Source organism: Schistocerca cancellata, chromosome 6 (genome assembly GCF_023864275.1).
Source record: "Schistocerca cancellata isolate TAMUIC-IGC-003103 chromosome 6, iqSchCanc2.1, whole genome shotgun sequence".
Taxonomy (NCBI): Eukaryota; Metazoa; Arthropoda; class Insecta; order Orthoptera; family Acrididae; genus Schistocerca; species Schistocerca cancellata.
In genome coordinates this window covers 195,174,893-195,246,981 of record NC_064631.1, presented here as the reverse complement: position 1 = coordinate 195,246,981, position 72,089 = coordinate 195,174,893, and positions in this window count along the sequence as shown.

Here is a 72,089-nt window from a genome sequence, read left to right as displayed (position 1 = left end):
GTATTTTGCGTGATTTTTAAAGCACTCCAGGGTTTCTATTAAACAAAGAGCTGCGTTAGCATAATGGTTAAGGTGTTTGGCTGCTAAGTAAAAGGTTCCGAGTTCCATTAGCTGGTTACTGGGAAAATATGTTAGTTATGCCATCCACACACTTGGGTCGGACAGCGAGATAGAATTCTGCGTTTACATGAAGTGTGAATATGCCAAAATCAGCACATATTGCAACCACAAGAAGCACTACGGCAACATGCTGAAGATCATTTTTGAAAGAATGGGTGTTGGTTAAATATGTGGAACCACTACAACAACTTGAACGAGAACGAACAGAAGAAAATTAAAAGTCACTTGGTTTCTTATTATTATTTACTATTACCTTGCTTCCGGAACATTTTTTTTTCCAAAACATTTTGTTCATAATTACTCGTGTTGGACTTCCAAAGTTTTTTTATCTTTATTTTTTTATCAGTGTTCAGTTTCTACTCAGAGAAGAGGTTTCTTTGTCTTTCTTACATCGGAGAATGAGAATATTGTGTTAAGATTTCTGCACACTTAGTGCTATGACCCAACAGGGAACATGAAAAAGGGGTGGGAGGGGTTTGGGCCTCGACGCACTGGCAGTGCCGTAAACAGACCCCACTGCTAGTGGGGCGTGTACCACGCCCTGACCATCCTAAAAATACAAAAAATAAATAAATAAATAAAAAAATTAAAAAAAGGATGGATAAATAAAAAACGAAAAAAGAGAAAAAATAACGATAAATTAAAAAAAGAAAATAAAAGAAAATAAAAAAGTGGTAAAAAAAGAGTTCAAATTTCGTTCGGTGCTTACTATTTTCTTTATTTAAAAGCAATATTGAGGTGTCTTACTACATGAATTTTATTCGTTTGAATGTAATTTTTTGAAATTTCTAGTGGCAACTAAAATCGACCATATGGAAAGTATACGCTGTGGACTTTTACTTCTGCAAACTCTTCAAAATTTCGTGCAATGATTTAGTACATTAAATGCTGCACAATAACTGCGTTGAACATCGAAACAAAATTAAGTCATTTATGGGAGGAAGATATGAGTCAAAAAGATGTGTAAAAATTAAATTTTTGGGCCAAATAGTTTTTGTGAAATCGAATGATAAGTGTGTCAAAGCAGTCGGAACGCCATGTGTCTGCACAGGCGAGCAGTGCTGTGATGACAAAATCGAGCACAGCGCGGAATGCGGGGAGCACGTCTCTGTAGCAGCGAAAGGGTTAATGCGGCCGTGGTGGCTTTACTTCATAAACTGCGCGCTCCCCCCTAAACGTAAGTTTGCGAACTATACTATACTATGGCACTGCTTCTCTTGTCGCGTGCAACTGGCAACGCAGCTTTGTCCCGCGTCAGGGTGGCCATGCGCGAGCCGCCAAGATAAAAGAATTGAACTATAGTAACCAAATAAATATAAAATCTTAAGTACAGCTGCAGGAGTTTCATTTTTAACAAAAATTGTACCAGCTGTGTCCAACCATCATCCAATTTAAATATGGATGTACGAAAATCATTCTTCCCGCGCTCCATACTTAGATGGAACGAGAAGAAACCTAATAACTGGACGATGGGAAGTACTCTCTGCCTTACACCTCACGGTGGTTTTCAGAGTGTACAGGGTGTTACAAAAAGGTACGGCCAAACTTTCAGGAAACATTCCTCACACACAAATAAAGAAAAGATGTTATGTAGACATGTGTCCGGAAACGCTTAATTTTCATGTTAGAGCTCATTTTAATTTCGTCAGTATGTACTGTACTTCCTCGATTCACCGCCAGTTGGCCCAATTGAAGGAAGGTAATGTTGACTTCGGTGCTTGTGTTGAGATGAGACTCATTGCTCTACAGTACTAGCATCAAGCACATCAGTACGTAGGATCAACAGGTTAGTGATCATCACGAACGTGGTTTTGCAGTCAGTGCAATGTTTACAAATGCAGAGTTGGCAGATGCCCATTTGATGTATCGATTAACACGGGGCAATAGCCGTGGCGCGGTACGTTTGTATCGAGACAGATTTCCAGAACGAAGGTGTCCAGACTGGAAGACGTTCGAAGCAATTGATCGGCATCTTAGGGAGCACGAAACATTCCAGCCTATGACTCGCGACTGGGGAAGACCTAGAACGACGAGGACAACTGCAATGGACGAGGCAATTCTTCGTGTAGTTGACGATAACCCTAATGTCAGCGTCAGAGAAGTTGCTGCTGTACAAGGTAAAGTTGACCACGTCACTGTATGGAGAGTGCTACGGGAGAACCAGTTGTTTCCGTACCATGTACAGCATGTGCAGGCACTATCAGCAGCTGATTGGCCGCCACGGGTACACTTCTGCGAATGGTTCATCCAACAATGTGTCAATCCTCATTTCAGTGCAAATGTTCTCTTTACGGATGAGGCTTCATTCCAACGTGATCAAATTGTAAATTTTCACAATCAACATGTGTGGACTGACGAGAATCCGCACGCAGTTGTGCAATCACGTCATCAACACAGATTTTCTGTGAACGTTTGGGCAGGCATTGTTGGTGATGTCTTGATTGGGCCCCATGTTATTCCACCTACGCTCAATGGAGCACGTTATCATGATTTCATAGGGGATTCTCTAACTGTGCTGCTAGAACATGTGCCTTTACAAGTACGACACAATATGTGGTTCATGCACGATGGAGATATTGCGCATTTCAGTCGAAGTGTTCGTACGCTTCTCAACAACAGATTCGGTGACCGATGAACTGGTAGAGGCGGACCAATTCCATGGCCTCCACGCTCTCCTGACCTCATCCCTCTTGACTTTCATTTATGGGGGCATTTGTAAGCTCTTGTCTACGCAACCCCCGTACCAAATGTAGAGACTCTTCGTGCTCGTATTGTGGACGGCTGTGATACAATACGCCATTCTCCAGGGCTGCATCAGCGCATCAAGGATTCCATGCGACGGAGGGTGAATGCATGTATCCTCGCTAACGGAGGACATTTTGAACATTTCCTGTAACAAAGTGTTTGAAGTCACGCTGGTACGTTCTGTTGCTGTGTGTTTCCATTCCATGATCAATGTGATTTGAAGAGAAGTAATAAAATGAGCTCTGACATGGAAAGTAAGCGTTTCCATACACATGTGCACATAACATATTTTCTTTCTTTGTGTGTGAGGAATGTTTCCTGAAAGTTTGGCCGTACCTTTTTGTAACATCCTGTAGATGTCTCTAGGAGAAACGATTGCCACACGCGTCGCCAGCCACGTTTCCAACACACGTTCGGCACCCCGCAGGAAGAGGAGGCTGGTCACGCTTCGTTCGCGACACCGCCTCTGTTGGAGACGCCGGAGGGCCGCGGACGGCCCGTAAAGGCGGCAGAGGCGCCTGAAATTTGCAAGGCCACCTGTCGGCCGAGCCGCGGGGGCGGCATTAGCGGCTAACGCGCTCGTAAATGCGACCGGGCCCTGCCCAGCCCAGCCCGACCTAATAGCCGTCGCTTTATACGAGTCGCCGGCGTATCGGCAAGGCGGCAGTGTGCGCGCTTCCCTACCGCGCCGTTGGCTTTTATTTCGACGGCGCTGCATTCGGGACAACGGCCGCGCCCTTGGGAACAGCTGCCGGGGGTCGGCGGGGTCACAGTCTCCTCCGTGTTTCGAGGAGTCACTGCTCACCTCCCGATGACACTGTACCGGAATATCTACACTCGCTTTCGGTGATCGGCATTTTAGCGAAAGTCGACAGTTTTGAGGGTTTCCACCAGGTAAAGTCAGCAAGACTATTATGACCACTGCCCACCTTGATGCAGAAGGGCGCGTGGTGGTGTTGTGGGAACGTGACGCGGTAGCGAAAGCACATGTCCTGACGAAAAAGTTGAAGCTCCCTGAAGAAGAGGAGAAAACGAAATGGGGCTTCAAATGTTGAGAGGGTATTTGATGTCATTTCAGCGATTACAAATTTGAGTCAAATTTACAAAGAACGTAAAAATTGTTTTAAATTGATTAAGTGATTTTTATAGTGTTTTCAACGCTGATTTCGGGAAAAATAGTGCAAAAATTCCATCACGTACACTTATTTCACAAACTGCTTATCTAGTTTCAGCTTTTTTCGATGTTTCAGCACTCTAGTGAGTTTGAATTTTGGTTTTTAGTATCTCCCTAAACTGTTATTTAGATGAAACTTCCCGGCAGATTAAAACTGTGTGCCAGGCCTAGACTCGAACTCGGGACCTTTGCCTTTCGCGGGCAAGGTTTAATCTGCGAGGAAGTTTCATATCAGCGCACACTCCGCTGCAGAGTGAAAATCTCATTGTGTTATTTAGACGTTTTTATACTAGATATACGTAATTTTAGCTTTTTTCGATATTTCAGCACTCTATTGAGTTTGAATTTTGGTTTTTAGGATTTCCATAAACTGTTATTTAGTCGTTTTTATATTAGATATAAGTGAAATAAAGAGTAATTACGAGAAACCAGCAGTATTTTCATGTCAGTGCCTGTATGTCGCGCTGTCCCCCTCCCCCCCGCCATCGCCAAGCAGTGAGCTTATGCTACTGACCTTCAGTTTACAGTACCTCTTCACTCTGTGCTGTTCACGTGTTGTTGTTACTAACGCTTTAAAGTAGTGACTGTTTTCTTGCGTTGTGAAGTTGCTTTATGGACAATGGCTACCAGAGGATGTATAAACTCGCCAAATTTGCTTCTGCTTCATTTGTGGTAACTATACCGTTAAAAAGCAACAAAGAAACATTTCAGATTTTGTTGAAAAAGTATATTTCACCTATTTTGGTATAAGTTAGGCGATCAAGATAATCCTTGGGCCCCACACACCCCAAGTTCATTCAGTGTGTGTCGAAGAACTGAGGCAATGGTTTCAACGTAAAAAGCAGTCCTTAAGTTTAGGAATACCAGTGGTTTGGAGGGAGCTCAAAAATCATAGTGATGACTCTATTCGAGTTTCAGTTTGATAAACAAAAAGGACATTTCTTACGTAACATTCAATCAGCCATTCGCTCTGTTCCTCATGGACCTGAAGTACCAATACCCTCTCCTCCAGATTCTTTGGATGATATAGGTACATGATGTAGATCGACTTCACATTAATTTGGGGCTGATGAAAAAATTTGTTAAGGCATTGCCAAAAGAAGGGGAGTGTTTCAGATATCTTTGTGGACAGTTTCCTGGTTTATACGAGGCAAAGATAAAGGAAGAAATCTTTGTTAGACCAGACATTAGAAAACTAATGACAGATCCCAACTTTGTGGACAAAGTGGAAACAAAGGAAAAGGCAGCATGGACTTCTTTGAAATTAGTTGTTACCGGTTTCGTAGGAAACAAAAGACATCCATACTACAAGACAATCGTCGCAGACATGTTCGACAACTTTAAGAAACTGGGCTGTAACATGAGCATTAAAGTTCATTTTCTCCACTCACATCTTGAGTACTTCCCTGCAAACCATGGTGTTGTAAGTGAAGAACAGAGCGAAAGATTCCACCAAGACATCAGAGAAATGGGAAGAAGATATCAAGGAAGATGGAACGTCAACATGATTGCGGACTACTGCTGGATGATAAAAAGAGATGATCCTCAACGAGTCCACGGCAGGAAAAGCAATAAAAGAAGTTTCGACAGAAAGCGAAAGCGTTATTATAAGGACTTATGAGCTTAAAGAGAAATGGAGGTGTACTGGAAATGTAGTTTAGAACATGATTTATAAATAAAATAAAATTTTATAACGTTGGAAAGAATGTGATAAATTGCTTAAATTTTGTTATTATACTCAAAAATACTTCCTTTTTGAAAGAAAACCTCACGTGATAGAAAAAAATGGAATGTAATTTTGAAATCAGCGCTGAAAAGTACATAAAAGTCAGTTATCAAATTTCAAACAACTTTAAAAAAATATTTTTTTGCAGACCTTTGTTATTAATACGACGCCGCTCTCCCTCTGACATGGGAGCTTGCTCCGATTCGTTTTTATAGGGTGTCTGTCATATAAACGTTCTATTCCCACCAGAGAAAAGCTAGCCGACAACTTTCTTAACTGGCCTTTCGTTGGGTGGTTGATAAGGGGGGGGGGGGGGGGGACCAAACAGTGAGGTCATCGGTCCCTTTCAAAGGGAACATCTGGGGATTTGCGTGAAGCGATTTAGGGAAATCACGGAAAACCTAAATCCGGATGGCCGGACGTGGGTTTGAACCGTCGTCCTTCAGAATGCGAGTCCAGTGTGCTAACCGCTGCGCCACCACCGATGGTAAACTGGTCCTTTGTGTCGCACATAGTTGCACTGGGATAGAATTGCCGTCGGAGATGCTCCCATCTAGAGGACACATGGCGAGGTCTTGCTAGCCATGGGATTACCTCACCATCATGGAGACAGTTCATAGAGACACGTGTCACGTGCGGACGAGAAATGCCCTGTTGAAAAATGCTGGCGCGATGCTGTCACGTGACACGTAAATCGCGAAGACGGATGATGTTTATGACGTATCGTTGTGCCGTCAGTGTTCACTCAATGACTACAAGCTTTGACCTGATACCTCCACATAAAATGACGCGTCTCTTAAAATTGTAAGAATGGGACATCTCTCCACGCTGTCTTCCTACTCTTCGACGATGGTCATCTGTGATAGTGCATTACTCACCTGGGACGTTGCAATACTGTGATTCATCGCTGAACACAATGCGATACCATTAAGCAAGAATCCATGCTTCCCAGTAATAGGACAACTCCAGCTGTTTGTGTTCTCCTGTTAACAGCAGCCTACGAATGACACGGAAATTTCCTAATGTTTCTGCTCCTAATCTCCAACCAATGACGTGTGGAGTCCATTACTCTTTCACAAATGGCAGGCAGAGATGTGAAGCGGATAGGATGTATTTGGTGCACAGTATAGCGGTTTTCCTTTGTGGTAGAGAGATATAGTCAACTGGAAGCTTGACGACAAGTCCTCGTGTAGTCCAATATCAGGCCACACACACATCTGAATGCTCCACAAATCTGAATAGTGTACTGTTCGACCATCTGGCCAAATGGAGACCCGCAATGTGGATTATTCCAACCTTTGTCAGGTGCGGTTACCACTGTGGTACACGAGTACGCAGCATCTCCATGTCGTTTACACCAATCAGTCAACATGTGATTCTGTTCGTGGCCACTGTATATCATGTCAGATCTGGTAACAATACTAAACGCGAACAACTCTGATCTTCTCTGTTAGCCATTACAAACCGAAGCACTAAAAAACTGGTATAGGGATGCGTATTCCAATAAAGAGTTTTGTAAACAGGCAGAATACGGTGCTGCGGTCGACAACGCCTATACAAGACAACAAGTGTCTGGCGCAGTTGTTAGGTCGGTTACTACTGCTGCAACGGCAGATTATCAAGATTAAAGTGAGTTTGAACATGATGTTATAGCCTGCGCACGAACGATGGGACACAGCATCTCCGAGGTAGCGATGAAGCGGGAATTTCACCGTACGAAAATTTCACGAATGTATCGTATCAGGAATCCGGTAAAACATCAAATCTCCGACATCGCTGCGGTCGGAAAAGGATCTTGCAAGAACGGGACCAACGACGACTGAAGAGAATCGTCCAACGTAACAGAAATGCAATCCTGCTACAAATTTCTCAGATTTCAATGCTGGGCCATCAATAAATGCCTCCGTGCGAACTATTCACCGAAATACCATCGATACTGGCTTTCTGAGGCGAAGACCTACTCGTATACACTTCATGACTCCACGATACAAAGCTTTACGCCTCCTCTGGAGCCGTCAACACCGACATTGGGCTGTTGACTACTAGAAACATGTTGCCTGGTCAAACGAGTCTCTTTTCAAATTGTATCGAGCAGATGGACATGTACGGGTATGGAGACAATCTCATGAATCCGTGGACCCTGAATGTCAGCGGGAGACTGATCAAGCTGATGGAGCCGGCTGGAGTGGCCGAGCGGTTCTAGGCGCTACAGTCTGGAACCGCGCGACCACTACGGTCGCAGGTTCGAATCCTGCCTCGGGCATGGATGTGTGTGATGTCCTTAGGTTGATCAGGTTTAAGTAGGTCTGAGTTCTAGGGGACTGATGACCTCAGAAGTTAAGTCCCATAGCGCTCAGAGCCATTTGAACCAAGCTGATGGAGGCTCCGTAATGGTGTGGGGCGTGTACAGTTGGAGTGATATGGAACCTCTGATACCTCTAGTTACGACTCTGACAGGTGACACATACGTAAACATCCTGCCTGGTCACCTGCATCTGTTCATGTCCATTGTCCATTCCGATGGGCAATTCCAGCAGGGCAATGTGGCACCCCATACGACCAGAATTGCTACAGAGTGGCTCCAAGAACACTCTTCTGAGTTCAAACACTTCCGCTGGCCACCGAACTCCCCACATATGAACATTATTGAGCATATCTGGGATGCCTTGCAATGTGCTGTTCATAAGAGAACCGCACGCCCTCGTACTCTTAAGGATTTATGGACAGCCCTGCAGGATTCATGGTGTCAATTCCCTCCACCCCTAAGTCAGATGTTAGTCGAGTCCATGCCACGCCAGCACTTTTACGTGTTAGTGGAGATCCTACACGTATTAGGCAGGTGTACCAGTTTCCTTGACCCTTCAGTGTATACGTCACAACAATAGAGACTTTAACCATTTTCGATGGTGATTGTGAGTACCAGTTTAGTGCGACATCTGACTGTGTTTTGTGGGTGCCTTACATTTCTTGTCTGTCAATGTACACAGGATGTCGCAGAAATGTTGCGACAGACTTCAAGGCGTTGTATAGCGTGTCTTGATGACCAAATCGAAAATAGGAACCTATGTCCAGAAACCTCATCCAGCTACGCTACAGAGTGTCGAAGGTATAGGCATCAGCGCCTGCCATTAGGCCACCCCTTTGGCAGCAAATGTACATTTTTACGCTGACGGACCGTAGGCCGAACGTCTTGCTATGTTGTTCGTTATTGAGTGGTCGTGATTGATTCTCACGATCGGCAGTGGAGAAGAAGCTCCTGTATAGACAGGCCTTGTCTCTTATAAATGCGATGCTCTTTTGCCTCAGTAGATTATGATACTGGTCACCGGTTTCCAACCACCGTTCATAATCTCCAGAAACCCTCTAAAATCTCCAGTTTTTTCGGCATACGTTAGAAAAATAAGCTGCAGATGGCAAATTGTGACCGAAGCTGTAATCCACCCAGGTAATAGATGATCATGTTCGTATGAGACAAGGCCTTTCAGAAGTCCCATATCACTCCAACTGCACACGCCCCACATCATTACATGGCGTCCAGCAGCTTGAATAGTCCCTCACTAACATGCAGGATCCATGGAGTCATGAGATTGTTTCCATACCCGTACACGTCTATCCGCTGGATACAATTTGAAACGAGACTCGTCCGACTAGACAACATGTTTCTGGTCATCAACAATGTCGGTGTTGACGGGACCAGACGAGACGTAAAGCTTTGTGTGGCGCAGTCAACAAGGGTACACGGGTAGGCCTTCAGCTCTGAAAGCCGATGTCAATTATGTTTCGTTGAATGATTCGCACGCTGACACTTGTTGAGGCCCAGCACTGAAATCTGCAGAAATTAGCGGCATAGCTGCGCTTCTGTCATGCTGGACGATTCTCTTCAGTCGTCGTTGGTCCCGTTCTTGCACGATCTTTTTCCGGCCGCAGTGATGTCGAAGATTTGATATTTTATCGGATTCATGATATTCACGATAGACTCGTGAAATGATCGTCGCTACCTCGGAGATGCTGCGTCCCATCGCTCGCGCACCAACTATAACACCACGTTTGAACTCAAATCTTGATAACCTGCCATTGTAGCAGCAGTAACCGATCTAACAACTGCGCCAGACAGTAGTTGTCTTAGTTGTCTTATAAAGGCGTTGCCGACCGCAGTGCCAGTTTACATATCTCTATATTTAAATAAGCATGACTATACCAGTTTCTTTTTGCGCTTCAGTGTATGTAAAGTCGTGCAATGACGGTGAATCCACGAGTAGGCGAGAAGGTGTTAGACGTCCACACCTCGTCACTGAACGTGGAAGCCGATCTGTGTAAAGCGGGATAGAAGGTGATCTGTGTCAGATGTGACGACAGGGCACAGTGTTCGTGAATCCACAAGTGTTTCAAAATACACTGCGCAGCGCATACAGTTGAAGCTGTGTCAGGTTAGCAGAAACCCCATCCTGTTCCCATCTTTACCCAACGACATTGTTATTTATTAGTGCAGTTGACTACAGAAAATCGACGCTGGGAACGGATGCATCAATGGAAATAAGTCACCTGGTCGGATAACTCGCGTTTCTTGTTACACAACGTCGATTGCCGTTTCTGCAAACGCCTCACTCATGTGAAAAGGTGCTGGAAACATGATCCGCTGTACGTATGCAGGCCGATGGCGGCAGTGTTGTGCTATGGTGGACACGCAATTGGTCTTCAGTGGAATCTTTTGTAGCAATCAAAGAACCCGTAACAGCTGCAGAGTAAATGAAAATTATTGGGTACAACTGGCATACCTTCATGGTTCCGCGATGCCGATTACATGCCAGTATTACAAGACCATGATAGTGACCCAGTGGTTTGTGAAGCATTACAGTGAAATTACACTAGAGTCTTGCACGACACATTCCTTTAATCTAAATATGATGGAACAGACACGGGACAGTATAGCGTGTCAAAAACCAGTGGCCCGTAATTAACCGGAATTCGGGATCTGTGTTAGATACATCGTTCCTTAATTCAGTATACTGCATAATTAACTCCATCACACAGCTGTTTTCTAGACATATTTTCCCCTAGAGAAACCAAACTATTGAATTATTTTCTTTACATAATCAGAGAAGTGAATGACATCTCCAACTTCAAATCACGGCTAGCGGATCAACCTCCTTAAGTAACCGTAATGTCTACACTTCTTTTCGATTGCATCTTTTCTCCCAGTTACAACTGAGTACGTATCTTTCTCCTATCACCGAGCCACTCTTGTTACCTGGTCTCTCTTTAGTACCCTTATCAAACAACAAAAAATACAGTATGGAATTTAACAGTATTATGAAAAGGACGCTTGCTAGTCACGACATAGAGGAGACGCTGGGTCGCAGATAGGTACAACTAGAAGAAAGTGAGAAAGTGAGTTATCGGTCAACAAGGTCTTCGTCGGAAACAGAAAAAAATGGTTCAGACGGCTCTGAGCACTATGGGACTTAACATCTGAGGTCATCAGTGCCCTAGAACTTAGAACTACTTAAACCTAACTAACCTAATTGCAACACACACATCCATGCCCGAGGCAGGATTCGAACCTGTGACGGTAGCGGTCGCTCTACCACATCGGCCGGCTCGGAAACAGATCACACGCTCACACACACAAACACAAGTCACTCAACTGAGTTGTGTTTGTGTGACTGTGTTTGTATGTCGTCTATTTTCGATAAAGGGCTTGTTGACCGCCGAAACCTCACTTTATGACTGTCTTTTTAGTTGTACCTACCTCAGATTCAGCATCTCCGCTATTTACTGCCCTTATATACGATTATAGTAATATTTTATACTGTCACTATTATAGTCACAGACTGTTATTATTTTCGTCAATATTACTATTACTAATAGTGGTAGTAATACAAACACCGTTACTGGGAACAGCAGCAGTAATAGTTGCAGTATTGCTATTATTAGTAGTTCTTAGTCAGTATTATTATTCAACACATTCCTAGAATTTGCAAATCTGCTTGAAAGCTTCCTTTCACTTCTGCTGTTGCTGCTGTTGTTATTATTTATAATATTGTAATTATTAGCATTTCTTAATAGCATTGTAATGGTAAACACTTTGATTTGTAAGACTCTGACCTGTTGTAAGGTGGAGCCTGAAGGTGTAACGTAACCGGGCGGCGAATTTCTTCCAATTAATGAACGTTTATCCTGTGATGCTAAGCGAACACATGAGCTGGCAGCCTTCAGCTATAATATTAATATTATATGTTTAAGAATTTCACATTTAACATTTTTAAAAACGAACGAGGATCCATCGAAATCTGTTTCTGGCATTTTGGTCATTATAGTAGATGAACGCATCTGTACGTTCTAGAGCTAAACGACGTATTTGCATTGTGAATACGCAATTATCGTCCCTCAGAGAAAAAAAAACGAGACGGTTGTAACAAAGTTTATACCGCGGCTGACGAGGTGCACGAACTTGTGTAGTCCTAAGCTTGTAGCACCAGGCTACAGCACAACCTCAGCAAATGTGTCCAGCCAAGAAGAAAGTGAGAAAAAGACAAGAGCTAGAATTTCAATTAGATACCGGTAAATGGCTCTGAGCACTATGGGACTTAACTTCTGAGGTCATCAGTCCCCTAGAATTTAGAACTACTTAAACCTAAGTAACCTGAGGACATCACACACATCCATGCCCGAGGCAAGATTCTAACCTGCGACCGTAGCGGTCGCTCGGCTCCAGACTGTAGCGCCTAGAACCGGTCGGTCACTCCGGCAGATACCAGTATAGCCTTATTGTCTTCGTGTAGAATAGGAATCTTCTGTCGACGAGGATCATAATAAAGGCCTTTGGCTGGTTTCGTTCAATAAAATACTACAGTAATTCTTCAATTAATTGATAATAGAGTAACTGACATTTGCAATCAGTTGCAATCACTGGATAACGTGCGATATTTCTGTCCTGGGGTGCGAATGTGTTTGGTTCAGTAAGACCAATATGGCACACAAAAAAAGGTGTTCTAAGTCAGACGGTGACAAGCGGTCATCTGTCTAATATTTTTTTGTGACCGCGTCAGGCGCCGTCATTTAGCTAACCGGTTCCCGCAGGGTTCTGCGGATCATTGCCCTGAAGCAGCGCCTCTCACATAGTGTATGGACGTGTCAGCTACAGTTCGAGGACATTATGATGTGGAAACACAGAGTTGTAAATACCCTGTGCACAGGAACCCAACGCGTAGTAATGGAAACTAATATTCAAGAGATTTGAAGATGCCCTGCTCATCAAATTTTTGATTTCGTGTTTTACTGGAACGGTATTTGTTGATTTCCGATTTTTAGACGGCATCCAGCAGTGAATGTGGACCATTAGAATTGAGGGGAAATTTTGCTGTTGAGTAGGCTGCGTAACCCCAGTATAAAACAAGAACGCCTGGACCGCACGCCCACCTCATACCTTCCATATGATCAGTCAGGGATGCCGTAGACTGCGAAAAGGCCATTAAACTGACGTATTGAGTTGGATATATCAGGAACGGTATTTCGTTACTGAAAGACATTTAGTAAAAGAAAACTCTACCACTTTCTTGGTCGCCGGAGTAAATTTTCGTTAATCAGTTTGGTACAAGGCGAAGCGGTGCTAACGAATTTGAGCACAGTACAGTATTGAGGAAAGAATTCGATAGTGCATTAAAGAGGATGAGAGATCATCAATCTTTAGGAACTGATAAAAGTTTTGGAGAATTATTTGAATAACTTAGAGAAAATGCAAATAAACGTCATTTCAGATAATAAACAACATGTATCGGTACTTGAAGGAAGAAAAACCCCATAATTTTAAGGAGACAAGTACGATATTGTGCATAGTAAAGCAAGGGCTTGGCCTTTATCTACTGTTATTTCATTTTTATATAAAAATGTGGTGATGTATTTCTCAGAAACCGATAGCAATAGTATAAATATTAATGGAGAATGTTTCAAAATGACCCGCTTTGCAGATGGCATTGGCTTATCGGTTAAAAGTAAAGACGATCGACAGAAGAAGTTTCACCAGATGAATCGCATTTTAACAGAGAAGTGCGAGATGGAGTTCAAAAGAAACAAAATAGGAATCACGAACAGCACAAAAGACGAAAAAGAATGCAGTTGTGTATCTGCTACCAGTACCTCATATACCTCGGAAATTGTGTCGCAACCAGTGTTCGAAGTACAATCAAAGAATAGCCCGGGTCTTGTCCTGACAAGAGCAATATGCTTTTATGGGGCAGAAACTTGGACGCTGAGGTAGGCGGAAAAGGGAGGACTGAAATTTTTAGAGACGTCACACTGGAGGAGAATGTTGGAGATAGCATCGATTGACAGAGTCTCAAACGTGGAAGGACTACAAAGAGTATGAGAGGCAAGGAGCTTATCCACAACTAACACTGCTACGAGGGACAACATAATAGCCCAATACCTTGCCATTCATTCCGGAAGACTACTCTGAAGGAATGATGAGGCAAGAAGGCGCATAAGACGAAAGAGACAGGAGATGATGGATGAAATTAAAGCTGTTATAAGATACGACAGCATCAAGACACTAGCATAACGAAACTAAGAAGTGTGAGCAAGCCTACCAACTTCGGCGGTTAAAATGACAGAAACAACGCTTCATTAACAATGGACTCTCGTGGAAAGTGGAGCGACTACGGCCGCTAGTGACCCTCCAGAGGGCGCAGTGTAGGCGGTGTGATCCTCTGAGGAGTTCGGCCTCGACGTGCGACTGGAGCTGACGGGAAGTACCGCCCGGCGACTGATTCGGCCCCTGGAGACATCGGGCCGAATGCAACATTCAGTGGCAGACGAGCTGTTAACGCTAACGGCCTTTTTACGGCCCACCCGCGACTCCTGCCGGTCACAAACGCCGACTCAAAGATTCACGAACGTACCGCCATTCGAACGACAGTCAAAGATATGCGGCTGCGGTAGCACGTCTCCCATTAATGGCAATTCCAGGCGACATCCCCGAAGGAGGAGTGCGTTTCTGTGTGGAGGGCGTGGCCAACGTGGGGTGGGGCTGGGGTGGGGGTATTAAACGCAAGAATTGTCGGTCAACAGTATTACCAGACTTTCCGCAGGTCACTCCGTTGCAGAAGCAGGCACTCGGACACAGTCCTGAAGTCTTTTATACTGGCTGAGCGAACTAAAACTGTCCCAGGAAATACACTCCTGGAAATTGAAATAAGAACACCGTGAATTCATTGTCCCAGGAAGGGGAAACTTTATTGACACATTCCTGGGGTCAGATACATCACATGATCACACTGACAGAACCACAGGCACATAGACACAGGCAACAGAGCATGCACAATGTCGGCACTAGTACAGTGTATATCCACCTTTCGCAGCAATGCAGGCTGCTATTCTCCCATGGAGACGATCGTAGAGATGCTGGATGTAGTCCTGTGGAACGGCTTGCCATGCCATTTCCACCTGGCGCCTCAGTTGGACGGGCGTTCGTGCTGGACGTGCAGACCGCGTGAGACGACGCTTCATCCAGTCCCAAACATGCTCAATGGGGGACAGATCCGGAGATCTTGCTGGCCAGGGTAATTGACTTACACCTTCTAGAGCACGTTGGGTGGCACGGGATACATGCGGACGTGCATTGTCCTGTTGGAACAGCAAGTTCCCTTGCAGGTCTAGGAATGGTAGAACGATGGGTTCGATGACGGTTTGGATGTACCGTGCACTATTCAGTGTCCCCTCGACGATCACCAGTGGTGTACGGCCAGTGTAGGAGATCGCTCCCCACACCATGATGCCGGGTGTTGGCCCTGTGTGCCTCGGTCGTATGCAGTCCTGATTGTGGCGCTCACCTGCACGGCGCCAAACACGCATACGACCATCATTGGCACCAAGGCAGAAGCGACTCTCATCGCTGAAGACGACACGTCTCCATTCGTCCCTCCATTCACGCCTGTCGCGACACCACTGGAGGCGGGCTGCACGATGTTGGGGCGTGAGCGGAAGACGGCCTAACGGTGTGCGGGACCGTAGCCCAGCTTCATGGAGACGGTTGCGAATGGTCCTCGCCGATACCCCAGGAGCAACAGTGCACCTTCCGCCGACCACTGGCGACAACATCGATGTACTGTGGAGACCTCACGCCCCACGTGTTGAGCAATTCGGCGGTACGTCCACCCGGCCTCCCGCATGCCCACTATACGCCCTCGCTCAAAGTCCGTCAACTGCACATACGGTTCACGTCCACGCTGTCGCGGCGTGCTACCAGCGTTAAAGACTGCGATGGAGCTCCGTATGCCACGGCAAACTGGCTGACACTGACGGTGGCGGTGCACAAATGCTGCGCAGCTAGCGCCATTCGACGGCCAACACCGCGGTTCCTGGTGTGTCCGCTGTGCCGTGCGTGTGATCATTGCTTGTACAGCCCTCTCGCAGTGTCCGGAGCAAGTATGGTGCGTCTGACACACCGGTGTCAATGTGTTCTTTTTTCCATTTCCAGGAGTGTATTTCGTATACCTTAAGATAGGCTACCGGGCAGATGATGTAAATTGGGTTGCCTATCTTGAGGTGCATGAAATACAGGCTGTTTCAGGAAGAATGGTAAATATTTTACGACGTGGTGGTATAGACGGATTGCAAAAATATGCCATAGAACAAGTGTCCAATTCTTATTGAGTACACAGATACAACTGAGTTAAATGCATTTTCGTTTCGCGTGTCGATACAACGGTTGCTATGGGTCGTCATGGACGTATTTGGCGAAAGTCAGCAGTAGAGTCTTGATGTTCACGTTGTGAAGTTGTGCCATAGATTACACTAAAGTTTTCGTTGTGATTTGTTGGCCAAGCCTACTGTACTGTGGCGTGTAACAACACCGCACGTATTTACGAGAGGGAGTCAAATGAAAATCTTAAATATTTTTTTAAATATTATTTATTGTCCAGAAGTGGTACAAAGCTGTATCACTTTTCGACATAATCTCATCGACGCTCATTGCAAGTCCTCTAGCGCTTACAAAGTGCATAAATTCCTTTATAAAAAAATTATTTTGGTAGTCCGCGCAGCTACTCATGCACAGCGTGGCGTACCTCTTCATCAGAACGGAACTTCTTTCTTCCCATTGCGTCTTTGAGTGGTTCAAACATATCGAAATCACTTGTGGCAAAGTCTGGTGAGTATGGTGGATGAGGAAGACACTCAAAATGCAGGTCTGTGATTGTTGCAACTGTTGTACGGGCAGTGTGGGGCCTTGCATTGTCAAGTTGCAAAAGGACACCTGCTGACAACAATCCACGTCGCTTTGATATGATTGCGGGCCACAGATGATTTTTTAGGAGATCTGTGTATGATGCACTGGTGACAGTGGTCCCTCTAGACATGTAATGCTCCAAGATGACGCCTTTTTCGTACCAAAAGAGAGTCAGCATAACCTTCCCTGAAGATGGTTCTGTTCGAAACTTCTTTGGTTTTGGTGATAAAGAATGGCGCGATTTCTTGCTCGCTCTCTTCGTTTCCGACTTGTGGAAGTGAACCCAGGTTTCGTCCCCAGTAACGATTCTTGAAAGGAAGCCATCACCTTCTCGTTCAATGCGCCGAAGAAGTTCTTCACAAGCATCAACACGTCGTTCTCTCACTTCAGGAGACAGCTGTCGTGGCATCCATCTTGCAGACACATTGTGAAACTGGAATACATCATGCACAATGTGGTGTGCTGACCCATGACTAATCTGTAAAGATGCTGCAATGTCATTCAGTGTCACTCAGAGGTTTTCCTTCACTATGGTTTCAACTGGTGCAATGTTCTTTGGGGTCACAACTCGTTGTGCCTGACTTGGACGAGGAGCATCTTCCACTGACGTCACAGCATTTGCGAACTTCCTACCCATTCGTATACTTGCTGTTGTGACAAACATGCATCACCGTACTGTACCTTCATTCGTCGATGAATTTCAATAGGTTTCACACCTTCACTACGCAAAAACCGAATAACAGAACGCTGTTCTTCCCTGGTGCAAGTCGCAAGTGGGGCGGCCATCTTTATTCTGATACTGTGACGGTATGTGTGCATCTGCACTATGCTGCCACCTACAGGCTATTCTGCACGTTGTTTGTAGCACGCTTACCAACTTATTTGTTATTACAAATTTAAGGTTTTCAATTGACTCACCCACGTACACATGCTGAGTTTGCCGATATGGTGTGTGTGTATGGGTTTTGTGAAGGAAACGCTGCTGCTGCTTGTTGACGATATGGCTTATGATTTTCTAACCGCAGACTATCAGATTCAAGTATATTTACTCGTGTGTTCAATACACTGCGTGACGTTGGTACAGTGCCCAGTAGCCATATTGCTTCTGAATGCGTGAATGAACAGACTGTGGATGAAACAGAACACATTATTCAATCGGTAGAACGTAGTCTTTCAACAAGCACACGCAGAATTTCTGCACGATCGGTGTTCCACATACAAGAGTATGGCGAACATTAGGTATGCACGGGTTCCAGCTCTATCACAGCTCATTCAACACCTTCGAGCAGGAGATGAATATAGACGACTGGAATCATGTCACTGGATGCTTGAAAATCGTCAGATAATCCCGTTTTTCCTCTTCGCTGATGAAGCCACTTTCACTCGTGACGGCATCAATAACAGTCGTAATTCACATCTGTGCTCTGAACAAAACCCACATGCCATTGTGGAAACACATTTTCAAGAACGCTTCTCTGTAAATGTCTGGTGCCGTCTGACAGACAATCAGTTGATTGGGCCTGTTGTGTTATAGCATCGTCTTATAGGACCCCGCTTTCTCCACTTTCTTGAAAATGAGCTTCCAGCGTTATTGGAAGAGATTCCTTTGGCTACAAGAATGCGAATGTTGATCCAGCATGAAGGGACTCCTGCATATTGTAGTCGTCATGTGACACATCTCCTAAACATAACATTGCCCGGAAGATGGGCAGATAGAAATGGGTACGTTTCTTCGCCACCAAGGTCCCCGGACCTTACCGCTTTGGATTTTTGCCTGCGGGGATTGTTGAAAGGCGAGATCAACAACGAAAAAGTAACCACAAAAGCCGATTTGATCGTTCGTGTTATGAGTAGTGCAGCACTCATGAAAGAACGCAAAAACGACCTCAGAAGAGCTACACGTGGTGTTACCAAGAGAAGTCAAAAGTGCATTGAAGGATGGCGTTGGAATTTTGAAAATCATCTGTGAACTTCCTAATTTGCCATTGCTTTAAGTTTGTTTGGGTTACATACTAGCAGCTGTATCTCTGTACTCAATAAAAATTGCACACATTTTGATTCCATGTTTTTAGATTTCCAGAAGGCTTTAGACGCCGTTCCAAACAAGCGTCTGCTAACCAAACGGCGTGCCTATGGAACATCGGCTCAGTTGTGCGACTGGATTCGTGATTTCCTGTCAGAGAGGTCACAGTTCGTAGTAATAGATGGAAAGTCATCGAGTAAAACAGAAATAATATCCTGCGTTCCCCAAGGAAGTGTTAGAGGCCCTCTATTTTACCTGATCTATATTAACGACATAGGAGACAATCTCAGTAGCCGTCTTAGATGGTTTGCAGATGATGCTCTCATTTACCGTCCTGTAAAGTCATCAGATGACCGAAACGAATTGCAAAATGATTTAGATAAGATATCTGTGTGGTGCGAAAAGCGGCAATTGACCCTGAATAGAGTAATGTGTGAAGTTATTCACACGAGTACTAAAAGAAACCCACTAAATTTCTATTACGCGATACGTCACACAAGTCTGAAGGCTATAAATTCAACTAAATACTTAGGGACTACAACTAAAAATACCGTAAATTAGACCGATCACACAGATAATGTTGTGGGTAGAGCCAACGACAGACTGCGATTCATTGGCAGAACACTTAGAAGGAGCAACAGGTCTACTAAAAAGACTGCTTACACTACGCTTGTCCGCCCTATTCTGGAGTATTGCTGTGCGGTGTGGGATCCGCATCAGATGGGACTCACGGTTGACATCGAAAAAGTACAAAGACGGGCCGCTCGTTTTGTATTATCGCGAAGTAGGGGTGATAGTGTCACAGATATGATACGTGAATTAGAGTGACAGTCATTGAAACAAAGGCGTTTTTCGTTGCGACGGGATCTTCTCATGAAATCTCAATCACCAGTCTTCTCCGATCACGAAACATTATGTTGTCACTCACCTAATAGGGAGAAATGATAATCACGATAAAATAAGAGAAATCAGGGCTCGCACAGAAAAATTTAAGTGCTCGTTTTTCCCGCACGCCGTTCGAGAGTGGAATGGTAGAGAGACAGCTTGAAGGTGGCTCATTGAACCCTCTGCCAGGCACTTTATTGTGAATAGCAGAGTAATCACGTATATGTAGATGTAGATGTTTATTGCAGTTCATCTACACCACCACCTCCTAACACAGGGTGTTACAAAAAGGCACGGCCAAACTTTCAGGAAACATTCCTCACACACAAATAAAGAAAAGATGTTATGTGGACATGTGTCCGGAAACGATTAATTTCCATGTTAGAGCTCATTTTAGCTTCGTCAGTATGTACTGTACTTCCGCCAGTTGGCCCAATTGAAGGAAGGTAATATTGACTTCGGTGCTTGTGTTGACATGAGACTCATTGCTCTACAGTACTAGCATCAAGCACATCAGTACGTAGCATCAACAGGTTAGTGATCATCACGAACGTGGTTTTGCAGTCAGTGCAATGTTTACAAATGCGGAGTTGGCAGATGACCATTTGATGTATCGATTAGCACGGGGCAATAGCCGTGGCGCGGTACGTTTGTATCGAGACAGATTTCCAGAACGAAGGTGTCCCGACAGGAAGACGTTCGAAGCAATTGATCGGCGTCTTAGGGAGCACGGAACATTACAGCCTATGACTCGCGCCTTGGGAAGACCTAGAACGACGAGGACACCTGCAATGGACGAGGCAATTCTTCGTGCAGTTGACGATAACCCTAATGTCAGCGTCAGAGAAGTTACTGCTGTACAAGGTAACGTTGACCACGTCACTGTCTGGAGAGTGCTACAGGACAACCAGTCATTTTCGTGCCATGTACAGCATGTGCAGGCACTATCAGCAGCTGATTGGCCTCCACGGGTACACTTCTGCGAATGGTTCATCCAACAATGTGTCAATCCTCATTTCAGTGCAAATGTTCTCTTTACGGATGAGTCTTCACTCCAACGTCATAAAACTGTAAATTTTCACAATCAACATGTGTGGGCTGACGAAAATCCGCACGCAGTTGTGCAATCACGTCATCAACACAGATTTTCTGTGAACGTTTGGGCAGGCATTGTTGGTGATGTCTTGATTGGGCCCCATGTTCTTCCACCTACGCTCAATGGAGCACGTTATCATGATTTCATACGGGATACTCTACCTGTGCTGCTAGAACATGTGCCTAAACAAGTACGACACAACATGTGCTTCATGCACGATGGAGCTCCTGCACATTTCAGTCGAAGTGTTCGTACGCTTCTCAACAACAGATTCGGTGACCGATGGATTGGTAGAGGCGGACCAATTCCATGGCCTCCACGCTCTCCTGACCTCAACCCTCTTGATCTTCATTTATGGGGACATTTGTAAGCTCTTGTCTACGCAACCCCGGTACCAAATGTAGAGACTGTTCGTGCTCGTATTGTGGACGGCTGTGATACAATACGCCATTCTCCAGGGCTGCATCAGCGCATCAGGGATTCCATCCGACGCAGGGTGGATGCATGTATCCTAGCTAACGGAGGACATTTTGAACATTTCCTGTAACAAAGTGTTTGAAGTCACGCTGGTACGTTCTGTTGGTGTGTGTTTCCATTCCATGATTAATGTGATTTGAAGAGAAGTAATAAAATGAGCTCTGACATGGAAAGTGAGCGTTTCCGGACACATGTCCACATAAAATATTTTCTTTCTTTGTGTGTGAGGAATGTTTTTTGAAAGTTTGGCCGTACCTTTTTGTAACACCCTGTATATCTACATTTCCTCCATGTATTTTCCCGGACAGTTTTATTTTGCTCAGCCTACATATCCGATATCAAGTGCAATGTCGGAAGAAAAACGCTTCAGGCATTCGAATCGGCACTGTAGTGGCTCATAGCAAGACTAGATTCTCAACAGAAATGTCTTTTCATGTGCTACTGTCGCTCAATCCTTTAACGTTTCACTTGATACTATTCAGAAACGTAATCTTCTCTCCCAGTGTACAGTTGACTGTAAACTTCGATATACAGTTTTGACTTCTAGCACAAGCCATCCTGTTGGATCTGAAGTAAGACGATGCTGTAGTAGTAATCGATGATTGCCGACCTGGCCGAGTGGCAGTGCTCTGTGACGTAACCACTCTTCAAGCAGCTGTGGCGTGTGGGGCCTCTAGAGGGCGTGTCTACACTGAGGTCTCTCGTTCGTTTTTGCGACAGGCAGCGAGCGTTCCATCCTGAGAGACCTAATTCTTCACCACATCAAGAATCTCATTGTCAATCTTGACTGGAATACACTCTTCGAAATACAGAAGTTAAGAGTGAAATACAGGGAGTGAAAAGATACATACGACTGCAGTTGTTAAGAGTTGAAGAACTTGATAGGGATGCGGTAATCGGTTAGGGTCTGCAGCGTGGTTGCAGGTTATTTTCATGTTACTCAGTCTGTGTACACTGGGCAAGCAAACAAAAGACGTCAGGGAAAAATTGTGGAAGAAATTAGAAAAGAAATAATGTCTTTGAGAGTTGCAATGTCGTCAGAGTTGTCTGCCTTGAAAACAGGTTACAAGATGAGCGTCACCACGAGTGAAACAAAGGTAATGTAGTGTAATCGAAACGTGTCAGGTGATGCAGACGGAATTAGATGATTAAATGAGACACTAAAACCGGGGAACGAGTTTTGCTGTATCGATAACAGAAAACAGACGACAGAAGAAGCGGAAAAATGGCACGATAGTGTAATAGAGAACTGCTTTTCTCAAAATATAAAGAAAAATATTGACATTCGGAAGTCCTCTATGAGTCAGAAATATAGCCTTATATGGAAGTAAAACATAGATGATAAGAAGAAAATAGAAGCGTTTGAAATGGGGTAGAACAGGAGAATGCGAAAACTGGGTGGGTAGATGGGATGGCAAATGAAGAGTTACTGCACTCAGACGTGAAGGAAAGATCGTTATGGATCAGCTTGCCACAAAGAAGCGATCTTCTGATGGGACACATCCTGAGCCATCAGAGAATTGGCAATACGGTAATGAAGTGAGGATTTCGTGTTTGTTAACGAGGTAAGATTCTGGAGAGAGTCCGTTCGGCTACAGGCAGCAGGTTCTGATCCACGAATCTTGCAGTAGGCGCCAACGATGTAAAACTGTGTTCGTGGTAATCTAGAATTGAGAACTGAGTGAAAGAAGCCTTCTGAACGAAAACCGCTGAAACGAGCACCGAGTGTTTCCGGAAACCGTATATTGGATGTAGCCCTTCACCATGCTCCTCCAGCGGCCTGGAACAGTGGCATCGAAATTATGCTGTTGGAAGCAATCCGTATGCATTCTCCCAAACAGCAGAGTGCGTTAAGGCGCCCGCTTCCCAGACGAAGCGAAGCGCGGCGGCCGATGGCGGAATCCTCCCAGCGGCTTAAAGACGAGGTCTAGTGTGCCGGCCAGACTAGGTATGGCTTTTTAGGCGGTTTTCCATATCCCAAAGGTGAAGACCAGCCTGATAGCCACGTCCCGCTTCAGTTACACGATTCGCAACTATTTAGAAAACCATCTCACACTTCCACATGAGATCACACTACATGCAGACAGATGGAGTAAACAACTTCCGTCCCGGGAGGGAAAATACTGGCGTCAGAAAGGGAATCCAGCCATCCGCCGCCATTGACAATTCCAAAACCCAAAAAACATGCCGACCATATGAAGACATGGAATAAGACCGAGAAGAAAAAGAAGACGAAGTTATCCGTCTCCATTGGGGAAATATCAACTGTGATCTTGATGTAGCAAACTAGATGCACAGACCCTTCATCTACAATCACAGATTCAAGAGCAGCCAAGGAGCATCTGCCCAATAGCGCAATACTTTCAGCACAGGCCTGGCTGCACCCTACGGACAAATGGAAAGCCATTTTTCTAGAAGACGTCATCTCGTGCACAACCATCGACGCCGTGTTACACGCTACTTGATTCGTCTGATTAGGTAGCTCCCATCCCTAGTTTCTTATCGAACATTACATAGACAACAGAATATGGATGTATATTAAGTATAGTGTACCCCAGGGCTACGTACTTGGCCCACTTCTGTTCTACGTATTTGTAAACAATACTGAAGTCACTTAGAAAAATAAAAAATACTACATGCTAATGAAATTAGTGAATACAGAAAAATATCTGGAAACTTCGGAAAGAAATGAATTTTTATGGACTAGTAATATAGTAACATGACATATACAGAACGACTTAATTATAAATCTAAAACAGACAATTTTCATGGTGTTCACCAACGGAGAAAAGGAAGATCACATAGGTATGTTCACAGATGAAACAAGCCAGGAAGAAGTTACCTCTATAACATTTTTGGTAACTGCAATTGAGAATAAGTTCCAATGGAGACAAAATATAGACACTGTTTGTTGCAAATTAAGCATCGTAAGATTTATTATGAAATGTTTTACACATTATGCTAACAAAAACTCCTATTTGAACCATACTTACGGTATCAAATTACTGTCTGAGGAAACTCCAGCAGCACTAACACAAAAAGAATTTTTGTATCTCAAAAAAGGCATATTGAACCATTTTGAATAAAAAACAAACAGACCCAAGCAAAACTGCATTCCGTAACCTAAACAATTTCGCTTTTCTAGCTATGTACGTAAACAAAGCAATAATTTCAGTAATAAAACGCAATACATTACTACAAATGTGAAGATGTTCATTCAAATGACACAAACAAGGCCAGCAGAGGAATGTACCTCACAGAAAAGAGGTGCTGTAAAAAGGTGCTCGATACTCAGGTGTACAATTGATAAATGATCCTCCCATGGATCTACGGGACAGTATGAGTGAAAGGACATTCACAAAACTTCTAAAAGATTATTTAATCGAAAAAGAATTTCATAGTGAAAAGGTATATGTGTAAAGAGTGAGCTATTCTGTTATTACTGGTATAGACTCATTGTCATCAAACGAAAATATTGTAGTATGACATATGTAAATATTTTTAGTATATTGTTTCATATTGTAATATGTAGGCTAAATATTTCAAGATATTAGGTTAAGTTGACTAAGCTAAATATTTTAAGACACTAAGTTAAGTCTATCTGTCATATATTACAAGTACACACTCTGTACATAATATAATCAAATGGGACCAAATCAAAATCAATCAGTTTTGTATCGATTACTTCCTATACATCCAAGGGGCAGAGTGTAAGGGAAATAGTGTACCGTCGCGTTTTGTATTAGCCCGATTCTCACTATTTTTTGGTTGTTGCGTTGATAAACATGTCTCAAAGGCACACTTGATTTTTAGTCTATTGTCAGCTGTCAAAAAGGCTACATGTGTTTTATAGCATGGAGGATAGTTTATTTTATATAAATGTGGATCATAGTATTTGAATTAAATGTTGCTATAAAAGTGCAGTAAAGGCTTAAGAATGTTAAGAGCCACTTTCTGTGAGTCTTTTATGAGTAGCACGAAGGTTTTGAAGCAGGTCGTGAAAACATTGAAGATAACGACCGCCCTGTACATCCCAGCATATCATCAACCGATGAAATAGTGGAAAAGGCAAAATAAATAATTATGAACGATTCCAGGATCACAGTCAGAGAAGTCGCTGATGATACTGACGAACAGCTTATGCAATAAAATTTTTTCAGTCGTTTATGATATGAAAGGGTGAAAACATCTGTTCCAAATAAAAACAACAGCGAGTGCAAGTTGGTCAGGAACAGCTAGATGAAATCAACCATGAAGTGCAAGTACTGAAAAGCATCATGACAGGTCGTTAGACATGTGTTTACGGATGTGATGATGAAACTACGGCTCACTCGTTCCAGTAAAACAATTCTCGAATTCTCGTTCGCAAAGACTATAAAAGGCTGAACAAGTTGTATTAGATGTGGAAGTTACGCTCTCTTTGCTCTTCTATTTTAGTGGCATAGTACTCCATGAATTCTCGCCACAAGGTCGAACGATCAATAACGAGTACTACTCTCAGATTAGAAACCTTTTAAGTGAGTCACCCGAAAAAAACCATACGGATTTGTAGCAAGACAGTCCATGCTTTTGCATACGATAGTGTGATTGATCAAACTTCGTTGGTTGTTCGTGAATTTTTGGCAAAAACATTCCGGCAATGATACCCCAACCTCCATATTCGCCAGAAAGTCCCCATTTGACTTTTCCACTGTACACCAAAAACGAAGAAAATTTGTAGGGCAGTAGTTTTAAAAGCGTAGATGAGACTGGAGACGCATCGCTGAGAGGATTAAAGGCTATCTCAAAGAGCGAGTTGCAGCAATGTTTCGGGGATTGGAAAAGGCATAACTGTTTAGCATCTAAGTGGATATTTTGAAGGGGATAACATTTACATAAACGAATAAAAATGTTTCCAAAAAACAAAAAGTTCCTGTTATTTTTTTGAACGTATGTCGTTGAGTAACTATTTCATCAAGTAAGAATATTTCCAAAAAACAGTAAAAGTCTTATTTTTTAACAAACGATGTAGATTAAAAAATTTCACCAAGTAAGTCGGGTGTACTTCCACGAGGAAAATGCAATTTACTACAACATTTAGACAAAATATACTGAGCATAATTGACTATGAACTTGAAAAGGTATCATAGATGTGTTCTGTGTACGTAATGCTGAGTAATACTAGGACTGCAATTCTGCGATGTGAATTTCCTACTACGATTCGGATGTAGTAATTTCAGTAATTCAGATATCGGTAAATAACTGTATCACTTTTCAGTCTTTACTTTCTATTGTAAGAACTGTACATTAATGTTTAGATCTTGTTAATGTCACTACCTAGTACTTTTGGTTTCCACATGGTTTTATGTTTCCATTAAATAATCTGACTGCAAAAGGAAATATTGGTGAGAAGATGTGTTACATGTAATACGTATTCTTCAGCACTGAAACGCATGGTTTTGTGTTAAAAAGTGTGTCGTTACCCTTCTTCTACGCTTTCCGCAGCAGTCCGATAATGTTGGGGAAGGTTGCTATCGATGGGCCACTTATAGAAAGCGTCTATTAAAATCCTCGGATATTGTAATAAAGGTTTTACTTTCAGTTTAACTTGAACATTATCTCTTGCACTTCACTATAACAGATAGAGGAATCATACACATTCACTCTTACAAAATATCTGAAAAATAAAAATAGCTATCATCGCCCCAATCAAAGGGACTGGTTTCCTTCATTGAGCCAGGCAGTTTTCGTAAATGGGCTGTAGCGTGAAAGCTATTAAAAATAATAGATTTTCAAAGAAGTGTCAATACATTTCATATGTTTTAATTTTAGAAGTTATTTGTTGGCAGCCGCGCAAGGTAGTCGTTCGGTCTGAGACGCCTTGTCACGGTCCGCGCGGCTCTCCCCGTCCGAGGTTCGAGTCCTCCCTCGGGCATGGGTGTGTGTGTTGTCCTTAGCGTAAGTTAAAGTTAGATTAGATAGTGCGTAAGCTTACGGACCGATGACCTCAGCAGTTTTGTCCCATAAGACCTTACCACGATAGATTTGTTGGTCTCAGACATGTATTCGAAACTAAGGAGCTAAAAGCAGAAATGTTGCCTTCAGCAAAAAAAAAAAAAAAAGCACATGTCATTGATTTTCAAAACACAGACTATTAGAAAACATACAATGAAAACCATTACTTAAATTTCGCTCGTAGTGGCCTACTTAGACCAAAGGTTGGAAAAAAATCGAGATGGTTCATTCCAGGCAACTCTCACTGTATCGCCTAAAACACCTGGTATCTGTCCACAGCACGTAACTTTATACTGTGAATATGACACAGTGGTGTGAATTTCTCGTACGTTCCAGTGATGGGTACAGAAATTTAATCTCTGTTGGCATACCACTATGTCGTTTCAATCATTAATACTACACTCTTGGAAATGGAAAAAAGAACACATTGACACCGGTGTGTCAGACCCACCATACTTGCTCCGGACACTGCGAGAGGGCTGTACAAGCAATGATCACACGCACGGCACAGCGGACACACCAGGAACCGCGGTGTTGGCCAACGAATGGCGCTAGCTGCGCACCATTTGTGCACCGCCGCCGTCAGTGTCAGCCAGTTTGCCGTGGCATACAGAGCTCCATCGCAGTCTTTAACACTGGTAGCATGCCGCGACAGCGTGGACGTGAACCGTATGTGCAGTTGACGGACTTTGAGCGAGGGCGTATAGTGGGCATGCGGGAGGCCGGGTGGACGTACCGCCGAATTGCTCCACACGTGGGGCGTGAGGTCTCCACAGTACATCGATGTTGTCGCCAGTGGTCGGCGGAAGGTGCACGTGCCCGTCGACCTGGGACCGGACCGCAGCGACGCACGGATGCACGCCAAGACCGTAGGATCCTACGCAGTGCCGTAGGGGACCGCACCGCCACTTCCCAGCAAATTAGGGACACTGTTGCTCCTGGGGTATCGGCGAGGACTATTCGCAACCGTCTCCATGAAGCTGGGCTACGGTCCCGCACACCGTTAGGCCGTCTTCCGCTCACGCCCCAACATCGTGCAGCCCGCCTCCAGTGGTGTCGCGACAGGCGTGAATGCAGGGACGAATGGAGACGTGTCGTCTTCAGCGATGAGAGTCGCTTCTGCCTTGGTGCCAATGATGGTCGTATGCGTGTTTGGCGCCGTGAAGGTGAGCGCCACAATCAGGACTGCATACGACCGAGGCACACAGGGCCAACACCCGGCATCATGGTGTGGGGAGCGATCTCCTACACTGGCCGTACACCACTGGTGATCGTCGAGGGGACACTGAATAGTGCACGGTACATCCAAACCGTCATCGAACCCATCGTTCTACCATTCCTAGACCGGCAAGGGAACTTGCTGTTCCAACAGGACAATGCTCGTCCGCATGTATCCCGTGCCACCCAACGTGCTCTAGAAGGTGTAAGTCAACTACCCTGGCCAGCAAGATCTCCGGATCTGTCCCCCATTGAGTATGTTTGGGACTGGATGAAGCGTCGTCTCACGCGGTCTGCACGTCCAGCACGAACGCTGGTCCAACTGAGGCGCCAGGTGGAAATGGCATGGCAAGCCGGTTTGGTTTGTGGGGCGCTCAACTGCGTGGTTATCAGCGCATGGCAAGCCGTTCCACAGGACTACATCCAGCATCTCTACGATCGTCTCCATGGGAGAATAGCAGCCTGCATTGCTGCGAAAGGTGGATATACACTGTACTAGTGCCGACATTGTGCATGCTCTGTTGCCTGTGTCTATGTGCCTGTGGTTCTGTCAGTGTGATCATGTGATGTATCTGACCCCAGGAATGTGTCAATAAAGTTTCCCCTTCCTGGGACAATGAATTCACGGTGTTCTTATTTCAATTTCCAGGAGTGTAGTCCATTACAAGGACCTCGTTCAAATCTTACCTTTCTTCGCTGTTGCTTTATGTCTTCGTGGAGCTGCTCGGCAGTGAGATGACGAATCTTTGGCAAGACGGGATATGTTTAGTGACCATTAGAATACACACTACTGTCAATACAAGCAGAGAAATCGAGCCGTCCCATCGATAGAAATCTTACCTAATCTGTTTTACCTGCAGCATGGCGGTGCGTCGCACCTTTAACGGCGACATTTTGTGGGGGTGGGGGTCTTGAGTCGTAAAATATTGTTCTTCACTTCTCTTTTAGGGCACCAAATGATAATACAGCAAGGTAGTATCGACAGCATGTCCTTGATTAATCCTGTTAAACATTTTGTAGGACACTGACATCACTTCTGTACGTGTTTCGGTCCGCAGCTAGTGGTCGTGCGGTAGCGTTCTCGCTTCCCGCGCCCGGGTTCCCGGGTTCGATTCCCGGCGGGGTCAGGGATTTTCTCTGCCTAGAGATGACTGGGTGTTCTGTGATGTCCTTAGGTTCGTTAGGTTAAAGTAGTTCTAAGTTCTAGGGGACTGATGACCATAGATGTTAAGTCCCATAGTGCTCAGAGCCATTTGAACCATTTTTTTGTACGTGTTTCGTTCTTTTACTTGTAATACTCGCGTCTGCGCTGAATGCTCGACATTCTACCACACTTGTTAACTTTCTCACTACTTTGCGCGCACTCCCAAGTCGCCTATCGTCGCTCCCTCCACTGCTACCGTCCGACTCACACTGACTTGGCGTCCATTCTGCCGGGTGCGTCTACTTGTGCCGCACATTCTGACCAAGTGAACAGCACGTAGGGACTGTCAGCAACAAAACGTGAGTGTTTAACGCGATCGTAAGAGAAGTGCAATGGCTCTAAGCACTATGGGACTTATCTTCTGAGATCATCAGTCCCCTAGAACTTAGAACTACTTATAGCTAACTAACCTAAGGACATCACACACATCCATGCCCGAGGAAGGATTCGAACCTGCGACCGTAGCGGTCGCGCGGTTCCAGTCTGTAGCGCCTAAAACCGCTCGGCCACCCCGGCCGGCTGCAGTGCAGTACCCCCCGGACAATGCCTTTCCTCTACCGAATTTTGTAATCAAACAGGTAATTTATCTAGGTACTGAGTTCAGGGGCGAATTTGGCGGCCGGAGTGGCCGAGCGGTTCTAGGCGCTACGGTCCCAGGTTAGAATCCTGCCTCGGGCATGGATGTGTGTGATGTCCTTAGGTTAGTTAGGTTTAAGTAGTTCTAAGTTCTAGGGGACTGGTGACCTCAGAAGTTAAGTCCCATAGTGCTCAGAGCCATTTGAACCATTTTTCAGGGGTGAATTTAGGTACTCATTTACATGTAAATAATTTTAATCATCTGTGCATTAATACGAGAGGCGTTCAGTAAGTAATGCAACACACTTTTCTGGAAGCAGGCTGGTTTCATTCAAGATTCCGACACACCATATTATTCCCCAACTATTTTGGCTACAAAACCCTATTTTTCAACATAATCTCCGTCCAACCCGATAGCTGAGTCGTGCCGGCACGGTAACTCGGCGTGTTCGGTCAGAGGTTTAGTTGCCATCTGTAATAAAAAACTGAGTTAATGGATCAACGACGAAGTGAAACGGGTGTCTTGCAACGTCCGCCCCGAGCAGATACAACGAACAAAAACGAACAAACAGAGATTAATAAAAGAAAAAGTGGTCAGCGTGACAGATTGCCGTCCTCCGGACTCGGGTTCGATTCCCGCCTGGGTCGAGGATTTTCTCCGTTCATGGACTAGTTGTTGTGTTCTCTTCATCATCATTTTATTCCCACCCGGCGCGCAGGTAGCCCAATGTGGCGTCGTATGTCATAAGACCTGCACCAAGGCGGCCGGACCTTCAAGGGGCCTCCCGACCACTGACGCCAAACGCTCATTTCATTTCAACATAATCTCCGTTGATTCGACAGCCTTAGGCCACATTACTAGGAGGGCCTGTATAACGCACTCTACTGGTCGACGTTCGAGCCAACGTCTTGCCGCATCCAAGACCTCCCCATCATCCACTTCCAGTGGAGTGCATCCTTCATTGGGACAAACCGATGGAAGTTTGAAGGTGAGGAAGCCATCGGGCCCACACCTCTGAGTATGCCAACTGGTGGACGAGTGTGTCAGTACTACCAACGGAGACGTCCAGTTGAGCAGTGAGAGCCATCGATGTGATCGAATGAGGGTGTCCACACGTTCCAACGCTGCAGAAGACACAGCTGTGTGCGGCCGCCGGCTGGCACGCAGGAGATCCGATATGATTGCGCGACCTTGTTGTCATGATGACAGACATGTCGTCCAACGACTCACCGTCCTTTTGTTCACTGCCGTAGACATTCTGCAAGCGCCAGTGAACATCTCAATCCTCTGGTTTTCCGTCAAAAGAAGCTCAGTGACAGCCCTTTGCAAACTAGAGACCGATTTCACTTTCGCCAGCATTCTCAAAAATTTTAGAAAAAGTAATGTACAGGCAGCTGCTCAACCATCTGACCACAAATAACATATTATCAAGAACACAGTTTGGATTTCTGAAGGGTTCTGATATCGCGAAGGCTATTTACACCTACAGTGAAAATGTACTTAATTCATTAAATAACAAATTACAAGCAGCAGGTATTTTCTGTGATTTGTCAAAGGCATTTGATTGTGTGAACCACAACATCCTTTTAAGTAAATTAGAATTCTATGGTGTCACGGGCAGTGCTGCAATATGGTTCAAGTCATACCCCGCTAACAGGAAACAAAGGGTGTCAGTGCAAGGGACTAGTGAATTAAGTCATCAGTCATCATCAGAATGGGAAGAAATTACATGTGGTGTCCCACAAGGATCCATCTTAGGGCCATTGCTTTTTCTTGTGTGCATTAATGATCTCTCATCAGTTACACTGCCAGAAACAGAGTTCGTTTTGTTTGCAGATGACACAAGTATTGCAATAAATAATATGTCAAGTGCAGGTCTAGAAAGATTTGCTAATGATATTTTCATGGATATTAATAAATGGTTTAAAGCCAACTCACTGAAATTAAACTTCGAAAAGACTCACTATATGCAATTCAGAACCTGTAAGAGGTTTCCACCTGGCATATGCATAAAGTACGAAGAAGAGCAGATAGAAGAGGTTGACAGTCTTAACTTCCTGGGATTACAACCTGATAATAAATTCAGTTGGGAGGAGCACACCATAGAACTGCAGAAACGCCTTAACAAATCTGTATTTGCAATTCGAGTGTTAGCAGACATGAAAATGAAAAAGCTTGCATACTTCGCCTACTTTCATTCCATAATGTCACAAGGTATAATATTTTGGGGTAACTCTTCAAGTCAAACAAAAGTTTTCAGAGTCCAACAGCGTGAAATACGTATTATATGTAGTGTAAATTCACGGACGTCCTGTAGAAACTTCTTCAAAGAACTGGGTATACTAACTACTGCCTCTCAGTATATTTACTCCTTAATAAAATTTATTCTAAATAATATATCTCTTTTTCTAACAAACAGCTCAGTTCATACATACAATACCAGGAACAAAAATGATCTGCACAAGGACTTAAAAGCACTTACTTTAGTTCAAAAAGGGGTCCACTACTCAGGAACACTAATCTTCAATAATTTGCCAGTAAACATAAAAAAATTTGTTACAAATAAAGATCAGTTTAAAAGGAGCCTGAAAGACTTAGTATTGGCCAACTCCTTCTAGTCCATTGACGAATTTTTTAATAGAAACAAATGATGTATTGTATATATTCAAGCTATTAGTATTGTTATTTCAGCTTTAAAAAAATTGACATGTTCCACATCCACGAGGATCTCCTCTATGGAACGAAAAACTAATGTAATATAATCTAATCTAATCTGGAACGTATATTCATTATAGACGCCATCTTGAAGCTGCGTACAGCGCCATCACCTACTGCACTTCATGAAGCTATAGGGGCTGAATTGCGAATATTCCACGATGTCCCGCAATAAACTCCGCATTTTTCAAACGAAATTGGCCAGGAAAGAAGGATGTTGCGTTACTTATTGAACGCCCTCGTAAAAATGTGAGGTTCAGCAGTCAGAGACAGAAAGTAGCTCCCTGCACGATCCTATGCGTTCCTGCAGAGAAATTTCTCATTGGTGTCTACCTGACGGTACATCAGCAGCGAATTTAACTGAAAGGAATTCACCAGTACATAATCAGTTTCGGGCGCCCCATAAAATGTCGAGCTGGTTGCGAGGGACGGCCCACGGATATATTTGCAAAGTGGGCGCGACGCTGTCCTAATCCGTTCGGAATACGCGAGCCCTGCAGCGGCGCTGAAACTCTGCGGACACGACTTGGCGCAGCCCCCGTCCCCTCCTGCCTCCCGCCCCCACCGCCCCCGCTTATGGCGTCGACAAAGAACTTGCGCCGCGCGCGACACGGCCAATTCTGGCCGCCGACGCCGAAACGACGCCGCGGACACGGCCGCCGCGCGCCTCCACCGATTGGATCAGACGGCCGATTTTTGCCATCGCACCATTAATTTAGAGAGATTATTCCGGCCGCGGCGCGTGTATCTTCAGAGAATTGATTACCTCTGCCGTCCCATTATTAATTCTGCGAAGGGCGAAGCCCGCTGTCGCTCCTGGGGACAGTCGCATTTACAAAAGAGCCGCGTGCTGAAACCGATATGGCGCGCGTTATGATTTCAATTGCGAAGATCAATGGCGGTAATGTAGCCATTTAATTAAAGCACTTTGGACGTGTCCATCAAGAGGCCCGATCACCTGCCCAGGGTCAACATTCGGCCGTCACTTCGTTACCCCCTAGTGTGCCTTCATACAGAGGCCGCGCCGAGTTTTTCACGAAAAAAAAAGGCTGGTGGGAGCTTAGCAAACTTTTGCGTTATTGACAGCACAGCTAACAGCGCACTTACAGGTGAGAGAGTACAGTTAAATATTTTCAGAGATGTGACAGAGTACCAGGCACCCTTTGCTCAAATCCACGAAACAGATCATCGTACTCTTCGGCCTTCGTATGTGTTTGTGATGTCTAAATTACGTAACGCGCTATCATCAGAGAGAGTATTTGTTTTTAATTCTGAAATCATGAAGTGTAGAGTCCACGATGCAAGTTATTCATTCATGTCTTAACGTATGTTCTATCAATCTACCCCTTCTTCTTGCCAGTGTTTTCCTTATGTTCTTTTTTTCTCCTACTCTGCAAAAAAATTTCTCCTTTCTTATCATTCGAACTAACTTTCAAATTCCTTCTAAGCACCACTTCTCAAACGCTTAATTACTCTTCCTTTCAGGTTTTCCCACAATCACATAATTCACTACCTTATTATGCTGTGCTCAAAACGTACATTCCCAGAAATTTCTTTCACGTATTAAATACGGCGTTTGATACTGGCCCTAGACGACCTCTTTGCCTGTGCTAATTTGTTGTTTTTTTTTTACGTTCTCCTCGCATCGTCCGTCATGTGTTCCTTCCAAGACACCCCAGAATTTCTTAACTTCGTCTACTTCGTGGTCCCCAGTTTTGAAGTTAAGTTTGTCGGTAAGTTTATTTCTGTTACTCCATATCACTTTCGTCTACTATCAAATCAAAAATGGTTCAAATGGCTCTGAGCACTATGGGACTTAACATCTAAGGTCATCAGTCCCCTAGAACTTAGACTTACTTAAACCTAACTAATCTAAGGACATCACACACATCCATGCCGGAGGCAGGATTCGAACCTGCGACCGTAGTGGTCTCGCGGTTCCAGGCTGTAGCGCCTAGAACCGCTCGGCCACTTCAGCCGGCCGTCTACTTTCAGTTCGCTCTCAGTTAAATAATCGAACTCATTAGACTGTTCACTCCATTCAACACGTCCTGTAATCCTTCTTCATTTTCACTGATGTTAACAATGTCACCATCGAATTATATCACTGATTTCCTTTCACCATCAATTCTCATCTCCTCTTGAATCTTTCTTTCATTTCTCACATTACTTTTTTTATGTATAGATTCAACACTCTTATAGTACAACCTTTTTAATCTGAGCACAAGTCCGCTCCCGGTAGCTGAGAAGTCAGCGTGACGGATTGTGAATCCTCCGGGCCTGGGTTCAATTCCAGGCAGGGTCGGGGAATTTTCTCCGCCCAGGTACTGGGTGTTGTGCTGTCCTCCTCATCATATATCATCCTCATCGACTGCAGATCGCCGAAGTGGCGTCAAATTGAAACACCGGCACCCGGCAAACGGTCTGCCCGACGGGCGGCCCTATCCATACGATTATATAAACAAATTAAATAAAAATAAATCTGAGCACTTAGTACTTGGCCTCCCATCCTAAACAACTTTTATATTATGAAAGTGCATCATCGTGATTGTGATGTGACGATCAGATATCCCTTGTGAGAGAATGGTGTGTGTTGCTCTTGAGTTTGGTTAGACTTACTATGTGACTGCTCTGAAAATTTAATCTTTATGCTTAAGATTCCCGTTTATCAGTCAGCTGTAATTTTGTGAAACAGTACCTGTCGGCCTGACGATCACTTTTGGCAAGTAATATCGCTTTTTTTCATCCTTCGCTGATGATTCACGAGTGCAACGTAGTTGAATATATCTGGCTGTTATACTCACCTGTTACTGAGGTAGTGAGACGTAATTCTGGGCTATGGGGCGATCAATACGAAAATGAACACACTTCCTACGCCGCGATCGCACTGCAGATAACTTGCTCCAAGATGACCGGTTTCAACAGTTTTATGCTGCCATCGTCTGATCTTATGGAATTTACTGTAAAATTTACATTTTGACGTCATGTAACGTAACATGACAACCTAAGGCTGTTGAAATCCGTTATCTTGGAGCAGTAAAAGTGTCTACACTGCGAGCGCACCATACGATGTGTGTTCATTTTCAAATTAAATGTTATTATGCTGAACAATAGCATGCAACTAATGAAAAATAAAAATTTAAATGTTATCATAATTTCACTGTATAACACTCGACATGTCACATATTATTAATACGAAAAAACGCTGACGACGGACAGTTATCGCTGAAACTAGTTTCGAAGTCACGAAGTGTTTTCATCAAAGCAGACGCACAAAGCTCAAACTCTTTCCTCCAGACACTGATCACTCAGGAGAAGAGCTTCATGTTCAGTGAGTGAGTCATTTTCTTGTTTCCCGTACGAAATCCCTCAAATTGCTACGTGGTCGTTAGCGTTGGTTATTGATTGTGTCAAGAGAGGATTTAGGGGGATACAAAATGCAGGGCTGTTAAAAAAGACTTCTACTACAGAAATTCATTCACAAAAGGGTTACTGGGTATTCGAAACAATTTTTTTCGTCACCATTTCCTGAAGGTTTAGAAAAGGACCCACATTAAAGTTTATATCCAGCGGAAGCAGATAACCAGACATATTCCTTAGAATCCACGGAATAAGTAGCGACAAATCAATTCTGTTTTAGTACACAGGACGAAGCTGAACAATAGATTCTTAAGCGTGATGATAATAAGTCCAGGCAATTCTGTATCCAGATATTGCTCAAGCCATCAACAGAGTGTTGCTTAATGACTCATTATACAAGAAAAACTGGAAAGTTCTGTCATTAAATGTAAAATTATTTAGCGTGTATATTAAAGAGAGAATGTTTGGTGTATAAACTGCAGATATTGCTTCTGATTTTCCCCACTTGGGCCGGCCGTGGTGGCCGTGCGGTTCTAGGCGCTTCAGTCTGGAACCGCGTGACTGCTACGGTCGCAGGTTCGAATCCTGCCTCGGGCATGGATGTGTGTGATGTGCTTAGGTTAGTTAGGCTTAAGTGGTTCTAAGTTGTAGGGGACTGATGACCTAAGATGTTAAGTCCGATAGTGCTCAGAGCCATTTGAACCATTTTCCCCACTTGGCGCTGGAGTATGGCATTTAACCAAGCCTGAGACATGCAGTATTCTGAATCTTTCGATACCGACAGGTAGCAGTAATTTCATTTTATAAGCGTGGCACCCTGCAACATCACCCTCGGGCTCCGCGACCCTTCAGACAGCAAGGTGTCGACACGTGCGGAAAGAAAGGCCACAACTCAGAGAGTCATGTGAGATTAAAGCTGGGTTAATAATGTCATATTAGCACCAAATTTAACTGCTATTCTATCCCACGCCATCGTGGACGTGTTACACGATAAGAATGTAGTCGCATCCCCTCATACACACATTTCACCTCTTCTTTCGCCTCTCCGCGATGGAAGTAAGAATTGCTAAGTGCTGCATTGAAATCATGCGGTTTTCCTATGGGTGGCCGAGGAAAACGTTTCAGGTTCAACGTCGCTCAGAATCGACACGGAAAGGCCCTAGAAGGTGGTATAAGGAGGGTCAGTGTGACCACTCCTATCCTTGAGGCGTTGATTCCCACACATTTCGCGGTCGAAAACGACAGTTAGCAGTGTAATGAGCGACAGGACGACGTTCTTGACAACCTCTGACACCCTCCGGATGATTCAAGCCTTCTCTAACGACATGGCTTGCCAGCAACCCCAATGGATGCAACCGCACCGCTTCAGAAAGCAATGCGACCGCAATTTTTGCTCTGTTATACAGACTGCAACGACTAGCAACCGATCTAAACCATTGAACGAAATTTAAACATGGCCCAAGTAGCAAAGGGTGACTGTAATACTTCAGGCACCCGTTTCACACTCTCATTGACGTGATTACGAAGGGGTGTGACGTTCACACGTGCATGAAGGAAACAGCAAAAGCTTCTTCTAAGAAACCCCTACCTCCAGGTCGGCAACATAACGTGCAGAGACAGCCTGTGCGGAGTCCTAGATGCTTGCAGACAGGTAACCCCTTGACATCCCTCCAATTCGTCATGCCTACTTTAAGGCATTAGAGCAGCAGTGTAGCCTGCCCGCAGGAGTCTAGGACTCCATCACGGATTGTCTCCGTCCGGGTACAGTCTTAAAGTGCTCAACAAGGGCGAACAAGTGGCACCATGGGTGTTTCCAAATAAAGTTATCTCAGAGGGACCCTTTGCCATATGTTCACACCAGTGTCAATGTCACACACCTCCCCCCCCCCCCCCCAAATTACCCTGCGTGACCGCGTCACAGGAAGGTTCAAAACACAGGTACAGGAAAAGTGTAAGATCTGCAAAGTGGTTATAAAGATCTATTAAGTTCTCGAACTACTTGCTGAACCCTTTGTTTTAATACCGTAAGCCCTTCAGAAGGTCTTCTTGTCTCGCTGGTTACTAAATAAATGCTTTGAATGGTTATGAAATAAGTTGAAACAGCGCACTTGAATTTAGTTCAACATCTATATTTAAGTTTATTCACGAAGATCCACTTTGGGACGACGCATGTCGCAAATGGGGAAGCGATTTTGACAAAGGGCAGATCGTTATGCCCCGGCGCTTGGAAACGATCACCTCGTACACGACAAAGCCGGTCGGCCGTTCGCATGCTGCTATCATGACCACCTACATAATGTGGTTGACGAGCTGTGACACTGTTGGTGGGAGGCAAGGTGTTTGAGGTCCACGCCTCATCACAGTACGTGGTGGGCGGAGGCTGTACGATCTGCAAAGCAGTATACAGGTCGATCCGTGCCACATCTGGCAGCACAGTACAGTTCTGGAGCGGGCACAAGCAATGAGCAGCACACTGTCGAGCGAACGTTGTAGTGTATTGGCTTCCGTGGCAGACGACCTTTGTGTATTCCTGTGTTTGCCCGACGACACAGCCAGTTACGATTGCATGGGGCACTGGATCATCGCCACTGGAAACTTGTGCAGGAATGGAAACGTGTCGCCTTGTCGGGTAAGTCACGTATCTAGGATTTCATCTTGACGAAGAAAAGACCTTAAACGAACATATCAAACTGACAATTGACAAAGTCCCCAAAATTATGTACAAACTAGCAAGACTCAACACAATGCAGAAAAAATTACTTAGTAAGACGATAAGGACCAACCACATTGCGATATTTGTATCAATCGCGTGCTTCGCCGCAAGTGGTTGGTCTCACAGATTGAACATACAACGTGCAAGACAGCTGCAAGACGAGGTCAGCATAGTGCACACCTGGGAATGAACGGAGCCATCAACTCCGCATCACTGGATGCACTTTGCGTTGTGATGAGGACTTACCCCATAGACAGAACAATATGTTATAGAGATGCACTTTAGCAGCTTAAAAGGGACAGGCTAGAAAAAGTCAGAGAGATTGCAGAAACTAATATTATAAACAAAACAAAAACGAAACAATGCCAGATTCAGACACTGCAGAGTGAGCGAGGGGCATCCGACAAAGGCCGCCGAGTACACTCTTTCTTCCCTTACGTATGAGAAAAATTACAACTAAAACATGTCGACCCAAGCCGTGAGATGGTCCATTTACTGACCGATCGCGGACCGTACCCGGTACACTTAAACACCATGGGACTAACTAACAATGAAACAGGCATTTGCAGAGAAACTGGGACACCTGAACATGTCACACTACAATGCAACACGCTACCACATGGAGACCAACACACAACGGCAATGAAGTCGCCAGCATAATACGTAATCCTGATGACTGGAAAACAATAAACAGCGTAGCCGATGCTGTATCGAACACATTGCACGAAGAATAAATATGCCGAAACCCGTGTGGAAGTAGGCGTAGTCAAGCACAAACAACACAAGCCACATGGGAGGACACAACCACGACCACAGATTCCGAAACCGAGGAAGGAACCAACACACTAACTGAACGTGACTGAGAAGCGATCAACATGTAAGGGAGCCAAACCAACAATACATGGCACTGCATGCCATAAAACAGCCACAAACAACACAACAGACAGTAACAATCGTAAAATAAACAAAACACCGACACAAGCAGAGACACCACATACCCTAGTAATAGGGAAACGTCGCTTGGGAGGAGAAGGCTCGAAGAACTTTTATTCCGAGGCTCCTCCTCACCAGAAATATATTTTCTTCTATCTGAAATACACACACCAAAAAAGTTTTGCATCACCTCGGCTCCGAGAGTTCCGGAACCTGTACAGAAAATTGAAATAGAGATCAACATAAACATCATTTTCGCCCTTTTTATTGCTCATGAAAACCACACATTGCATGTTGTACCACCATACAGCGAGACCTTAAGGGAAGGTGGTACAGATTTCTGTACACACCGCTACCTCTAATACCCAGTAGCACGTCCTCTTGCATTGATGCATGCCTGAATTTGTCGTTGCATACTATCGACAAGTTCATCAAGGCACTGTTCGTCCAGATTGTCTCACTCCTCAACGGCGATTCGGAGTAGATCCTTCAGAGTGGTCCGTAGCTCACGTCGTCCAGAAATAGCCCTTTTCAATCTATCCCAGGCATGTCCGATAGGGTTCACGCCTGGAGAACATGCTGGCCAATCCAGTCGAGCGATGTCGTTTTCCTGAAGGAAGTCCCTCACAACATGTGCACGATGGGGGCGCGAATTGCCGTCCATGAAGAGGAAAGCTTCGCCAATATACTGCCGATATGGTTGCACTATTGGTCGGAGGACGGCATACAGTTGTCGTACAGCCGTTATGGCGCCTTCCATGGCCCCACATACTGCCACCTCAAAATAGTAGGGAACCTCCACCTTGCTGCACCCGCTGGACGGTGTGTCTAAGGCGTTCAGTCTGACCGGGTTGCCTCCAAACATGTCTCCGACGATTGTCTGGTTGAAGGCATATGTGACACTCATCGTTGAAGAGAACGTGTTACCAGTCTTGAGCGATGCATTCGGCATGTTGTTGGGCCCATCTGTACCGCGGTGTATGGTGTCTTTGTTGCAAAGATGGACCTCGCCAACGACGCCGGGAGTGAAATTGCGCATCATGCAGCCTATTGCGCACAACTTGAGTTGTAACACGACATCCTGTGACTGCACGAAAAGCATTATTCAACATGGTGGCGTTGCTGTCAGGGTTCCTCCGACCTATAATCCGTAGGTAGCGGTCATCCACTGCAGCGCGGCCTGGGCGAGGCGTGTCATCGACAGTTCCTGTCTTTCTGTATCTCCTCCACGTCCGAACAACATCGCTTTGGTTCACTCCGAGACGTCTGGACACTTCCCTTTTTGAGAGCCCTTCCTGGCACAAAGTAACAATGCGGACGCGATCGAACCGCGGTATTGACCGTCTAGGCATGGTTGAACTACAGACAACACGAGCCCGTGTACCTACTTCCTGGTGGAATGGCTGGAACTGATCGGCTTTCGGACCCCCTCTGCGCAATAGGCGTGGTTGTTTCATCTGTGGGCGGGTTTAGTGACATCTCTGAGCAGTCAAAGGGACTGTGTCTGTGATACAATATTCACAGTCAACCTCTATCTTCAGGAGTTCTGGGAACTGGAGGATGCAGAGCTTTCTTTTATCTGTGTATGTAGACGAAGACTAGTATCGACCAATAAGCTACATAGACTATGTTACACATCCAAATGTAGCATATCACTTCTCTCTACATATTACAACCTTTTTACCACACATATTGTATTACTTTTTTTAGGTTTGCATTATATAATTTATATTCTCTTTAACTAGACAGAAACAAATTATGTGGAACCACTTGAACAAACGCAAAGCATTATCTCACCTGTAACCTTATAGAGATATTTATACAGTATGTTCTTTATATTATTTAAAACAGCTTTAACAACTGCAAACCAATAAAATTGTAACAATAAGAAGTCTTTCCTATTACATTGAGTAGCAATCGACGCACCATACATTTCAAGGTGGTGGGTTCCTCTGTACTGCTGATGAAATAAATAAGTGTATTGTTATGCCAGGTCGACAGTTGCTTCCGGATACGCTGTCTTCCGGATGAAAGTATGCAAGAAGGATGCATGCCGATGGGGGCATTATTACGCTTAGAATAATATTCGCTTTGGTCTCTATGAAATCTGTGGTAGTAAACGAGGACACCATAGCAGCTGTGGATTACGTGAACATCATAGCGGACCATCTCTATCCTTCATGCTTATAGCTTCCCCGACGGGGACGGCATATTGCAGGGGGACTATTGCCGGTGTCACAAAGCCAGAGTCGAGCTACAGATATTCTACACTACTGGCCATTAAAATTACTACACCACGAAGATGACGTGCTACAGACGCGAAATTTAACCGACAGGAAGAAGATGCTGTCATATGCAAATGATTAGTTTTTCAGACCATTCACACAAGGTTGCCGCCGGTGGCGACACCTACAACGTGCTGACATGAGGTAAGTTTCCAACCGATTTCTCATACACAAACAGCAGTTGACCGGCATTGCCTGATGAAACTTTATTGTGATGCCTCGTGTAAGGAGGAGAAATGCGTACCATCACGTTTCCGACTTTGACAAAGGTCGGATTGTAGCCTATCGCGATTGCGGTTTATCGTATCGTGACATTGCTGCTCGCGTTGGTCAACATCCAATGACTGTTAGCAGAATATGGAATCGGTGGGTTCAGGAGGGTAATACGGAACGCCGTGCTGGATCCCAACGGCCTCGTATCACTAGTAGTCGAAATGACAGGCATCTTATCCACATGGCTGTAACGGATCGTGCAGCCACGTCTCGATCCCTGAGTCAACAGAGGGGGCGTTTGCAACACAACAATCATCTGCACGAACAGTTCGACGACGTTTGCAGCAGCACGGACTATCGGCTCGGAGACGATAACTGCGGTTAACCCTGCATCACAGACAGGAGCGCCTGCGATGGTGTACTCAACGACGAACCTGGGTACACGAATGGCAAAACGTCCTGTTTTCGGATGAATCCAGGTTCTGTTAATAGTATCATGATGGTCGCATCCGTGTTTGGCGACATCGCGGTGAACGCACATTGGAAGCCTGTATTCGTCATCGCCATACGGGCGTATCACCCGGCGTGATGGTATGGGGTGCCATTGGTTACACGTCTCGGTCACCTCTTGTACGCATTGACGGCTCTTTGAACAGTGGACGTTACATTTCAGATGTGTTACGACCCGTGGCTCTATGCTTCAGTCGATCCCTGCGAAACCCTACATTTCAGCAGGATAATGCACGACCGCATGTTACAGGTCCTGTACGGGCCTTTTTGGATACAGAAAATGTTCGACTGCTGCCCTGGCCAGCACATTCTCCAGATCTCTCACCAATTGGAAACGTCTGGTCAATGGAGGCCGAGCAACACACTCGTCACAATACGCCAGTCACTACTCCTGATGAACTGTGGTATCGTGTTGAAGCTGCATGGCCAACTGTACCTGTACACGCCATCCAAGCTCTGTTTGACTTAATGCGCAGGCGTATCAAGGCCATTATAATGGCCAGAGGTGGTTGTTCTGGGTACTGATTTCTCAGGATCTATGCACCCAAATTGCGTGAAAATGTAATCACATGTCAGTTCTAGTACAATATGGTTGTCCAATGAATACTCGTTTATAATCTTCATTTGTTCTTGGTGAAGCAATTTTAATGGCCAGTGGTGTATATTTAATTTAATAGAAAAACGGTATAACATTTCAATGTTTCACAAGAAAATACTAATACAATTATTTATAATATTTGTTAAAGAAACCATCGTGACACCAAAATTAGTGTATCACAGAGTTTTGTTACAAACTAACATTGAACTTTTGGCGTCCAGTTTCATCTGATCTGAAACCAGCGGAATACATTGGGGCATTATTCGACACTAGCTTCGCACCCCCAAACAGTCGTCTCGTGATTAACTGGAATGACGTGCCCTGAGTGTACACATATGCTGTCACATAGCTCCAGGAAACTGTCATGGTCCTGTCGACTTCATACCGTGCAGAATCACCGTGTACTGTGTTCCATAGGTAGACCATCACGCCATTAGCAGGTGTTCATAATTTTTGCTTCGTGAGTGCATTACTGGCATAGAAGTAGTGGCAGATTTTACCGTCTCACGGGTCAAAGTAAAGCTGGAGACCATTATTAGGACTGTTTATTGTAAGTTGTGTAGCATCGATAAGGAATCTGGGGCCGCTATTAAATCTTTCGCAGTTAGCCGGAGGAGAAATACGTCACGTTGTGTATGTTTGCTCACCATGTCCATGAGTGGGACATCGTGTGTCACAACGGAAACTCCCAGAACATGACAAAATGAATATTTCCCTTCTTTTATGTCTATTTGTTTCGTACCTAAGACAGTTTCTACATATGCTACGTGTACTGGTCAACAGTAACCTTATCTCTCAGATTCGTTTCTCCTTGTCACATGTTCTTTGCTTATTCACATGTTTGATATATTAACATTTGACGGCTTGCCGACTGGATTGCTCCCAACCAACAAAGCACTGTGCCTGCCTGTTTTCAGAGATCACTTTCAGTAGAACATTCCAGAAACGTTTAATTTCGAGTTCTTTATGATGTGCGACCCAAATAATCGAAAGACGTACAGAGGGGACACACTATAGCATATCTATACTATATGCTGATTTTATATTTGTTACGTGACTGTTTTGGAAATTTGAAACTTCTTACTTGTTAGGAATTACGTATTGACAAAATTGAAGAGATAAATACAGATTTTTCGAAGGTCGTGAATTTCGAACCAATGCGACAGGCTACTTTGGAAAGATCCATTGCTAAGCGAGATATTTTGGCAATAAATCAAAAACCAAAATTATTTCAGTGAGTTCAATAGCGTACAAGGCATGACGCTATACGTTTGAAGTTTTTTCTATGGTGGGAAAATACCACCCGTTATAAAAGTAATAACGTAACTATGGCCGCAACTGAAATTTAGAATAGTTTCTTGACATCGTTAAAGGCAAAATGATTCAAATGGCTCTGAGCACTATGGGACTTAACATCTAAGGTCATCAGTCCCCTAGAACTTAGAACTACTTAAACCTAACTAACCTAAGGACATCATGCACGTACATGCCCGAGGCAGGATTCGAACCTTCGACCGTAGCGGTCGCACTGTTCCAGACTGTAGCGCCTAGAACCGTTCGGCCAGCCCGGCAGATGGTAAAGACAAATGGTTCAAATGGCTCTGAGCACTATGGGACTTAACATCTGTGGTCATCAGTCCCCTAGAACTTAGAACTACTTAAACCAAACCAACCTAAGGACATCACACACACCCATGCCCGAGGCAGGATTCGAATCTGCGACCGTAGCAGTCGCGCGGTTCCGGACTGAGCGCCTAGAAAAGCGAGACCACCGCGGCCGGCACGGTAAAGACACTGCAGAGGTTTGTACTGTAGGCGAATTTCAAAATTTTTACTTGGCGTTTTTACGAGATAGAGGCTTCAAATCGATTTTCTGTCGCCGTCGAGATTTGGGCACTGTAGTGGCTGCCAGCACGCATTACCTGTCACGACGACGTCACATTTTCTGACTTTAAACGTCAGACACCAACTTATTTACATCAGATTGTAGTTCAGCATGACTGCAGATAAATGTTCATAATAAGGAGCTTCAGTCGAAGTTACTACACAGAATGTCTTTTTATGATATCCATTAGAAATGCGGTCGCAGGTTCGAATCCTGCCTCGGGCATGGATGTGTGTGATGTCCTTAGGTTAGTTAGGTTTAAGTAGTTCTAAGTTCTAGGGGACTGATGACCTAAGATGTTAAGTCCCATAGTGCTCAGAGCCATTTGAACCATTTTGAACCATTAGAAATGGTTGGTGAAAGCATGCAACTTTGAAGACGACGGTTTTGTATATAAAACAGTAACACCAAGAACGCACGTGAGGGACAAAAAAGAAGAGCAGGGCCGAAACAGACTGTCTAAACTTTGTGAACTACGCAGCGATATTAAGTGGGACGGAAGAGGACGCAAAGACACAACTCGACAACCTAAGGAAGACAGCCAGAAGGGCGAAACTGAATATCGTTTACAACAAGAAAACGCACTGAACACATTCGGGATTAGAAAAAATCAGAAGTCACTGTGCAAAAGGTGGACGAATTTAAATAACTGAGAAATATGTATCAGGAAGAAACAGGAATAGTGAGAGAATAACAGAGAGAATGAAGAAGATGAGGGCAGCCTACCTTTTACCACATGTATAATTACACAAAAAGGGAACCCATTTGCAGTGCAAAGATCAGACACTACATAGTAACGATTAGGAACGTGGTACTACATGCATTTGAGACAATAACCTAGAACTAAATGGCGCAGAACAACTAGAGAAAGAAGAGATAAAAATACTGAGGAGAATACTAGGACCTAAAACAAGTGTTGGGATATGGATGCAAAGACCTAGGGAAGAACTGTACCGGGTCATGAGAACATATGAAGAAATCAGAGTGAAAAGTGCAAGGTATGTTGGTTTATTAAGGATAAATATGGATATGATGACGACAAGATTATGGGAAACAACAGGGATGACAAGAGTAAAGACAGGAACCAAGTGGGTTCTTCAATTCATGAATGGCTGGTCGGCATTGGGGATAAATTCGGAAGGAAAGGTAAACTACGAAGTAAGGTTACCGACCAATATGCAGGTCGACGACAGAGAAGAATACAGGAAAAGGATAGAGTCATCCGTAGAGCAGACGAGACAAGACGATACTAAAGAACCGAATAGAAGAGCGCTAGAAGAGAACTGTAAGGATGAAGAAGTTGTGAGAGGAGAAGAGAAAAATGCAATCCATAAAGGGGCTACCCGTAATCCTACAGAGACCATAACACAGGAATAAGAAGAATAAGAAGAAGAAGAAGAAGAAGGTAAATAAGAGTAGGAAGAAAATAGATGTTTCTGTTACCAGTCAGAATAATTGAAGAGAAAATCGTCCCTGACAGCAGAAAAGTTATTTCATAAAAACATCCATATAGAATCCGTACATATTATAAAAATGTATGTAGGCATGTATTTTACACATCTCCTCCTAAAATATTGGATCTGTTTGAATCAAACTTGGCACACATATCACGTACTGCCTGGAAAGAAGCGCTGTGGGTATAAGAACTCCCTACTTATCAAGTGGGTGGGGGATGAGAGTGAAAAAGAAGTGTAGCCCAATACGTGCAAATACACAGACTTTGTTCATTCAGTATCTCAGAACGAGAACACTTCGTAACTTGCACCGAATAGTTTTACACCTAATTTCAAACTTTTGCGGAAATTTTTCTCGCTGACACAACCCCCCTCCCTCTCCCCCCGAAATGATGAAAGGAAAAACAAGTTTATTGCTTACTACATTTTCGCTCTTCATCCAATAAACGTTCAACATCAGGCATGACGTTTTAATTTGTTACTCCTTGACTTTTAATTCTTCTCCCAACACATTCTACGGTCAGTTTTCGGATCTAGCACTATTTACACCTGCAAAATTATTTCGTTGCACGATACACAGTTCAGCAGATATGACATCATGAACACTGAGCTGCGTGGAGACGAACTTGCAGGGTGAAATTAGCTAGAGACGTGGTGAAATACGTGTACAAATATGTGTGAAATATATATGATATGTGCGTGCACCGTTGAAGCTGTAGGTGATAAGCACGTGTCAAAGGGGTGGGGGGGAAGGGGGGTGATAGACAGAGAAGAGTAGGGAATGGGGGAAGGAGGGAATGGAGAGACAGAGAATGAAAGAGGACATGGACACAGGTAGGGGGAGGGAGGGGAAGTAGGAGATGGACAAATGGAAGGGGAAGAAGGAGATGCACTAATAGAAGATTGGAATAAATACACAACTGGGCAATGCCAAGTACTCAGGTGGTGTGATTATACATACATGAACTAATTCCAGCCGGCAGAAGTGGCCGAGCGGTTCTAGGCGCTACACTCTGGAGCCGCGCGACCGCTACGGTCGCAGGTTCGAATCCTGCCTGGGCATGGATGTGTATGATGTCCTGAGGTTACTTAGGTTTAAGTAGTTCTAAGTTCTAGGGGACTGATGACCTTAGCAGTTAAGTCCCATAGTGCTCAGAGCCGTTTGAACCATTTTGAACTAATTCCAAACAATTCAGGTATTACTAGAGGTTTGTTGCTCTGTTCCCATACCGATAATGAGCGTAAAATTTTGTTTTTTGCATAGTGAATATGAGGTGCTGATTGTTAAGACTCACAAGGGAATGGTCATACTTGTCATGTCGAAACCTGTGTTGCTTTTTTTACCGCTGTGAGTTAACATTGCAAGAAGTCTGTACGCAGAATTTTAGCTGCTGACATGACCTGGAAGTCTGTAAACAATTTTATGAAGTAAGACATTATTGCCGCATTGTTTTCGCGCTTACAACTGCCTCTTGTACAACCCTGACCTCTCTCGCTACGTTATTCCAACGCCATCTAGGGACAAGGTGGCGTTAGCTATGCACCGCTCTCTTGCCACAGCAGTGAGAGAGCTGATTCCCCCAGTGAAAGCGATCGTATGATAATTAAACATTCGTTGACAAATATGGCTGATATGTTATCTACAACATTCTTTCCAAATAGCTATGAAATAGACACAAATAAATATACGGTTTAGAACACGTCCAAATTTTATTTCTTGTAATTACCGCAAAAATGCGAAATATTGATACAATGTTCAAAACATAGGTTTTTTGTGCAACAAGAACATACAAGCAAAGACGACATATGACAGCTCTGCGAATCACAGACGTTGTTAGATGTCCGTAGACAAAACTGGGCTGGTGTTAGGAATGAATCAGGCCTAGTATGAGTATATTTCGAGGAGTGCACGCATATTTAATCAAATTCTGGAAACGTGGGGAGGAAAATTGATAATGTACTACCGATTGCAGCTTGAGAATATTGTCACGGTGATAGACAGGAAATTGCAGTGACCTGCACACAATAATTTTCTCTGTTAGTTTCCTGTAAAATGCCTTTCACTGACGGAAATATTCTCTGTCTAAAGGTTGAATTACGTTCGTCGTGCCGGGTGGAATCTGAAGTATCTCTACTTCTTTGTCAGGGTGGGCTCGAAATACAGCTTTTAATGAATCAGACCTTTTATGACCTGACCACGAATCTAGAAGGAGAAGAGATTTGTTCCCGCAGAACGGAAGAAAAGCATGACGCATGAAAAGTGTAACGTTTTCACTTCCCATTTTTCCAGACTTCGATGCGCCTGGAGAAGATTGTTTGTGTAGAACATTGTTCTTTTGACACGTGGTCCAAAACGTCCAGTTCTTGAAGACACACATGTAGTTTAGGCAGCAATGAACCATCCAGACTAACTATGGGCATTATAGTGTATCAATGGGTGAGTGCAGTCGTGGACTGCGCAGTCGCCTCAATATGTTTTTTCCCTTTGAATGACAGTGTTCTTTTCGCACGCATTTCTTTTTGAAAACCTGACTGATCTGCATTGTACACGTGCGATTCACTAAAACTAGCGATCTTATTTTTTGCATTCGTAAGAAAAGCTTCTATCATTTCGATTTGTGTAACTTCATTTTCCGACCTGTTTCTCGATACAAATTTCACTATTTTTCTTGCCACAATTTTATGTGATCTTTTGAAGCGACTAATCCAACTTTGAGAAGCTGTAAATTCTTTAGCGCCTAACGCGTTGGCAATCTCTAACGCCCAATCACGCAAAGTTGTATCGCTGACACTAAATGACTGTTGTCTGGCATCGGTAAATAGCTCAAAAAGTCGGGCATTTATCTCCGTCGTAATTTCCAGTCGACTCTTACGTCGTCCAGCGACTTCCTTTTTCCATCTATATAATTCACGTTCAGAACGCACAAAGCGATACTTATTTTGAACAGTACTGACACGTAGGCGTTTCTTACCACTTTCGTTCAACCAATACGTCACCGCTTTTTCTTTGTCTGATAAGGTAATTGTAGTTGCTGGTGTTACTTTCGGAGATAACTGATGATGGTACGTGGCACTATCACTCGAAGAGTCTTCATGAGTGCAACTTGCGTCGGTGTCTTCGCCGTCTGTAGATTCACAGTCTGCAATATCGAGTGTTTCAGTTGTTTCTAGCCACATGCTGCGCCATTTACATGCTCGTCTATAAGTTTAACAACCATGTCGCACAACACATAATTTTCATGCGTGTTTTTTGTTGATTGCTTCAGTTCGGGTCTGTGGTATATCTCCATGGCAAGCAGCAAAACATTCACAGGGTTCGCCATCACCTGTGAGGGGAGATTGAATGTTCACCGTAAAGTGGCTTGTGGAGTATAGATGAACATGTACAGAACATCTTTCACATCTCTAACCAGTTTCAGGACGGTATGTTTCGAAATACGTACCAGAAATTAAAAGGACGTGCATGCCACAGAAACGAATATTCGTTTCCCCTTTCCACCAAAACCGTGCAGCGATATTCCTCTTTAGCGAACGCCGCGATAAGACGGCCGCACCTCCCGACCATGCGCACAACGCTCGCGACTCGCCATTTCCAGGGGTGACCAGCCGTCACTGCTGGCGCCAAGCAGGAAACACAGCCATGTTCGTGATTTTTGTGAGGTGACTTCCAGTTCATCTCAGCAGCTACAATTTTGCATACGGACCTTTTGCACAGTTAAATACCAGTGCTAAAGAAAGCAATACATGTTTCGGCATGACAAGTCTGACCATTCCCTTGTCAGTGTGAAAACGTCGGCTCAATCACCTATTCGTGATCCGTCCATCCGAATAGCCCTCGAAAGGCTCAATGGTACCGGCCGACCGCAGTGTCATCCTCAGTTGACGGGTGTCACTGGTTGCGGAGAAGGAGGGGCGTATCGACAGCACACCACTCTTATGGCTGTGTCTGTTTTCATGACCAGAGCCGCTACTTCTCATTCAGATCGTTCCTTAATTAGCTACACAAGAGCCGAGTGCATCCCACAAACAAACAGCGCTCGGCAGACCCGGACTGTAACCCAACCAAGTGCTTAACTTCTGTGGTCTGATGTGACCCGGTGTTGCCACCGCCGTAAAGCCGTTGGTTCAACTACCTACTTAAAGAGTGATAGAAAAAAGAAACTAGAACTGACGCGTTTCGACGGCCAAGAATTCATGAGAATAATTGTACCAGAGTCTCTAAAAGTGACCAATATACAATGTAAACAATTACAATAAAAGAAGTAATAAAATAACGTGGCACCTACTCTTGCAGCTGCGTCCTCTTAAGACGCACATCCACATTACAGTAAACTGATAAAATAGATTAAAATAGGATTACATATTTTGTCCTTGGTACTGGCAGTGCTACAGTGGCAGCTCTCTGCATAAACAGGCCGTGTTCTTCCAGTACGTCACATCCCGCTGGAAAAGACAGAACTAACGCGAACGAATACATCGTATTTGATACTAACAGCAACCTGTGATTTTAGCTAACAATATATATATATATATATATATATATATATATATATATATATATATATATATATATATTTATATTTAAAAATTCAATGTAGCACCTGTAATGTTATCTACATAGCCCAAACTGGAAGGTCCTTTAAGTTAGGGTATAGAGAACATACGGACGCTTTTCTGTTTAACAAGTTCGAGAAGGCAGCCGTAGCCGTGATTGTTCGTGAAACTGGTCATCCTTTGATGAGAATTCATGAGGAACTCGTAATTTTCTATAAACACGATAAAGGCAAGATACTGGGTCTACTATAAGAACTGGAGGTTACTATACATAGCGTGGGTTATTATAATATGTTAAATGAACAGCTTAAAGGAGACACATATAATTTTTCAGACATTTTTCGGATCATTTTTAATCTCCGTTAATCACTGACTTCTCAGCTTTCTGCTCATGACAGAATCTGAGTATCCGGTTTACCCGTCATAGTTACACATCTTTGTGTCCTCGGTATTATCTTTCCATTTCATGTGCACGTTGACGAAGTGTTTACTCGCGCTGGTTCTATGTTTGTCTACGGGATGTGCCATTCACGAAGATACACGGGCAGTGTTTGCATATAGCTGTCACTGCAACGCTGTCAGTACCCAGAAAAAAATAGGGAACTCCATTTTACTGTATTTTATCGGTTATCGATGATGTGGCAGAACATCTTAAGAGGATACGGCTGCAAGGTAAATAGCCACGTTATTTTACTGTTACTTCTGCTGTAGTGTCGTAGCTTATACACTCCTGGAAATTGAAATAAGAACACCGTGAATTCATTGTCCCAGGAAGGGGAAACTTTATTGACACATTCCTGGGGTCAGATACATCACATGATCAGACTGACAGAACCACAGGCACATAGACACAGGCAACAGAGCATGCACAATGTCGGCACTAGTACAGTGTATATCCACCTTCCGCAGCAATGCAGGCTGCTATTCTCCCATGGAGACGATCGTAGAGATGCTGGATGTAGTCCTGTGGAACGGCTTGCCATGCCATTTCCACCTGGCGCCTCAGTTGGACCAGCGTTCGTGCTGGACGCGCAGACCGCGTGAGACGACGCTTCATCCAGTCCCAAACATGCTCAATGGGGGACAGATCCGGAGATCTTGCTGGCCAGGGTAGTTGACTTACACCTTCTAGAGCACGTTGGGTGGCACGGGATACATGCGGACGTGCATTGTCCTGTTGGAACAGCAAGTTCCCTTGCCGGTCTAGGAATGGTAGAACGATGGGTTCGATGACGGTTTGGATGTACCGTGCACTATTCAGTGTCCCCTCGACGATCACCAGTGGTGTACGGCCAGTGTAGGAGATCGCTGCCCACACCATGATGCCGGGTGTTGGCCCTGTGTGCCTCGGTCGTATGCAGTCCTGATTGTGGCGCTCACCTGCACGGCGCCAAACACGCATACGACCATCATTGGCACCAAGGCAGAAGCGACTCTCATCGCTGAAGACGACACGTCTCCATTCGTCCCTCCATTCACGCCTGTCGCGACACCACTAGAGGCGGTCTGCACGATGTTGGGGCGTGAGCGGAAGACGGCCTAACGGTGTGCGGGACCGTAGCCCAGCTTCATGGAGACGGTTGCGAATAGTCCTCGCCGATACCCCAGGAGCAACAGTGTCCCTAATTTGCTGGGAAGTGGCGGTGCGGTCCCCTACGGCACTGCGTAGGATCCTACGGTCTTGGCGTGCATCCGTGCGTCGCTGCGGTCCGGTCCCAGGTCGACGGGCACGTGCACCTTCCGCCGACCACTGGCGACAACATCGATGTACTGTGGAGACCTCACGCCCCACGTGTTGAGCAATTCGGCGGTACGTCCACCCGGCCTCCCGCATGCCCACTATACACCCTCGCTCAAAGTCCGTCAACTACACATACGGTTCACGTCCATGCTGTCGCGGCATGCTACCAGTGTTAAAGACCGCGATGGAGCTCCGTATGCCACGGCAAACTGGCTGACACTGACGGCGGCGGTGCACAAATGCTGCGCAGCTAGCGCCATTCGACGGCCAACACCGCGGTTCCTGGTGTGTCCGCTGTGCCGTGCGTGTGATCATTGCTTGTACAGCCCTCTCGCAGTGTCCGGAGCAAGTATGGTGGGTCTGACACACCGGTGTCAATGTGTTCTTTTTTCCATTTCCAAGAGTGTAGATACTGGCGGAGCCAATGTCTCGAAGATTTCTGCGAGCGCCTCTAGCGGCGCTTTGAACATCACCACCAATGAAGGACATCCAGGCTGCCGAAAAACAAAGACTGCCAGGGCGATGTTATGCACCAAAGTGAAAAAACAAAACTCATGGGACACCTCCCAATATCCTGTCGTACTTCCTTTTGCCTGGCATAGTGCAGCAGCTGGATGTAGCATGGACAAGTCTTTGGGAATCCCCAGCAGAAGTACTGAGCCATGTTGCGTCTACAGCCGTCCATAATTTCCAAAGTGTTGCCAGCGCAGAATGTTGTGCACGAACTGGCCTCTCCATTATATCGTATACATGTTCGATGGGATACTTTCCTGGACGATCTGGGTGTCCAAATAATTAGCTCGAACCGTTCAGAATGTTCTTTGAACCAATGGCGAAAATTGTGGCCCGGTGACATAGCGTATTGTCATCCATAAAACTTCCATCGTTCTTCGGGTACGTAAAGTCCATGAACGCCAGCAAATAGTCTTCAAGTAGCCGACCAAAACCATTTCTACTCAGTGATCGGTTCAGTTGGCCCAGAAGACCCTGTCCGTTCCACGTAAACACAGCCCACACCATTATGGAACCAACACCAGCTTGCACAGTGCCTTGTTGACAACTTGGGTCCATGGCTTCGTGGAGTCTGCGCAACAATGGTTCAAATGGTTCAAAACACTATGGGACTTAACATCTGTGGTTATCAGTCCCCTAGAACTTAGAACTACTTAAACCAAACTAACCTAATGACATCACACACATCCATGCCCGAGGCAGGACTCGAACCTGCGACCGTAGCAGTCGCGATGTTCCGGACTGAAGCGCCTAGAACCGCTCGGCCACACCGGCCGGCTCTGCGCAACACCCGAACTCTATCATCAGCTCTTACCAACTCAAATCGGGACTAATCTCACCAGCACACGATTTCCCAGTCGTGCAGGGTCGAAATGATATGGTCACGAGCCCAGGAGAGGAGCTGCAGGTGATATCATAAAGTCTTTTTTTTTTAAATTACCGTTAACCAATCACAAACTTTATCAGCTGTTGTATTACTTATTTATTTAGCGACATGTTTCGAGGTAAACCTCATCTTCGGGCTAAATGGCATTGCAAAAAACAACTTTAAAATAGGGCCATACTGCTGTTACATAGTCTTTGCGTAAATACTGTGGTCACCCTGTGTAAGAGGAGAAAACTTAAGTGAGGAGTGCTGTCACTTTGGAACTTTGCACGAAAATGTTTTGTAACCGTCACTCATGTTTTTCTTCTGCCGTGGCAGTCTCGTAGTGATGCGCTGGGGTGGCTCCATTTGCGTGCTTCTCCTGGTCACTGTTCACAAATTGTCACTAACATAGCAGTAACTTGGAAACACGATCACAAACAGTTCTGCAGTGCAGTGGACAAGATGGCGGTCGAAATACAGCTGGTTTCGCTTTGACTATCGATTTGTCGATCTATGTGGTGTCAGATGTTTACCTGCCTTCTGCACGTCTTGTTATGGTATTACAGATGTAAGTTGACGAATCACGTTCATCGTACGTCCTATATTGATATCTGGGGTTGCTTGTCTGTTAGTAGTGAAAACTCTAAGCAAATTCCGCTGCCCTTGGTCTTTAAGTCCGTGGTGACAGGTAATGCCTGAAATCTTCCACACTCTTGACACTGTAGATATCGGAATATTGAATAATGTAACGATTTCCGAAATTGTAAGTCCCCTGTGTCTAGCTCCAACTACCATTTCACGTCCAAAACCTGTTAATTTTTGTTGTGGGGTCGTAATTACGGCGGAAACCTTTTCATGTGAATCACCTGAGTACAAATGACAACCCCGGAAATGCACTGCCCTTTTATACCTTTTGCACGCGATATTACCGCCATCTGCATACGTACATAGCGCACAGTTTTAATCTACCATGAAGTTTCATACCAGCGCACACACCGCTGCAGGGTGAAAATCTCATTCTGGAAACATTCCCCAGGTTGTGGCTAAGCCACGTCTCCGCAATGTCCTTTCTTTCAGGAGTGCTAGTTCTGCAAGGTTCGCAGGAGAGCTTCTGCAAACTTTGGAAGGTAGGAGACGAGGTACTGGCAGAAGCAAGGCTGTGAGGACGGGGCGTGAGTCGTTCTTGGGTAGCTCTGATGGTAGAGCACATGCCCGCGAAAGGCAAAGGTCCCGAGCTCGAGTCTCGGTCCGGCACATAGTTTTAATCTGCCAGGAATTTTCATACCAGCGCACACACCGCTACAGAGTTAAAATCTCATTCCGGAAATATCGCTGTCCCTTGACTTTTGCCACCTCGCTGCAAGCGGCGGGCACCTGGGCATCGGCCTTCCAGTCAGTGTTGCTTCCATGTCGCTAGTTGGTGCCGAACGTTACACTGAGTTGTTAATAGGTAGTCCTACCGGCAAACATTCAGCGCACTTACACACTCGCTCGTGTAGTGTGTCGGCTTACATCTACTCACGGCTGCCACAGGTTGTCAGCACTGCAGCAGTTCTTCACCCATACGTGGACTACAATATATTTATTTAAAGTGGACTTGTGTGAACTAACCTTTTGCTTGCCTGTCCAGATTCCTACGGCGAAAGATCCCTTAGGCCACCTGCCACCCATTTACAGGGTGACAATTATTGAACTATATGAAGTAAAATCGTCATAATTTCTGAACGATTTTTGTTAGGACGTTCAAACTGCACTGTTGCCCGCGTGACATGACGGGAATAGGTATGCGCATTGTTGTTTAGTTTAGCGAAGAAGCCCACTTTCATTTAGATGGGTTCGTCAACTAGCAAAATTGGCGCATTTCGGGGACAGATTATTCGCATTTCGCGATCGAGAAGTCTCTTCACCCTCAACGGGTGACTGTGTGGTGTGCAATGTCCAGTCGCTGAATAACTGGTGCGATATTTCTTGATGGCACCGTGACTACTGAACTCTGTTTGAAGGTTTTGGAAGATGATTTATCTTCATTACGCAAAGTGACCCTAATATCGGCAAGATGTGGTTCATGCAAGACGGAACTCGACCCCATAGAAGCAGGAGAGTGTTTGATGTCCTGGAGGAGTACTTTGGGGACCGCATTCTGGCTCTGGGGTACCCAGAAACTACTGCCATGGGCCTCGATTGAGCACTATATTCTCCGGATGTGAACACATGCGATTGCTTTTTGTGGCCGGCCGCTGTGGCCGAGCGGTTCTAGGCGCTCCAGTCTGGAACTGCGCGACCGTTACGGTCGCAGGTTCGAATCATGCCTCGGGCATTGATGAGTGTAATGTTCTTAGGTTAGATAGGTTTAAGTAGTTCTAGCGGATTGATGACCTCAGATGTTAAGTCCCATAGTGCTCATAGCCATTTGAACCATTTTTGCTATTTGTGAGGCTATATTAAAGACAAGGTGTACAACAATAGCCGCAAAACCATTGCCGAGCTGAAAACAGCCATTCAGGAGGACATTAACAGCATCGATGTTCCGACACTTCAGCGGGTCATGCAGAATTCCGCTATTCGTCTGCGCCACATAATCGCCAATGATGATGATAACCTAAATCCGAATATCTGTAGTGACGTTTACATGTTGAGTAAAGTGTGCCGTAGTTTGTAACTACTTTACGGTTTTTTAATATAGTTCAGAGTACGCGAAGGAACTTGCCCCCCTTCTTGCAACGGTGCACCGTAGGTCTCTAGAAGAGCGTAGCGTTCCGAAGGATTGGAAAGGGGCAGAAAGTCATCCCCGTTTTCAAGAAGGGATGTCGAACAGATGTGCAGAACTATAGACCTATATCTCTAACGTCGATCAGTTGTAGAATTTTGGAACACGTATTATGTGCGAGTATAGTGACTTTCCTGGAGACTAGAAATTACTCTGTAGGAATCAAGATGGGTTTCGAAAAAGACGATCGCGTGAAACCCTGCTCGCGCTATTCGTCCACGTGACTCAGAGGGGCATAGACACGGGTTCACAGGTAGATGCCGTGTTTCTTGACTTCCGCAAGGCGTTCGATACAGTTCCCCACAGCCGTTTAATGAACAAAGTAAGAGCATACAGACTATCAGACCAATTGTGTGATTGGATTGAAGAGTTCCTAGATAACAGAACGCAGAATGTCATTCTGAATGGAGAGAAGTCTTCCGAAGTAAGAGTGATTTCAGGTGTGCCGCAGGGGAGTGTCGTAGGACCGTTGCCATTCACAACAAACATAAATAATCTTGTGGATGACATCGGAAGTTCACTGAGGCTTTTTGCGGATGATGCTGTGGTATATCGAGAGGTTGTAACAATGGAAAATTGTACTGAAATGCAGGAGGATCTGCAGCGAATTGACGCATGGTGCAGGGAATGGCAATTGAATCTCAATGTAGACAAGCGTAATGTGCTGTGAATACATAGAAAGTAAGATCCTTTATCATTTAGCTACAATACAGCAGGTCAGCAACTGGAAGCAGTTAATTCCACAAATTATCTGGGAGTACGCATTAGGAGTGATTTAAAATGGAATGACCATATAAAATTAATCGTCGGTAAAGCAGATACCATACTGAGATTCATTGGAAGAATCTTAAGGAAATGCAATCCGAAAACAAACGGAGTGGGTTACAGTACACTTGTTCGCGCACTGCTTGAATACTGCTCACCAGTGTGGGATTCGTACCAGATAGGGTTGATAGAAGAGATAGAGAGGATCCAACGGAGAACAGCACGCTTCGTTACAGAATCATTTAGTAATCGCGAAAGCGTTACGGAAATGATGGATAAACTCCGATGGAAGACTCTGCAAGAGAGACGCTCAGTATCTCGGTATGGGCTTTTGTTGAAGTTTCGAGAACATACCTCCACCGAGTCAAGCAGTATATTGGCCCCTCCTACGTATATCTCGCGAAGAGGCCATGAGGTTAAAGTCAGAGAGAGTAGAGCCCACACAGAGGCATACCGACAATCTTTCTGGGATGAGAAGTTGCGCCTTATGCAAACACCTTTTTTCCAGACTGAAGCGCCTTTAACCGCACGGCCACACCGGTAAGACCGTATCACGTTTTCTCTCTGTAACTTACAGTTTTGAAGCTTTGGTACGTTTTCCTGTGTTGTTGGCGAAGTAAATAGGCTTACTATGTTTTGAGTAATCGGAAAAACTGCATTGCCACGCGAACTCAGGCAAAGAAGTAAGCCTATTTACTTCGCCAACAACACAGGAAAACGTACCAAAGCTTCAAAACTGTAAGTTACAGAGAGAAAACGTGATACAGTCTTATTTCCGTTCGTAAATGCATAACAAACAGAAAATAAATTACGTCTTGCTGTTTGTAGATGACGAGTTGTATATTGTGTAGCAGTACAGCTACCAAAAAAGTGGACAATAACATCATATAATGTATGTTACTTATGATTACATCCACTTTTCGCCAATTAAGTTATAAACGTAACTTTTACATAATGTTGTAAACGACACAAATGTTAATATGTTAACAACAAATTTACAGTTAAAAATAAAAATAGAACCCACTGACGATAGCAAAAAAAATGTTCAAATGTGTGTGAAATCTTATGGGACTTAACTGCTACGGTCATCAGTCCCTAAGCTTACACACTACTTAACCTAAATTATCCTAAGGACAAACACACACACCCATGCCCTAGGGAGGACTCGAACCTCCGCCGGGACCAGCCGCACAGTCCATGACGGCAGCGCTTAGCCTCTGACGATAGCACAGAAGTGCTGAAACATGTATGGGTGAAACAAAAGAAAAAAGGTGTTTGCATAAGGCGCAACTTCTCATCCCATTTCTTAGCAAGTACGGAGACAACAAGAAGAACTGCGCCACAAGACGACAATCTTTCTTTCCACGAACAATAAGACACAGGAATAGAAAGGAGAACCGATAGAGGTACTCAAGGTACCCTCCGACACACACCGTCAGGTGGCTTGCGGAGTATGGATGTAGATGTAGACGTAGATGTAGAAGACGCTGCCGTAATCGCGCCAGTCGGCGGCTGCCGTCGGTTGCGCTTCGTGACGCAGCGGAATTAACGAACGGGGCCCTCCTTGCTCGCTGCTGCTAATGAATCTCCTCCCGGGAACACGGCGGCGAGTTTGTTTTGACCACGGGAGCGGGCTGCGAGTTGCCAGCTGCTCGGCTAATAATCTCTTTAAAGCAGACAATAACCAGGTCTTCAGTACGACAAAAGGGGGAAATTAATTTCCTTTTTAATATCACTCGCGTGCCGGAATTAACAAGCGCGAGAGGGCAGAAGCGTGCGAGGCGGGCGGGCAGGCAGCCAAAGCGGGAAAGAAAGAAAGACAGAGAGAGAGAGAGAGAGAGAGAGACAGACAGACAGACACAGAGACAGACGCAGCAGGAGTGGAGTGGAAGACCGCCAGCCGCCGCGCTATTATCACAATTCTTTCTTGACACGCAAACACGGAGAGAGGAATATATATCCTTTTGCGACAGAGACAAATTACGCGCGCGTAGAAAAATGAAGTTTGTGGAAATTCGCGGCTCGGCGCGGCGCGGCCGGGTGTTGCGTTTCGGCGGGCCGGGTCTTTTATTGTTTTTGCGGCCCGGCCGGCGCTGTTTGCTTTTCATCACGGCGGAGGGATCGCCGGCAAGCAAATAAAGGCGTGGCTATCGCCTTGTGCCGCCTAACGACCCCGGGTCCGGCTCCGGCGGAGAGAACTCGGCGGCACTTGACTGCCGACGCGACGCCGGCGCCCATCCGTCCGCGCTCCACGGCGGAGGCGGCGGTCGTGTGGCACGTGGAACGTGTCAGGCTGGCGGTACGCCTGTGTCCACAGGTTACACACGCCCTTCCTAACGAAACAAAATCGTTGCTTCTGTATGCAATTTCAGGAGTACGCCAACCATAGACTTACTAAATAAAAACTAGACCGCGCTTTGGCGCTAGTGTCGCGTCCCCACACTGAACGTGATAGAAGCCGCCATTTGCAGGGAAACAGTGCGTAAACATGGTTCGTTCGTGTGCTGCTTTTAATTGTAACAGTAAGAATGGAAGCAAAGACGAAGACGGAAACAATGTTACATTTCACAGGTCAGTCATTTCTGGTTGTTTGTTACTTTCTGTTACTTGTATATAGTATTTTCATGGAGAAATAATACATCATGAGCGTTTGTTTTTGTTTAGGTTTCCCCTTACAAATGATTTTCTAAATCGGAAATGGATAGTTCCTACTCGAGAGAGAGAACTTCCAACCGACAGCAAATCATTTGCTGTGCTCTCTTCATTTTGAAGAGAATTGCTACATGGAAAATTATGTAAATAGACGTAAACTGAAGGACAATGCCATACCGACAGTATTTGGATTTCCAACCCATTTGAAAAAGGTATAGAGTCCTCGAAATCATGCAATATAGGCCTAGGTTAAATAGTGTGCAAATTCTGTCAGTGCGTATAATTTTGAACGTTCCTTTTCCAGGTTACGAAGGCAATCAAATATATATTAAGTATGGATCAGGCGTAGGTCGAATAATTGCGTTTAGATACTCAACATGTGTTGTCAGGTGGTGATTATACTTCGTAAATGGTGAAATATTTGATCAAATGTTGCGAACTCAACTACTTTCAGAGGTGCTATCAGTTTTAAAAACTAATGTGCGAATGAAATTCCTACGGTATTTAAAGTGATATGGGTTATTACAATTAATCATACCAAAGTTCGAGTATAGACAATACTGTGCTAAACGAAAGTAAGCGTGCAAGATGTACACAGGAGGCGGCAAAAAGCAAACAGGACCCGACAGAAAAATTACCTGAATTAAATAATAATCGTACTGTCTGCTACTTTAAAAGTTTCGTATAATTATCTAATGCAAATAACTCGATCCACCTTGTCAGGAAAGAGCCTCACATTCTTACATTTCGCGTCTCTGTGCAGACGTATTTCGGAAATTAGGAAACTTCATTCATTTAAGTATACTTTTAAAATAGACTCGAATACTGAGTACTTTTTTAAACAAACATGTATTTAATTTTTGCTTCAATTTGCTCTTGTTGCGTCTCATGTACTTCAAATCACAACCCCGGTACTAGGATTCATCCCCGAAAATGGCGGCGAACAGCTGCTTCAATTGGGGGACAGCTGCCTCGCTTGTCCGCCACGGCGTGGTAGGGGTTTAACGCCAACGGAGTACTCTTTGATCGCTTCTCTTTACAACTTACAGTGACTCCAAAAAGTATTCGTCTAGTTGTAATTTTTTAAAAAAGCTAAGTATATGTCACATGATAGGAACGGAACATAAAATGTAAACATCCAGTCATATCCAACGAACCTTGGTAAATCATTTTTATTGATGGACAAGGGAATAAATACATCCATATCGATAGCAAATTTGATAGAATATACAGGGTGTTACAAAAAGGTACGGCCAAACTTTCAGGAAACATTCCTCACACACAAATAAAGAAAAGATGTTGCGTGGACGTGTGTCCGGAAACGCTTAATTTCCATGTTAGAGCTCATTTTAATTTCCTCAGTATATACTGTACTTCCTCGATTCACCGCCAGTTGGCCCAATTGACGGAAGGTAATGTTGACTTCAAGCACATCAGTACGTAGCATCAACAGGTTGGTGATCATCACGAACGTGGTTTTGCAGTCAGTGCAATGTTTACAAATGCGGAGTTGGCAGATGCCCATTTGATGTATCGATTAGCACGGGACAATAGCCGTGGCGCGGTACGTTTGTATAGAGACAGATTTCCAGAACGAAGGTGTCCCGACTGGAAGACGTTCGAAGCAATTGATCGGCGTCTTAGGGAGCACGGAACATTACAGCCTATGACTCGCGACCTGGGAAGACCTAGAACGACGAGGACACCTGCAATGGACGAGGCATTCTTCGTGCAGTTGACGATAACCCTAATGTCAGCGTCAGAGAAGTTGCTGCTGTACAAGGTAACGTTGACCACGTCACTGTATGGAGAGTGCTACGGGAGAACCAGTCGTTTCAGTACCATGTACAGCATGTGCAGGCACTATCAGCAGCTGATTGGCCTCCACAGGTACACTTCTGCGAATGGTTCAAAAAATGGTTCAAATGGCTCTGAGCACTATGGGACTTAACTTCTGTGGTCATCAGTCCCCTAGAACTTAGAACTACTTAAACCTACCTAACCTAAGGACATCACACACATCCATGCCCGAGGCAGGATTCGAACCTGCTACCGTAGCAGTCCCGCGGTTCCGGACTGCGCGCCTAGAACCACTAGACCACCGCGGCCGGCGCGAATGGTTCATCCAGCAATGTGTCAATCCTCATTTCAGTGCATATGTGCTCTTTGCGGATGAGGCTTCATTCCAACGTGATCAACTTGTAAATTTTCACAATCAACATGTGTGAGCTGACGAGAATCCGCACGCAATTGTGCAATCACACCATCAACACAGATTTTCTGTGAACGTTTGGGCAGGCATTGTTGGTGATGTCTTGATTGGGCCCCATGTTCTTCCACCTACGCTCAATGGAGCACGTTATCATGATTTCATACGGGATACTCTACCTGTGCTGCTAGAACATGTGCCTAAACAAGTACGACACAACATGTGGTTCATGCACGATGGAGCTCCTGCACATTTCAGTCGAAGTGTTCGTACGCTTCTCAACAACAGATTCGGTGACCGATGGATTGGTAGAGGCGGACCAATTCCATGGCCTCCACGCTCTCCTGACCTCAACCCTCTTGACTTTCATTTATGGGGGCATTTGAAAGCTCTTGTCCACGCAACCCCGGTACCAAAGGTAGAGACTCTTCGTGCTCGTATTGTGGACGGCTGTGATACAATACGCCATTCTCCAGGGCTGCATCAGCGCATCAGGGATTCCACGCGACGGAGGGTGGATGCATGTATCCTCGCTAACGGAGGATATTTTGAACATTTCCTGTAACAAAGTGTTTGAAGTCACACTGGTACGTTCTGTTGCTGTGTGTTTCCATTCCATGATTAATGTGATTTGAAGAGAAGTAATAAAATGAGCTCTAACATGGAAAGTAAGCGTTTCCGGACACAAGTCCACATAACATATTTTCTTTCTTTGTGTGTGAGGAATGTTTCCTGAAAGTTTGGCTGTACCTTTTTGTAACACCCTGTAGAGTTTATTCAAGGGCTATTTCAAAAAGTATTCGTCCACTCATTTTTCTTTAATTTAAAATCTGAAAATATGATTTCAGTTACAAAAATTAGTATTTATTGGGGTTTCTCTTTGGAGCTATTACTGTTCGTAGTCGTCAGGGCATCGACTTGACCAAGTTTGCCGTCAGAGAGGCTGGAATTTTGTCTCTTGTTGAAAAATGTGTCATATCCTGATGCTATCTTCATTTACGTTCCAAAGGTGTTCAATAGGATTAATGTCTGGGCTCTGAGGAGGGGTGTTAAGTTGTTTTGGGGTATTGTACAGGAGCGGTATGCTTTGGGTCGTTACCTTGTTGAAAAATGTAATTTCTTTGTACACCTAATTTTCGGCGCTAGGATTCAGAATGCCCTTTAAAATGATGACATACATATGGTGATCCATTGTACCTTCTATTAAATGTAATTTTCTCAACATCTGCAGCCCTCATATATCCCCACACCATCAGGGAGCCACCGCTGTGTTTAACCGTTGGCACAAGATTGCATTTTCCTTACGCAACTCCATACGCCTACCATCAAAACCGATTCAAAGAAAGGCCTCGGCGCTTGTTCGTGACGTCGCGTCAGCTAGGCACGGCGAACGCCAGGTCTGTCGCAGGCATACTCATAATGGTGGTGTCTCCCTCTCTGACACAGGAAAATGTGAAACTATTGGCGGTAGTTGACCAACTTACATTATTATGAGATATTTCTGAAATCAATTAATTGTGCAATTCATTGCACTTCTTAACAAATAGTGTACTCCTGAACTTAAATTTCCACCTGTTTTAAGGATTGACATACAAAAACGACTTCATGGTCCAGCAGCAACAGAATTAGTGCTTCTTTACCTTATTTGTAAATCTGAGGAAGTACGTTTGTACTGGGTTGCTTTTACAAGAAACTGTGAACATATTGGTGTTCTGCTTTAGGTATCTTGGTTGACTATGGGGTGAGGAGCACTGAATGTTAATGAAATATCTTGCGATTGTACACGTTGTGGGAGGGGGTGGGGGACAGAAGAAGAGGCAAAAGAGAGATACTTGTTTTATCAAATAAATCTTTTTTAATCTTACAAAGTTTCTCCTTTCAGTTGCAAGAGGGGAATCGTCGATCTAGGTCTACAGACTACTTAAGCAATAGAGTAAGAAGATTTGCACTCATTATGTAAGCACTGAATATTCTCTGATCAGTCAGAGCATTACGACTACCTACCTGATAGCCGGACATGTCCAGCTTTGGCACGGTTAACAACGGCGACGCGTCGTGGCATGGAATCAATGAGGTCTTGGCAGGTCACTAGAGGTACTTGTCACCACAGCTGCACACACAATCAGCTAATTTCCGTAAATTCCGGGGAGTGGGGCGTTACGCTCTGACGCCGCGTTCAGTCACATCCCAGATGTGTTCGATGGGCTTCAGATCTGGCGAGGTGGAGGGCCAGCACATCAATTGGAACTCCCAACTGCGTTCCTCGAACCACTGTATTACACTCCTGGCATTCTGACAAGGCGCATTATCTTGCTGAAAAATGCCACCGCTGTCGGAAAACGTTATGAAGGCCTGTACGTGGTCTTCAACCAGAGTACGTAACTCCTTAGCTGTTATGGTTCCTTGCGTGAGCTCCACTGAATCCATGGAGGCCCCAGAACGTAATTGAGCCACTGCCGTATTGTCTCCTACCCGCAGGACAGGTGTCAAGGAGCTGTTCCCCTAGACCTTCCCGTCGGCATTCATCAGACCATGCAAACGCTCTGCCACTCCATCAACGTCCAGAGCCGATGGTCGAGTGTCCATATCAGTCGTAGTTTCCAATGTCGTGGTGTTAACATTGGCACATGCATGGGTCGTCGGCTGCGGAGACTCATCGTTTGGAGGTGTTCGGTGCACTGTATATTCAGGCACACTTGTGCTTTGTCCAGCATTAAAGCCTGATGTTAGTTCCGTCACAGTTCGCCGCCTGTCCTGTTTCACCAGTCTGCCCGGCCTACGACGTCCGACATCTGTAATGAGGGGTGACCGCCTAACCTTACGACGTCTGAACGTAGATTCACTTTGGTCTCCCCACATGTTAAAGACACTCACCACAGAACTCATCGAACAACCGACGAGTCGTGCAGGTTGCGAAATGCTCGTGCCGAGCCTGGGGGCCATCACACTCCGCCCTCGATAGAAACTAAGATACGTCGCGCGCGTTTTCCCCATTCTACGAGGTGCATTCAAGTTCTAAGGCCTCCGATTTTTTTTCTAATTAACTACTCACCAGAAATCGATGAAACTGGCGTTACTTCTCGACGTAATCGCCCTGCAGACGTACACATTTTTCACAACGCTGACGCCATGATTCCATGGCAGCGGTGAAGGCTTCTTTAGGAGTCTGTTTTAACCACTGGAAAATCGCTGAGGCAATAGCAGCACAGCTGGTGAACGTGCGGCCACGGAGTGTCTTTCATTGTTGGAAAAAGCCAAAAGTCACTAGGAGCCAGGTCAGGTGAGTAGGGAGCATGAGGAATCACTTCAAAATTGTTATCACGAAGAAACTGTTGCATAACGTTAGCTCGATGTGCGGGTGCGTTGTCTTGGTGAAACAGCACACGCGCAGCCCTTCCCGGACGTTTTTGTTGCAGTGCAGGAAGGAATTTGTTCTTCAAAACATTTTCGTAGGATGTACCTGTTACCGTAGTGCCCTTTGGAACGCAATGGCTAAGGATAACGCCATCGCTGTTCCAGAACATGGACACCATCATTTTTTCGGCACTGGCGGTTAACCCAAATTTTTTTGGTGGCGGTGAATTGTGTGCTTCCATTGAGCTGACTGGCGCTTTGTTTCTGGATTGAAAAATGGCATCCACGTCTCATCCATTGTCACAACCGACGAAAAGAAAGTCCCATTCATCCTGTCATTGCGCGTCAACATTGCTCGGAAACATGCCACACGGGCAGCCGTGTGGTCGTCCGTCAGCATTCGTGGCACCCACCTAGATGACACTTTTCGCATTTCCAGGTCGTCATGCAGGATTGTGTGCACAGAACCCACAGAAATGCCAACTCTGGAGGCGATCTGTTCAACAGTCATTCGGCGATCCTCCAAAACAATTCTCTCCACTTTCTCGATCATGTCATCAGACCAGCTTGTGTGAACCCGAGGTTGTTTCGGTTTGTTGTCACATGATGTTCTGCCTTGATTAAACTGTCGCACCCACGAACGCACTTTCGACACATCCATAACACCATCACCACATGTCTCCTTCAACTGTCGATGAATTTCAATTGGTTTCACACCACGCAAATTCAGAATGATTGCACGCTGTTCAAGTAAGGAAAACGTCACCATTTTAAGTATTTAAAACAGTTCTCATTCTCGCCGCTGGCGGTAAAATTCCATCTGCCGTACGGTGCTGCCATCTCTGGGACGTATTGACAACGGACGCGGCCTCATTTTAAAACAATACGCATGTTTCTATCTCTTTCCAGTCCGGAGAAAAGAAATCGGAGGCCTTAGAACTTGAATGCACCTCGTACTACGAGTACATGTGCCGTGCGTGTGTCTGATACTCGTCAGCTGATACTACTATCGTCTGAACGGGTTTGTGTCGATAGCAGGTCGGTGATGATAAAGTTCCGGCTGATCAGTGTAAATGAAGAATGAAGGAAGTTCAAAAATGCGCGAAATGAAGCAGGCAAAAGGCAATACAGACGTCTAGAAAATAAGATTAACGGAGAACGCAAAATGTCTGAGCTGGAATGGCTAGCAGACAAATGTGATGCAAAGCTGTAAATGGATACATAACTATAGAAAAACTACAGAGGCTGTCGCAGGAAAGAGAAGCAGCTACAAGAATATCAAGAGTTCTGATGGCAAACCAGTATTGTGCAAAGAAGGAAAAGCTAAAAGGCGAAAGGAGTATACAGAAGGTCTGTACAAGGGAAATAAACTTAAAGACAACTTTATAGGAATAGAAGAAGAAGAAAATGAGGATCACATGTGACGAATGGAAAGATAGCTGTCCAACAAGGAACCCCATGTGTGCGAGGTCGCTAAAGGCCAATGATGTCTACGGCATTCGACGCTCCACGTTTTATCTGTCATTTAACCACAATATTGGCTGCTGATGGTAACAGGGGGTGGGTGGGAGATATGCAGTGGTGAGCACAGCAATAGATTACGGAGCGCAGTTGAACTGCTTAGCCGACGAGTAGTATGTGGTGTTGATGAAAAGCAGAGCAGTGGCAACTATGAACAAAGCGAACATTGCATTATGTCTAAAACAATGCTGAAGTTGATATTTCGTCAGAAAGAAACTCAAGGAATTTCACAGAGTGAGTAAGAAGTGGTAGATGAAATATTATCGTTTCTGCAAGATGAATCAGCGGAACGTGTCGTGTTGTAATATGCTCGACTGTGCCGCCAATGTACATGAGGAGTACATTGATGACGATACGTGCCTAAGAAGTAAAAGCGATACTGAAATAGGTATCGAACCATGTAGTTCATCACCCATGTCGGACAGGGAGCCACAAATCCCGACTTCAATGTGACTTAGTAAAGGAAAATCGTTGTCCAAGAAGCAGACATTAAGCATAATTACGTACAGGGCCCCCGGAGTAGACAACATTCCATTGGAACTACTGACGGCCTTGGGAGAGCCAGTCCTGACAAAACACTACCATCTGGTGAGCAAGATGTATGAAACAGGCGAAATACCCTCAGACTTCAACATGAATATAATAATTCCAATCCCAAAGAAAGCAGGTGTTGACAGATGTGAAAATTACCGAACTATCAGTTTAATAAGTCACAGCTGCAAAATACTAACGTGAATTCTTTACAGACGAATGGAAAAACTAGTAGAAGCCGATCTCGGGAAAGATCAGTTTGGATTCCGTAGAAATGTTGGAACACGTGAGGCAATACTGACCTTACGACTTATCTTAGAAGAAAGATTAAGGAAAGGCAAACCTACGTTTCTAGCATTTGTAGACTTAGAGAAAGCTTTTGACAACGTTGACTGGAATACTCTCTTTCAAATTCTGAAGGTGGCAGGGGTAAAATACAGGGAGCGAAAGGCTATTTACAATTTGTACAGAAACCAGATGGCAGTTATAAGAGTCGAGGGGCATGAAAGGGAAGCAGTGGTTGGGAAGGGAGTGAGACAGGGTTGTAGTCTCTCCCCGATGTTATTCAATCTCTATATTGAGCAAGCAGTGAAGGAAACAAAAGAAAAATTCGGAGTAGGTATTAAATTCGATGGAGAAGAAATAAAAACTTTGAGGTTCGCCGATGACATTGTAATTCTGTCAGAGACAGCAAAGGAATTGGAAGAGCAGTTGAACGGAATGGATAGTGTCTTGAAAGGAGGATATAAGATGAACATCAACAAAAGCAAAACGGGGATAATGGACTGTAGTCGAATTAAGTCGAGTGATGCTGAGGGAATTAGATTAGGAAATGAGACACTTAAAGTAGTAAAGGAGTTTTGCTATTTGGGGAGCAAAATAACTGATGATGGTCGAAGTAGAGAGGATATCAAATGTAGACTGGCAATGGCAAGGAAAGCGTTTCTGAAGAAGAGAAATTCGTTAACATCGAGTATAGACTTAAGTATCAGGAAGTCATTTCTGAAAGTATTTGTATGGAATGTAGCCATGTATGGAAGTGAAACATGGACGATAAATAGTTTGGACAAGAAGAGAATAGAAGCTTTTGAAATGTGGTGCTACAGAAGAATGCTGAAGATTAGATGGGTAGATCAGATAACTAATGAGGAAGTATTGCATATGATTGGGTAGAAGAGAAGTTTGTGGCACAACTTGACTAGAAGAAGGGATCGGTTGGTAGGACATGTTCTGAGGCATCAAGGGATCACCAATTTAGTATTGGAGGGCAGCGTGGAGGGTAAAAATTGTAGGGGGAGACCAAGAGATGAATACACTAAGCAGGTTCAGAAGGATGTAGGTTGCAGTAGGTACTGGGAGATGAAGAAGCTTGCACAGGATAGAGTAGCATGGAGAGCTGCATCAAACCAGTCTCAGGACTGAAGACCACAACAACAACAACAACATGAAAAATCATCCGCAGCATTATGAACAGATTTCAAGTAGGCCCGTAGCAGTATGACATATTCAGCGGAGGACATGGCGCACTGTTGCAAAAACTTGTGTTTGCTCGTTCAAAGATGCTCGATATAATTTATAGGATGCGCATGAAAGTGATCTACTACGTTTAAGCGCATCAAATTGCGTGCGACATAGATTACAATGATTTCAAGTGAAGCAGTGGATGGTTGAATAACATCAAACTATGCTACTGAATTGGAAGACGTAAGACAGCAAAATTTCAACCAAAGCGTCAACACGACGATGCACAGCAAACTGCGAAATCAGTTCGAAAATTTGTGGATGAGAAACAGACTTATCCCATCTTTCAGTAAGGAATTTGTTTTCAATTCTGACCAGCTGAGATTTGAAAAGAAAATGCATATGAAAGGTACCCTGCACGTTAGAGGCACCAATAGTGTTTACCAATATCAACTAACACCAGTGCCTTGACGCATTCCTACACAATTATACCGACTGTTAATCTGGATAGTAAATTGGGCGAAAAGTTATTTATTGGGCTGCGAGAAGCTGGATATGCTCAGTTCGTATGAATCTTTCTCGTGTGCGTGTTATTGCAAGATCAATATGGAATATGTACGTCACAGCAAGCAAAAGTGGAATTTGGGCGCAAGATAACTATAACTATGGTATGAGCACTGATTTTGGCCAATAGCTGGTCAAACTAACTTGTTTTTGTTTGAATGCTGGTACGCGTATAAAATCAAACTATTGTAGAACATCCTATCCCTCGTGAAAAGAGTGTAACATTGCAGATCATGCCACCTGGAACCACAGGAAAAAAAAATCAACCACCCATGCTCTATGTGGTCGAGCATTATTCTCCATAAATAAAAAGTCTGGGTGCACAGCAGCTCGCAAGCACCGTGCATGACGTCCTAAGATCTCCTTACAGTACCTGACAGCAGTTAAATCTTGGCGATTCACTCGTACAATTTCAAAGTTCAAATGTGTGTGAAATCTTATGGGACTTAACTGCTAAGGTCATCAGTCCCTAAGCTTACACACTACTTAACCTAAATTATCCTAAGGACAGACACACACACCCATGCCCGAGGGAGGACTCGAATCTCCGCCGGAACCAGCCGCACAGTCCATGACTGCAGCGCCTTAGACCGCTCGGCTCGTACAATTTCATGAAGAGGTGTTCGAGTGGTCAACATAATCCCTGCCCACACCATTAAGTATCCTCTCCCATATCGGTCTCTTTCCACAGTGTTTGGGTTCCGAAATCGTGTTCCACGTGTCCTTCAGATGTAAACCAGTCGAGAATCACTCTCCAGGCCAAATCGGGACTCATATTTGAAAAAGAACATCGGCCCACCGTTTGACTATACAGATGGCATGTTGGCGGCACCATTCTAGACGTTCCCTTCTGTGAGGACACGGCAGATGTAAACAGACAGCTGGTCGCCATCGATAATGTATACCGTTTGCCTTGATGCAACCAGGGGATGCTGTGATGTCAGATGCCAGTTGCAGTGCAGTATTAAGACGCTACCGTCGTGTCCATACAGCAAATTAACGGTCCTCTCTTTCTGATGTTGCGAGTGGTTGGCCCTACCCTGGTCTCAGGGATACAGTTCCGGTCTCCGAAGTGTCGCCTCATCACAGGAACAATAGAACATTTCACTTTAAGCCATCGGGCCACATCAGTTTGCGACTCTCCTGCTTCCGTTCTTCCTTTGGTCCTCCACAGCAGAGAGTCTGTAAGCGTCTTGTCTGTGCCATACTGCAGCATATGTGACTGTGTACACAGTGATTGTGGATGAGGGAGTACCGTGCAAACACTACGCCTCATGATACGTGCTCTGACGTCATTGCTGGCGTGGTTGTCAGTTAATCGGAACGCCATCTTCCGTGCAGAACACGATCGTAATGACATCTGTTGACAGTTTGTATGATTATATCGTGAATTAGACACAGCATGGGGAAATAGCAGTTTGTTGCTTTGATTTTGGACACCAGTGTATGTACGAGTAGAT